This window comes from Galeopterus variegatus, unplaced genomic scaffold (assembly GCF_000696425.1).
Source record: "Galeopterus variegatus unplaced genomic scaffold, G_variegatus-3.0.2 Scaffold4812, whole genome shotgun sequence".
Taxonomy (NCBI): domain Eukaryota; kingdom Metazoa; phylum Chordata; class Mammalia; order Dermoptera; family Cynocephalidae; genus Galeopterus; species Galeopterus variegatus.
The window spans coordinates 61,116-118,453 of NW_007730923.1; the positions used below are offsets into that span (position 1 = coordinate 61,116).

The 57,338-nt window shown below is 38.0% G+C and overlaps 2 protein-coding genes across 5 annotated transcripts; both read left to right on the plus strand.

The window, feature by feature from the left end:
• Window positions 1-6,184: 6,184 nt before the first annotated feature.
• On the plus strand, window positions 6,185-41,605 carry RNF170 (ring finger protein 170). 4 transcript variants are annotated; one of them, XR_551651.1, is made up of 7 exons: window positions 6,185-6,324; window positions 23,010-23,085; window positions 26,109-26,217; window positions 32,381-32,454; window positions 36,057-36,167; window positions 38,609-38,991; window positions 39,136-41,605. XR_551651.1 is itself a non-coding variant. In XM_008588414.1 (6 exons), the coding sequence occupies exons 1-6, from the start codon at window positions 6,188-6,190 to the stop codon at window positions 38,876-38,878; spliced, it is 777 nt and encodes a 258-aa protein (XP_008586636.1). In that variant the 5' UTR covers window positions 6,185-6,187; the 3' UTR covers window positions 38,879-39,070. The 4 variants fall into 4 exon arrangements, 3 of the variants coding, with proteins under 3 accessions (XP_008586636.1, XP_008586638.1, XP_008586637.1); XM_008588414.1 differs by lacking the exon at window positions 39,136-41,605 and having other exon boundaries at window positions 38,609-39,070; XM_008588415.1 differs by lacking the exons at window positions 6,185-6,324; window positions 39,136-41,605 and adding an exon at window positions 22,803-22,888 and having other exon boundaries at window positions 38,609-39,070.
• A 3,499-nt stretch (window positions 41,606-45,104) lies between these two features.
• Window positions 45,105-50,295, plus strand: THAP1 (THAP domain containing, apoptosis associated protein 1). The gene is made up of 3 exons (XM_008588417.1): window positions 45,105-45,453; window positions 47,779-47,974; window positions 48,653-50,295. Exons 1-3 carry the CDS (start codon window positions 45,383-45,385, stop codon window positions 49,025-49,027), a joined length of 642 nt encoding a protein of 213 aa, XP_008586639.1. The 5' UTR covers window positions 45,105-45,382; the 3' UTR covers window positions 49,028-50,295.
• Window positions 50,296-57,338: the final 7,043 nt, after the last annotated feature.

The following is a 57,338-nucleotide window of genomic DNA, read 5'->3' on the forward strand; positions in this document are numbered from 1 at the left end:
TCGCGCGGCGAGGGGAGCCCGCCGTTCCTTCCTGGGTCACCCGGAGCTTTGACTCGGTGAAACTGTACTTGCACTAGGAGAGGGTGACGCCAGTTCGCTAATCCGTAGGGACCCAGACAGACCCTAGAGCCGGTTTCTCCTGGTGTTCAGAGTTGGCCTCCTTTTAATGGCGAGGCGGATCGTTCTCCAGCCCTCATCTTTTTAGGGGAACCAATTCCTGCAGGGTTACCGATAAATTTTTAAGCAATATAGCATTTGCACAAAAGTGCATACGAAGGTAACAAATAATGAAACACCCAGCTAAAAACAAGAGCATTGCCAACCCCCACCCGTATCGTGTTCCTTCTGAGCATGATTCTGTCCCTAGCCTGACTTCTGTGATAATGACTTTCTTGCTTTTCGTTATAGCTTTACCACCTATGTATGTAATATAGTAATATAGTTTTCCTTTTCCTGTTATTGGACTTTTATAAGTGGCATCATATTGTGTTGTTTTGTGGCTTTAAATTAATACCAAATTTGTGTATAGGTAATTTTCGTTTCTTTCTCATATTCCATTGTGTGAATATAACAGTATATCCTTATTGTTAATGGACATTTTGTTCCTGCTTGGGGCTACTCAGAACAATGCTAATAAACATTCTTGTACCTGGACCCTAATGCAAATGTGTTGAAGTTTCCAAGACATAAGGCTTGGAGTCCTAGGATAATTGTTAATTCATAGGGTATGCATAACTACCGAATGATGCCAAGCTTTTTTTTTTTTTTTTAAAGATGACCGGTAAGGGGATCTTAACCCTTGACTTGGTGTTGTCAGCACCACGCTCAGCCAGTGAGCGAACCGGCCATCCCTATGTGGGATCCGAACCCGGGGCCTTGGTGTTATCAGCACCGCACTCTCCCGAGTGAGCCACAGGGCCGGCCCATGCCAAGCTTTTATTTGGAGTGCCACAAAGTTAACTTCCCATGACACATCTTCACTTTGGTTTGTAGTTCCTAGAGCCCCAACCCCTATTAATAATAGGTTTTCTCGTTGAGCACTCAGAACTGCCGAGACAGCATAGATTTTTAAATGATGCCTTACAGAGTACCAGTTAACAGTTCACACCTGATGATTTATTGTTTGGTGAATGTAAAATATCTTACCTGAAGTCTTTTCAATGGTCTTTCTTTCAGACATTCTTCTCTTTAGAGAAAGCTTTAGAAATTATGAATATGTGTCTCACCTGTCTAGGTTGTTCGTGTAGAATCTCTATCACTTTAAGTGACCTGTACCCTTGTTAGGCAAGTGAATGAAAAGTACATGTGACACTGACTTAAGCCTGATTTGCACGTAGCTTATCTTTGGATGTGGAGACAAGGTGCTGGCCTTTGCTGGAGGGACTGTGGTATAGTGAACACCTTTACTCCAGCTGCTCATATTTTCAAGGCTTTGACCCAATTCACCTAAAGCCTCCTTTTTTTTTTTTTTTTTTGTCTTTTGTCTTTTTTCCGTGTCCGGCAACGGATCGCAACCCTCAGTGTTGCCCCCGTACCGGACCGGGGACCGGCAACGGGATCGCAAGCCTCGGTGTTGCTCCCGCGCCTCGCTCAGCCAGTGAGCAGGAGCCGGCCCGTATGTGGGATCCGAACCCTCGGATGGGAGCGCCGCCGCGCTTCCCAAGCGGCGCACTATCCAGTGCGCCACCAGGCCGGCCCTAAAGCCTCCTTTTTTCAAGCTTGACTGTGTACCCACAATGCTTTTGTGCATAATGCTGTAGTGTTCTTGAGGTTTCATTTTGTAGCTCCCATTACCCTTGATGAAAGAAATTATATTTAAAGCTTCTTGGATGTGAGTAATTGTCTGCAGAAGCCGTGTGGCCAACAAGTTTCTACATGAGCTTGGGTAAAAAGATACTGGCTTTCTCCTTTGTTCCAGCAAGTCCTGGAACTTCTTATTTTTCCTTATTTTTCTCCGAGTGTGATTTTTTTTTTTTTTTTTTTCCTTCCCTGAAAAGCTTTGAAAAAGATCCAGGAGAGGTGAGTTGAATTTGTCTTAGCTGCCGCCTTACTCCAGTTGGTTGGAGGCTAGTTCTCATCTACAGCTGTTTATCACATTCAAGTGAACATGGTGGTGTCCTATGTGGCAATGTTCCCAAATTTATTCTGTCTTCCCAAGGGAACATATATTGTACTTACAGCCTTGATTAAAGAGAGTTTGAGATGCTATATAGTGCAGCTATGGGGAAGGCATGACTAAGTTTTATCATAGTTCTGCTGATTCCTTCACAATTGTTAATAATAGTAATCAAAATGTTAAAGCTCCCATTTACTGAGAAGACTGTATGATGTGCACGATGTGCCAAGGAGTATGTTAAATGCTGTACCTTCTTTATTTCATTACAGACTCTACAAGACAAGGTGTTTTGTTTTGTTACCAAAAAAGTGGCAGTTTGATATGGTTCAACCTAACTCATGTATTTTACACATGAGGAAGCCGAGACTCACACTTTACATAAGTACTGTACACAGTTGCCTGACTCCAAAACTTATACTTCTTCTCTGTATTAAGCTACTCCTCAATAAGACTTATCCAGCTAACCAATAACGAAGCCAGTTCTTCAGGCTGCTACCACATAATTTCTAAGATCTATGGTGTTTTGTTTTTGTAAATCTCAAAAACAAAGTATGAATAAGTCATTTTCGTATTTGACGGGATCCCATGAAATAGATTAGATACCATGTTCTATACATTTAATGACCTTGTTTCTGGGTTTTGTGTAAACAGCGTTTAGCAATCCCCTCTCACATCCTACAACATGTAAGACCCTGTGCACTGCTCAAGATGTGGTTCCTGACTAAAAAGAGTTCATGACAGAGTGAGAGTTTAGCCAGCTACTGTCTTGCCCTGCAGTCAATGTGGGTGCCTCCCATTCGCCCTTCTCTGAGATATTTACAAGGTACCCATTAGGAAACAGAGTGACTAGGTGGTATTGACTCCTAATTTGCATCTCTAGGGAGGAAGCAAGTACTAGCTTTATTTTTATTGTTAGGTAATACATACTTTAACATAATTTGAAAGAATTCAAACCGTAGAAGTGTATCCTGGGAAAAGTGAAGGTGTGGCTCTTCGAATCCAGCTTCCCACTCATAACAACTTTAACCTTTGGTTTTTATCTTGCCTGTCTTTTCTCTATTCTGAAAACTGAATCAGAAAAATGTAGAGGTGGAAGGAACTAAAGAAATCCTCAAGTCTGGACTGGCCGGTTAGCTCAGTATGTTAGAGCAAAGCCTTGTAACCCCAAGGTCATTGGTTTGGATCCCCACACCAGCCACCAAAAAAATTCATTAAAAAAAAAAAAAAAATCAAGTCCAACTTTAACGTTTTGCAGAAAATGAGAAGTCCTGAAGGATTAAGTGGGGTCACCGTTGTGGTAGTAGAAGTGGAAATAAAATCTAGGACTCTTAATGTCCAAGCAGCAACTGCTTGGACTTCAGAGCACATGTTATTGGACAAAAGCAGCAGCATTGTTTAGATCTAGACAAGCACTGATTGTGAAAAACAAGTTGGAGAAGTGAAGTCCAGATTGATTTTGGAATTCATTTTTAAGATTGAGATATTATGTTATCTCAAGTAGGAAATTTTGTTTCTTTTATTGTTTATCCCCTGTACTCTTTAGACAAGTCCGTTTCTTAACTGAGGGGTGTTATGACATCTTATAATAATACATCATTTCTGAGGCACTAGCACCTACAATTCCTTTTTTACTCTGATTATAAGAAAAACTACAGCAGAAATTGTGCTATTGAAGCCCCCAACACGTATGTCAAACACTGTTGGTAGATAGTTGGAAGTTCCACACAACAGGGAAATGCAGCTGACTTCTTTGTTCTTCTCAACAATATTCGGAATCTGTGCTGTAAAATTATGCAAGTAGCATTATATGGCCGTACAATACTTAAGAGTATCCTGGATCTCTGAGCTCTTGGTAGTCTGCAGCGGTATCTTATGAGTGTAATTATAAAGAAGTCAAATTATACATACATACATACATACATATATATATGTATACATACATACATACATATATATATGTATACATACATACATACATATATATATGTATACATACATACATACATATATATATGTATACATACATACATACATATATATATGTATACATACATACATACATATATATATGTATACATACATACATACATATATATATGTATACATACATACATACATATATATATGTATACATACATACATACATATATATATGTATACATACATACATACATATATATGTATTATATATATAATTTGTGCAGTAGAATTTAGTACTGGAAGGACATAGAAACAAATTTAATGCATTTTTTTAAAGTACAAGTAATAAACTGCCTAAATGTATAGCAGAGGAGAAAATATAAGTAATGATTCTAATACATCTGTTGGCACTTCACTTGAAAAGCACTTTTGCTTCCATTTAATTTGGTTTAACCCTCCCAACTCTGTGAAGTAACTATTTTCAGTAAATAGAAGGCTGGGAATCTTGACACAAAGGATAAAATTTTTGTTATCTTTAAGCAGAATTAATAGTTCTCACTGCATTTTGGATTTTGACACAGCCACAGTATCTCTAATTTTAAAAGAGAATACCTGATCAAATAAAAATCTAAATTGACTGCATGGCCCACCTCTAGATTATTTGAGGCTCTTTCTTCAGTTTCAGTTGGCAGTTCATTTGACTGTTCTTTTGAATGAAAATACTGAAAATACAGCTCTTTCTCTGAGTTTCCTGGTGTGCACCTTCATAATGGGTATTTGAAACCTGTTATTAGAAAGTTCCTGATAGTCTATTGGTGTGTGTAAAGCTGATGAATGCTGCCTTTGGTCTATTTATTTGCTTAAGTTTCTTCCATGAGAGATAATTTTCTTACTAACAGCCAGTTCAGATCCTTTACAAAGGTGTTAGGCTTTCATACTCAAAATTTCCTCCTAACAGATTTAGATAAAAAAAACTTTTCAGTGTAGTAAGTGACATAAATGCAGGACTTTATTTTAATTCTTAATATGTATATTTAATTGAATATTTCCCTATTCCCCTTTAGGTGTCTTATAAAGACTTTGAACTTTACTGTTTTGCCATCTGAAAAAATACATGAATTACCTGTGATATTTGGACTCTGATGTGGTTGGGCTATCTCCCCTTATTCCTATAGTATTGGGTACTACCATTTTTCTCCAGAGTATGGGAAGGAGAATTCCATATTCTCCCTTTCTCTTTATAAGGAAATACAGCCTCAGAGTGATTCCATATTCCAGGCAGTTCAAAGAATACTGAACCATAAGATGAGCTTAGTTTCAGGTGAGGCTAATAGTTTTTCAAGCACCAGAATTTTCATTAATTCAAGTAGTCTTTTATTAGGTCCTACTGTGTACAGAGCATATGCTAGGTTATATAAGAATATTTACAGAAGACTACAATATATATATTTCCCATCCATACATGGTAAATTCCATAAGACATACACATTCAGTGCTGTGAGGGAGAAGAGGGATCTGATCTACTTGGAGAATTTATTTTGTATTCAGGAGTAAGAAAAGATCACTTGGGCAAGAACATCTTCTTTTTAAAAAATTAGGCATGGGCCGGCCTGGTGGCGCACTGCTGCAGTGCGCCTCTTGGGAGTGCAGTGGCGCTCCTGCCGAGGGTTTGGATCCCACATACAGACTGGTTCCTGCTCACTGGCTGAGCGAGGTGCGGGTGCAACACTGAGGGTTGCGATCCCGTTGCCCGTCCCGGTCCGGTACGGGCGCGACACTGAGGGTTGCGATCCGTTGCCAGACACGAAAAAAGGCAAAAAGGAAAAAAAAAAAAAATTAGGCATGAAGAGGAAATTGTATTTTTTACAAATTTGTTTTTAAAATTGTAAATGGATGATAAATTATACTAATTATTTTCCTTAAAGGAAACAGAATTTTGTTCTCCCCAAAATAATTTGGCAGATTTTAAAGAACTCAGTAATGTGGGAATCCCCACTGGAGTTATACTTAATGCAGCCTGCCTCAAGTGGGCACTACAAAAAATTAAATATGTTAGAAGTCAGTTATATTTATATTGTTTTTATTGGTATATTTCATTTTCACTGTGTTATTTGTAACTTTTGTCTGGTTTCTTCCTAGTTTAGACTTGGAATGGCCAAATATCAAGTTGAAGTTCAAAGTCTGAAACTGGATGGTGATTCAGTTATAGAAGGAGTAAGTGACCAAGTTCTTGTGGCAGTTGTGGTCAGTTTCGCTTTGATTGCTACTCTGGTATATGCACTTTTCAGGTGAGACTAAAGGACAAAAGAATTGAAATATATATTTCCAAGGGCCACTGACTTTGACTTCTTCTAGTAATATGTAATAATTAATGTGAAAAGCAAGTACCGTAGTCTCTCCTTATGCATGATTTTGCTTTATATGGTTTGAGTTACCCGTGGTCAACTGAAAATTTCAGAAATAAACAATTTATAAGATTTATTTTATTTTTATTCATTCATTCATTCATTTATTCATTTATTTATTTATTTATTTTTATTGAATCATAATTGATTATACATATTTTTGGGATTCAGTGTTGACATATGTTGATCAAATCAATATTACTAGTATGTATATTGTTACAAATTGTACATATTCTTTATGCCCCTTGTCCAATCTCTCCCTATCCCCCCTCCCTCGCCCCTCCCACCACTGATAACCCTAGATTTCTTCTCTCCTTCTGAAAGAGTAATGGTTACTCTGTTGATTTGTTGCCTAGATGATCTGTCCAATGCTGAGAGGTGTGTTCAGTTCCCCCAATATTATCACAGAGCAGATGCTTCTTCTGTCACTCTGAAATGGGCTTTGAGGAGAGAGAGATCCTCTTCTTTATATCTGCTGGTGACTCTCCTTGTGTCAATGCATTCCAGTTGCTGGTGGACCATCTGCATGGTGGTTGTGACATCTAGCCACTTTCACGGCAGCCATGGTTTCAGTTACCCATGGTCAACTGAAAATTCCAGAAGTAAACAATTTATAAGTTTTAAATTGCACCCAGCTTTGAGTAGCATGATGGAATCTCACACTATCCTGCTGCATACCGCCTAGGACATGAATCATCCCTTTGTTCAGCATATCCACACTCTGTACACCACCTACCTGATAGTCACTTAGTGGTTATCTCGGTTATCAGATCAACTGTTGTGGTATCCCAGTGCTTGTGTTCAAATAATCCTCATTTTACTTAATAATGCCCCCCAAAGCACAAGAGTAGTGATGCTGGCATATTATTATAATTGTTCTATTTTATTATTAGTTATTACTGTTAATCTCTTCCTCTGCTATGTGTTGTGATAAACTAAACTTTATCATAGGTATATAGGTGTGATGGTTAATTTTAGGTGTCAGCTTGACTAGATTAAGGAATACCTAGAAACCTGGTAAAGCAATCTATTTAGGTATGTCCGTGAGGATGTTTCCAGAAGAGATTAGCATGTGGGCCTGAGTGCTGGATGGGAAAGATCTGCCCTTTAGATCTGCCTGGTATAGGCAGGCACCATCCAATCCACTGGGGGCCTGGAGAGAACAAAAACAGAGGAAAAGGTGAATCTCTTGCTCTCTCCCCAAAAGCTGGGATATACTCTGCTCTCCTGTCCATGGACATCAGAACTCCGGGCTTTTCAACCTTTGGGTTCCAGGACTTACACCAGGGGTACCCCTGGCTCTCAGGCCTTTGACCTCAGACTGAGAATCACGCCATCCGCTTCCTTGTTTCTGAGGCTTCTGTACTTTGACTGAGCCTCGCTACTGGCATCTGGTTTGCAGATGGCCTATCAGGGGACTTCTCAGCCTTGATAATTGCATGGGCCAATTCTCCTAATAAATCCCCTCTCAAATGTTTATATACATATCTTATTGGTTCTGTCTTTCTAGAGAACCCTGACTAATACAGTGGGTATTGGAAAAACAAGAGTATGTAGGGTTCATTACTATCTGTGGTTTCAGGCATCCACAAGGGGTCTTGGAATGTGTACCCCAAGGATAAGGGAAGACTGCTGTAATAGATCTCTGTGATTGTATATATTTACTAAGATATGAGGGTATTTCAAAAAGTTCATAGGAAAATAGAATTGAAAGGTAATACAAATCCTTCCATGAACTTTTTGAAGTACTGTCATATTTTATTTTCCATTGGGCTCTGAATGCTAACATATTTTTTCTGTCATCAACTGTTTATCAGGTAATATTTTACTCAACATCCATATTTTGAATAAAATGTTCATATTTCATAATGAATTCATCAATTTGTAGGTAATGCAGATTAAAAAGTGCAAAAACAGGCAAAAAAAAGAGACTTGGACAGTGTAGAGTGAATTAAGATTAGAATTCTATCTAAATTAATTAATTAGCTTATAGAATCAGGAGTAATATTTAAAGGCCTCATATGTCTATGTACCAATATGTAGAGACGAATAAAGTAGAAATTAATGGATACAAAATCAAAGCTAGGTAGGAAAAATAAGTTCTAGAGGTCTACATTAGTGCTATGAGTCTATAATTAACAATCATTTTATGTTCTCAAATGGCTAGAATAGAGAACCTCAAATGCTGTCATAAAAGAAATGATAAATTTTTACGATGGCAAATATGCTAATTAATTACCCTGGTTTATTAACATGTATACACATATTGAAATTTAACTCTGTACCCCATAGATATGTATCAATATGTGTCAACTAAAAAATACATAAAAAAATTAAAAGAAGAAATTTAAGAGTTAACACATGAAGATAAATAAAATTTTGTATGTCATTGATACCAGAAATGAAAAAAAGTATAAGATAGAAAAAAGTGATGAATGTGATGAATTAGTGTTTCCTGTAAAAATTGTACAAAGGATTATTAAGCAGAATGTTAACACTTTTTAAATGATGATTAATTTACTCTCTTACCTCTGGCTTGATAGTCTCTTACTTGGATAAAACTAGCTTGATTTCAATAGGGTATTTTATGAAGTAATACTTCACAGAGACATTGGTGATACACTTGTGGACATAAGGGAGAAATGAATGACTAGATGATAGCAGAGTTAAGTTCATTCATAACTGGTTGGCAGGTTGTTCCTAGGAGTATTGACTAATGTCTTAATATAAAATAAAAAGGATAGCCTTGTGTATTGCTGCAGGGCTCTGTCCTTGGGCCTGTTCTATTCATTTTAAATGGCAACTTGGATGAAGAAGACATAAGAGGCATGCTTATAAAATTGTCAGTTGGGAGGATAGCTAACATGCTGGTACAAGAGAATCAAGATTCAGAAATGGTCAACTCATACATCTATGGTCAACTAATCTTTGACAAGAGTGCCAAAACTACTCAGTGGGGAAAGATTTCAGTAAGTGGTGCTGGGACACAGGCAAAAGAATAAAATTGGACCTTACCACACCAAATTAACTCAAAATGGGTCAAAGATCTAAGTATAAGCAAAGACAAAGACCAAATGATCATCTCTATAGATGCTGAAAAAGCATTAGACAAAATTCAACACCCTTTCATGATAAAGACTCTCTACAAGTTAGGCATAGATGGAAAGTATCACAACACAATAAAGCCATATATAATAAGGCCACTGCCAGTATCATCCTGGCAGCTTAAGGGAAAAGCTTTCAGGACAGGAACTAGACAAGGATGCCCACTCTCACCACTCCTATTCAACATAGTGTTGGAAGTACTAGCCAAAGCAATCAGAGAAGAGAAGGAAATAAAGGGCATCCAGATTGGAAAGGATGAAGTCAAACTATCCCGGTTTGCAGAAGATATGATCCTATATATTGAACAGCCTAAAGCCTCTATTAAAAAACTTGTAGAGTAGGGCCGAGCCTGTGGCGCACTTGGGAGAGTGCGGCGCTGGGAGCGCAGCAGCACTCCCGCCACGGGTTCGGATCCTATATAGGGATGACCAGTTCGCTCACAGCGCTCACTGGCTGAGCACGGTGCGGCTGGTCTCAAAAAAGGACAAAAAAAAAAAAAAAAACCTTATAGAGTTGATAAATATTTTTAGCAAAGTTGCAGGATACAAAATCAACACACAAAAATCAGTAGCATTTCTATACTACAACAGTGAACATGCAGAAAAAGAAATCAAGAAAGCCTGCCCATTTACAATAGCCACCAAAAAAATAAAACACTTAGGAATAAAGTTAACCAAGGATGTGAAAAATCTGTACAATGAGAACTACACACCACTGTTGGGAGAAATTAAAGAGGACACAAGAAGATGGAAAGATATCCCATGCTCTTGGATTGGAAGAATTAACATTGTGAAAATGTCCATATTACCCAAAGTGATCTACGGGTTCAATGCAATCCCCATCAAAATTCCAATGACATTTTTCTCAGAGATGGAAAAAGCTATCCAGACATTTATATGGAATAACAAAAGATTATGCATAGCCAAAGCAATCCTGAGCAAAAAAAAATAAAGCTGGAGGCATAATACTACCTGACTTTAAACTATACTACAAAGCTTTGCGATCCCGTTGCCGGACACGGAAAAAGACAAAAAAAAAAAAAAAAAGAAGTTAACCTATATGCCTACAGCCGTCTGATCTTTGACAAAGGCAGCAAGTCTATGTACTGGGGAAGAGACTGCCTTTTCAAAAAATGGTGCTGGGAAAACTGGATACTCATATGTAGGAGAATGAAACTAGTCCCGTACCTCTCACCATATACCAAAATCAATTCAAAAATGGATTAAAGAGTTAAATATACATCCCGAAACAATAAAACTCCTTAAAGAAAACATAGGGAAAACACTCCAGGATGTAGGAGTGGGTACAGACTTTATGAATAGGACCCCAAAAGCACTGGCAACTAAAGGAAAAATAAACAAATGGGATTAATATCAAACTAAAAAGCTTCTGCACAGCAAAAGAAGCAATCAACAGAGTAAACAGACAACCAACCAAGTGTGAGAAAATATGTGCAAAATATACATCTGACTAAGGATTAATATCCAGAATACACAAGGAACTCAAACAACTTTACAGCAAAAAACAAATAACCCAATTAAAAAATGGGCAAAGGAGCTGAATAGGCATTTCTCAAAGGAAGATATACGAATAGCCAACAGACACATGGAAAAATGTTCAACTTCACTCAGGATCCGGGAAATGCAAATCAAGACCACTTTGAGATACCATCTCACTCTAGTTCAGATGGCTAATATCCAAAAGACTGAGAATGATAAGTGCTGGAGAGGTTGCAGAGAAAAGGAACTCTCATACACTGTTGGTGGGGCTGCAAAATTGTGTACTCTTCATGGAAAATGGTATGGAGGTTCCTCAAACAATTACATATAGATCTACCATATGACCCAGCTATTACACTGTTGGGAATATACCCAGAAGAATGGAAATCATCATGCCGAAGGGATACTTGTACTCCAATGTTTATTGCAGCACTATTTACAATAGCCAAGAGTTGGAACCAGCTCAAATGTCCATCATCAGATGAGTGGATACGGAAACTGTGGTATATCTACACAGTGGAGTATGACTCTGCTATAAAAAAGAATGAAATACTACCATTTGCTACAACATGGTAGGACTTAGAGAAAATTATATTAAGTGAAGCAAGTCAGGCACAGAAAGAGAAATACCACATGTTCTCACTTATTTGTGGGAGCTATAAATAAATAAATAAACACACAAACAAGAGGGAGGGGGAAGAAGACACAACAATCACAAAAATTCCTTGAACTTTTAAGTCAAGTGAACAGATATGATGTGGGGGAGAGGGGAGAGAAGGAGGGGATTGGGTAAAGGGGCATGAAAATCAACTACAATGTATATTGAGAAATAAAATTTAAAAAATAAAATTTTAAAAAAAGATCTAAGTATAAGAGCTAAAACTATAATACTTTTAGAAGAAAACATAGATGTAAATCATCATGACCTTGGATTTGGCAAAGGACCTTAGATATGATACCAAAAGCATGTGCAACAACAAAAAAGTAGATGAATCGGACTTGTTCAAAATTTACAGCTTTTATACTTCAAAGGACATCATCAAGAAAGTGAAAAGACGGGCCAGCCCGGTGGCGCACTGCTACAGTGCGCCGCTTGGGAGCGCGGCGGCGCTCCCACTGAGGGTTCGGATCCCACATACAGACCGGCGGCTCACTGGCTGAGCGAGGTGCGGGTGCAGCACCGAGGGTTGCGATCCCGTTGCTGGTCCCGGTCCGGTACGGGCACGACACTGAGGGTTGCGATCCGTTGCCGGTCACGAAAAAAGACAAAAAGGAAAAAAAAAAAAAAGAAAGTGAAAAGACAACATGCAGAATGGGAGAATATACCTGGAACTTATATATTTGATAAGGCACTTGTATCTGGAATATATAAAGAACTCAATAATAAAAAGACAACTCAATAAATGGGCAAAGGATCTGAATAGACATTTCCTCAAAGAAGATATATGGATAGCCAATAAGCAGCTGAAAAGATATTCAATGTTATTAGTAATTAGGGAAGTGCAAAATCAAAACTACAATCAGATACCATCTCACAATCATTAGGATGGCTACTATCAAAACATAAAATAACAAGTGTTGGTGAGGATATGGAGAAATTGGAACCCTTCTGCACTGTTGGAGTGAATATAAAGTGGTGTAGCTGCTGTGAAAAATGGTATGGGCAGTTTCTCAAAAAATTAAAAATAGAATAACCATATGATCCAGCAGTTCCACTTCTGGCCATATGCCCAAAAGAAAGGAAACAGGGACTAGAGATATTTGTATACCCATGTTCATAGCAGCATTATTTACAACAGCTAAAAAGTGCAAGCAACCCAGATGTCCATGACAGATGAATGGATAAGCAAGGTGTGGAATATACACACAATGGAATAATATTCAGCCTTAAAAAGGAAGGAGATTTGGCAGTTCTACCAAACATTTAAAGAACTAACACCAGGGCTGGCCGGTTAGCTCACTTGGTTAGAGCACTGTTTTATAACATCAAGGTCAAGGGTGTGGATCTCTGTATTGGCCATCCACCAAAAAAAGAAAAAACTAAAGAACTAACATCTAAAAGTTTCCAAAAACTTGCAAAGGAGGGAAAATTTCTTAGCTTATTCTCTGAGGCCATTACTATGATTCCAAAGCCAAATAAAGACACATCAAGAAAAGAAAATTACAAGCCAATATTCCTCATGAACACAGATGCAAAAATCCTCAGCAAAAATACTAACAAACGGGCTGGCAAGTTTGCTTACTTGGGAGAGCATGGTGCTGGTAAAACCAAGGCTAGAGGTTCAGATCACCTTACTGGACAGCTGTCAAAATATTTGTATATAAGTACTAACAGAATTCAACAGCATGTTAAAAGGATCTATAACCAAGTAGGATTTATCCTTGGGATACAAGTATGGTTCATTGTATGCAAATCAATGAACATGATTTACCACATTAACAGAAAAACCATATGATCATCTCAACAGTTTGCAGGAAAACTTTTGATGAAATTCAACATCCTTTCATGATTAAAAACTCTCAATAAATTAGTACAGAATGTACCTCAACATAATAAAGGCTACAGATGACAAGACCACAGCTAACATCACACTGAACAGTGAAAATGTGAAAGCTTTCCTCTACAATTAGGAACAAGACAAGGATGCCCACTTTCACAAATTCTATTCAGCATAGTACTGGAAGTCCTAGCCAAAGCAATTAGGCAAGAAAAAGTTTTAAAAGACATCCCAATTAGAAAGAAGGAAGCCAAATTGACCCTGTTTGCACATAATGTGATCTTATATGAGGGGATTTCAAAAAATTTGTGGAAAAATAGAATTAAAAGATAATATAGATCTTTCCATGAACCTTTGAAATACTCTTGTATATAGAAACCTCCAAGACTCCACTAAAAACTGTTAGAATTACTAAATGAATTCATTAAAGTTGCAGGATACAAAATCAACATATAAAAATCAGTAGCATTTCTATTTTTCTTTTTTTCTTTGTTTTGTTTGGCTGGCTGGCACAGGGATTGAGCCCTGGACCTTGGTGTTATCAGCACCATGCTCTAACCAAGTGAGCTAATTGGCCAGCCCTATAGAATTTCTACATACTAACTATGAACTATCTGAAAAGGAAATCAAGAAAACAATAATTAAAAACCACCAACAACAAAACTGAGGAATAAATTTAACAAAGGAGGCAAAAGTTCTGTACACTGAAAACTATAAAATATTAATGAAAGAAATTGAAGAAGACACAAATAAATAGAAAGATATCCATGTTCACGGATTGGAAGAATTAATATTGTTAAAATGTCCATACTACTCAATGTGATCTACAGATTCAATGCAATCCCCATCAAAATACCAATGATATTTTTCACAGAAATAGAAAAACAATCCTAAAAGTTGTACAGACCCACATAAGACCCTGAATAACCAAAGCAATTATGAACAAAAAAAAAAAAAAAAAAAAAAAAAATGGGAGGCATCACACTATCTGATTTCAAAATGCACTTCAAAGCTATAGTAATCAAAACAACATGATACTGGTATTAAAAACAGACATTATAGACCAATAGAACAGAATAGTGGGCTCAGAGATAAATCTGTGCATTTATGGTCAATCGATTTTTTTTTTTTTTTTTTTTTTTGGTAGCTGGCCATTACAGGGATCCAAACCCTAGACTATGGTGTTACTATAACCATGCTCTAACCAGCTGAGCTAACTGGCAAGCCTGGTCGATTGATCTTTGACAAAGGTGCCAAGAACACACAGTGGGGAAAGGACAGTCTCTTCAATAAAAGGTGCTGGGAAAATTCGATATACACATGCAGAAGAATGAAATTGGACCCTTGTCTCACACCATATACAAAATTCAACTCAAAATGGATTAAAGACTTAACATGTGAGACCTGAAGCTGTAAAACTACTAGAAGAAAACATAGAGGAAAATCTTCTTGACATTGGTTGGGCAACGATTTTTTGGACTTGACCCCAAAAGCACAGACAACAAAAGCAAAACTAGATACGTGGTACTGCATCAAACTAAAAAGCTTCTGCATAGCAAGGGAAACAGTTGACATAGTGAAGAGACAACCTACGGACTGGGAGAAAATATTTGCAAAACATGCATTTGATAAGGGGTAAATATCCAAAATACATAAGGAACTCAAGCAACTCAATAGCGAGAGAACAAATAACCCCATTTAAAAAATGTGCAAAGGACCTGAATAGACATTTCTCCAAAGAAGACATACAAATGGCCAGCAGGTGTATGAAAATATGCTCAATATCTCTAATTACCAAAGAATGCACATTAAAACCACGATGAGGTATCACCTCACACCTATCAGAATGGCTGTTACCAAAAAGTGAAAAAGTGTTGGTAAGGATGTGGAACAAAAGGAACCCTGTACACTGTTGGTGGGAATGTAAAATGGTACAGTCACTGTGGAAAACAGTATGAAGTTTCCTCAAAATATTAAAAATAGAACTACCACATGATCCAGCAATTACACTTGTGTGTATATACCAAAAGAAAGTCAAATCAGTATGTTGAAGAAATATCTGCCCTACCATGTTCATTGCAGCATAATTTACAATAGCTACGATATACAATAAATCTACGTGTCCATCAGCAGATGAATGGATAAAGAAATGTGGTGTGCATAATATACATATACAATGGGATACTATTCATCCTTAAAAAGGAAGGAGATCCTATCATTTGTGACAACATGGATGAACCTGGAGTACACTGTGCTGACTGAAATGAGCCAGGCACAGAAAGACAAGTGCTACATGATCTCATATGTGGAATCTAAAAAGGTTGAACTCATAAAAGCTGAGAGTAGAGTGGTGGTTGACAGGCTGGGGAGATGGCACTTACAGGGTGCAGAGTTACAGTTAGGATGAACTAAAAAATATATAGAGAGAAAAAAACCCCCACAAGATCACAAAATCCTAAGTGTACCATTTTGTATTAAAATTATCTGTATAAAATTAATTTTATATTTAATTTTTTTCCATTATTTGCTTTCTAATTTCTGTACTATAAGTATTTATTACTTGTATGCTAAAAGTTTTTTCCCCATAGAATGGAATGATGTGAATTCCAAACTAAATGTTTCCATTTTGGGCCGGCCTGTGGCTCACTCGGGAGAGTGTGTTGCTGATAACACCAAGGCCACGGGTTCGGATCCCATATAGGGATGGCCGGTTGGCTCGCTGGCTGAGCATGGTGCTGACAACACTAAGTCAAGGGTTAGGATCCCCTTACCGGTCATCTTTTAAAAATAAATAAATAAATGTTTCCATTTTGGGCCGGCCTGGGGCTCACTCTGGAGAGTGTGTTGCTGATAACACCAAGGCCACGGGTTCGGATCCCATATAGGGATGGCCGGTTGGCTCGCTGGCTGAGCATGGTGCTGACAACACTAAGTCAAGGGTTAGGATCCCCTTACCGGTCATCTTTTAAAAATAAATAAATAAATGTTTCCATTTTGGGCCGGCCTGGGGCTCACTCTGGAGAGTGTGTTGCTGATAACACCAAGGCCACGGGTTCGGATCCCATATAGGGATGGCCGGTTGGCTCGCTGGCTGAGCATGGTGCTGACAACACTAAGTCAAGGGTTAAGATCCCCTTACCGGTCATCTTTTAAAAATAAATAAATAAATAAATGTTTCCATTTAATAAAGCAATTGTGTATATTGGAGATGCCAAAAATTTAACAGTATAGGCTACATTAATAAAAATAACCAGATAAAGGTTACATCTGGATTATATTCAGTGTGGGACAAGCATTTTAAACTGGAAAACATTCATGGGAGATTGTCAGAGTGGGGAAAGCTATGGAAACAAATTATGTAAAATGCTTAAAGGAACTGTGGATATCTAGCTTAGGGAAAGGGACTGTGGACATAACAGCTGTCTTTAAATAAAACAAAGGCTTATTTTGTTAATTAGCTTTATTTTGTATGGCTTCATGGGCAGAACCAGGGCCAATTGGTGGAGATAAATGATAAGATTTTGGCTCAACCTAAGAAATAACTTTTCAAATTATATAATGTGCTCCCCATTGCATGATACATATGTCCAGTCATATGACAGACTCATTGTCTTGAGTGTGTCATACAATTGGATGCGAGGTTAGTGTAAATTACTATCTAGCTCTTCAGATTCAAATTTAATTGGCAATTGTAATCCTGTTACTTCAACTGAGGTAATCAATTAGTTAATGGGTTGGGGGAGGGGTAGTGTTGTGGGCTGAATTGTGTCCTCCAAAGGTTCATGTATTAATCCCACTGTAACAGTGTTGAGGGTGGAATTACCTATTATGGTAATTGAAAGATGGGGCCTTGAAGAGGTGATTTGATTGTGAGGACCATGCCCTAGTGAATGGATTGATCCATTTATGGAGTTGATGGTTTAGTGGGTGGTCATGGGCATGGTTCTGATGGCTTCATAAGGAGAGTGACTGAGCAGGTCAGCTCTCTCTTGCTCAGCCCATTCTTGCCATGTGACAACCTGCATCACTGTAGGGCCACCACCAAGAACAAGGCCCTCACCAGATACATTCCTTCAACTTTGGACTTCTCAGCCTCCAAAAATGTAAGAATAAATTTTATTCCTTCATAAATTACCCAGTTTCAGGTATTCTGTTATAAGCAACAGAAATGGACTAATACAGGGCCAGCCCGGTGGCGCACTGCTACAGTGCGCTGCTTGGGAGCGTGGCGGCGCTCCCGCTGAGGGTTCGGATCCCACATACAGACCAGCCGCTCACTGGCTGAGTGAGGTGCGGGCGCAACACCGAGGGTTGTGATTCCGTTGCCAGTCCCGGTCCAGTACGGGTGCGACACTGAGCGTTGCGATCCGTTGACGGTCATGAAAAAAGACAAAAAGGGGAAAAAAAAAAAAGAAATGGACTAATACAGTTAGCATGTGTGGTTTAAAATTCAAACAAAGGAACTTTTTTCTCTTTTTTGTAATTTCTTTGATATTTTTAGTCATTACAATTAATGGGGTTTTTTGTATTGAGTAAAGTATGCATAATGTAAAATTTACCATTTGTAAGTGTGCAATTCAGTGGCATTGAGGATTTTCACAGTGTCAGGTAGCTTCTGCCTCCAGAATGTTCTCATCATCTCAAACAGAAATTTTGTACTCATCCAGTAACTCCATATTCCTCCTCTCCCAGACTGTGGTTACCTCTGTTGAATAAGCCTATTTTAGGTAGGTCATAAAGTAGAATCATATAATATTTGTCTTTTTGTGTCTGGTTTATTTCACGTAGCATAATGTTTTCAAAGTCTGTGTTGTACGCTACCATCGTATCAGAATTTCATTCCTTTTTATGGCTGTATTAGTCCATTTTCTGTTGCTTATAACAGAATACCTGAAACTGGGTAATTTATAAAGAAATAGAATTTTTTTCTTACCGTTTTGGAGGCTGGGAAGTCCAAGGTCCAGAGGAGCATATCTGGTGAGGAAATTCTTCTTCTTCTTTTTTTTTTTTTCCTTTTTGTCTTTTTCCGTGTCCGGCAATGGATCGCAACCCTCAGTGTCGCGCCCGTACCGGACCGGGACCGGCAACGGGATCGCAACCCTCGGTGTTGCTCCCGCACCTCGCTCAGCCAGTGAGCGGGAACCGGTCTGTATGTGGGATCCGAACCCTTGGCGGGAGCGCCACCGCACTCTCAAGCGGCGCACTGTAGCAGTGTGCCACCGGGCCGGCCCGAGGAAATTCTTCTGAGTGGGAACTCTCTACAGGGTCTTGTGGTGATCAGAGTGTCACATGGCGAGAACAAGAACAAGAGAGCTAACCTTCTCTCTTGCTCTCCTTATAAAGCCATCAGGACCAGTCACTGATAACCCATGAGTGTATTAACCCATTCACGAGGGCACAGTCCTCATAATCTAATCACTTCCTACCTTACCTTTCAAATACCACTATCAGATTTCCCACTCTCTTAACACTGTTACAGTGGGGATCAAGTTTCCAACAAATGAACTTTGGGGGGATACATGTGACCCATAGCAATGGCTAAATAATATTGTATGAATATACCACAATTTATTTTTCCATTCATCTGTCAATGGACATTTGGATTATTCTTGCTTTTTGACTATTGTGAATAATGATGTTATGAGAATGCTGGTATACAAGTATCTATTTGAGTCCCTGGTCTCAACTGGAATTTCAGGGTCATAGGGTAATTCCACATTTAACTTTTTGAGGAACCTCCAAATTGTTTTCCACAGCAGCTGCCCTATTTTACATTCCCAGTAGCAATACACGAATCCAGTTTCTCCACATCCTTGCCACAACTTATTTTCTGTTGTTTTTTGATAATAGCCATGTTTGTCTATGTGACATAGCATCTCATGGTTTTGATATGCATTTCTCTAATGAGTAATGGTGTTGAGCATCATTTCATATGCTTATTGGCCATTTGTATGTCTTCTTTGGAGAAATGTTCTTCACCCATTTTTGGATTGTTTACCTTTTTTTTGTGTTATAAGAATTCTTTAAATGTTCTGATATTATTATCAGATATATGATTTACAAATATTTTCTCCTATTCCATGAATTTTCTTTTCACTCTCCTGATAGTGTTCTTTGATGCACAAAAGTTTTTAATTTTGACGAAGTCCAATTTATCTATATTTTCTTTTGTTCCCTGTGCTCTTATTTAACAAACTATTGCCAAATCCAAATTATGAAGATTTTCCTCTATGTTTTTTCCTAAAATTACAGTTTTTACTCTTAAGTTTAGGTCTTTGATCCATTTTGAGTTAATTGTTGTAGTGGTGTGAGGTAAGGGTCCAATTTCATTCTTTTGCATGTGGATATTCAGTTTTCCCAAAAGCATTTGTTGAAAGACTGTACTTTCCCCATTGAGTAGTTTTGGCACCCTTGTCAAATATTAATCGATCATTGTTTCAGTCAGTCTGGGCTGTTATAAGACAAATAACCAATAGACTGGGTCGTTTAAACAACAGACATTTGTATCTCACAGTTCCAGAGCAGGGAAGTCCAAGAGCAAGGGTTTTGCAGATCCAGTGTCTGGCAAGAGCTCACTTTCTGATTTGCAGATAGCTGTTTTCTGCTATCCTCACATTGCAGGGAGCAGAGACAGGCCACAGCTCTCTCATGTCTCTTCTTATAAAGGCACTGATCCCATCATGGCAGCACCACCCTCATGATATAATTACCTCCCAAAGTTCTCTTCTCCAAATACTATCACACTGGGGATTCAGCATTTGGATTTTGGGGCTGTGGGGACTGGACAAAAACATTCTGTCTTTGGCAACCATGTATGTGAGAGTTTATTTCTGGAGTATATTTTGTATTCCATGACAGTACTACCCTGTTTTGATTACTACAGCTTTGTACTAAGTTCAGTTTTTTGGGGGGTAGGGGAGGGTACAGTACAATCACTGGACAGTACAGCGATTGAACCCTGGACCTTGGTGTTATCAGCACCATATTCTTACCAGCTGGGCTAGCCAGCCAGCCTGTAGTTAGTTTTTAATCAGGAAGTGTGTGTCCTCCAATTTTGTTCTTTTTCAAGGTTGTTTTGACTATTGGGGGTTCCTGGAGATTCCATATGAATTTTAGGATGAGTTTTTCTGTTTCTGCAAAGCATGCCATTGGGATTTTGATAGCGATTGCATTGATCTGTAGATAGAACACTGTGGGTAGTTTTTTTTTTTAAAGATGACCGGTAAGGGGATCTTAACCCTCGACCTGGTGGTGTTAGCACCACGCTCTCCCAAATATGCTAACCGGCCATCCCTATATAGGGATCTGAACCTGTGGCCTTGGTATTATCAGCACCACACTTTCCCAAGTGAGCCAAAGGCCAGCCCCAGGTATTTTCATCTTAACAGTACAATCAACACAGAATGGCTTTCCATTTATTTTTGTCTTCTTTCAGCAGTGTTTTGTAGTTATAATTTTTTAATCTTTTTAATTTGTTCTTCCTTCTTAAGCTATTAATATTAGTTGCCATTTGTTGACACACCAGAAGCCAGTCAAAAGAGTCTTGTCCACAAAAAAAAATATCCCCCCCCTCCAAAAAAGGGTCTTGCACATTTGTACTCTTTGATCCAGGGTTCCTAGCTCTTTTCCAGGGCTGCACACAGCTTAACTGATTTGATAGTTTGGGACCCCTTTCAAAGAACAAAGAAGAACCATAAATCATTGGTAAACACTAATAACAACAAATGTATTTCAGTTTTATATTAGAGCCACCACCTTCCTTGGCATCTTATTTTAGACCTACTGAGTGTCAAATGCCCTGTCATTTCTCACAGCTAAGATGATCTTACGTACCAGATTTTGTAGTCTGGCTTTCAATCTGTTTTTTTTTGTTTGTTTTTTGGTTTTTTTTTGGCAATCTGCCTTAATAATGCCATTATTGGCTGGCCAGTTAGCTCAGTTGGTTACAATGGGTGTTGATAACACCAAGATCAAGGGTTTGGAAAAATCCTGTCATTTTGTAGATTTTTGGTTATGTACCCATAGCTGCCAATCACATTTAAGTACCTGAGGTACAGGTTGTATTCAGTAGCTTGAGCTGTTTGTTTTTGTTATTTGGCTATACTTTGACTTTTCAAATACTTTACTAGCAAATTTTTAAATTTCTACATTTTCTCTTTTATGGAAAGAAACCAAAAGAAAGACCTTCCAGCCACATGATTCATGTCCATACTCTGAAAAGTCATCACTATTTTTTTTAATGGAAAGGGAATGGTTTTCCACTCTCAAAGAACAGAGAAATGCCATTTAGCTAAGTGTTCACTGGCATTCAAATGAGAAGGTTCCTGGGCTAGATAGATTGCTCCTTGACAGATTGCATTCATATAGATGTAGCTTTCTTTCATAGATCATTTATTCAGTCATAAAAATTTAATGTTTTTTATAATAAAGAATCCACCAAAATTTAAGGGGTTTAAACAGAGTTCAAGTAGTTTCTTTACATTTATGTCAAGCTTCTGTTTAAATATCTGACTTTAAATCCCCCTTAAGTCTTCTCTGAACTAATGGTTATATTTTTGTCAGCTTTCTTTTCCACTATTTGTATTTTTTACTGACATGAATAATCATAAGATGGATTTCTTTAATTTTCCCTATCCCATTGGTTATCAGAGTTCTTATATCTGTTGTATATTGGCTTAACCAGAGAGTAAAGGTTCTTCTGTAGAGTAACCCTGGGATTATGTAGATCCCTATATCAGCCAGCCACCAATAAATAAATAAACAAACAAACAAATAAATAAAAATGTTATTGTTATGTTAAGTAAGTAGGAAAAAAATCTACAGCCAAGTTAAATCAAGTTGTGATTCAGATATAAATCCTTATCCCACCTTACCAACCTGACCATCACTTCTAATTTTCAATACTGTCATGTCTTATCCCACCCATTTATATCAGCCACTAACTTCTTGCCTTTGGTTCTCCATTTTAATTATTAATATTAAGATATTAGTGGTATATTAAGTTTTGACTTTTCCACATTATAGAGTTTTATTTTCTACTCTGTCCACCTCTCCTCATACCTGAAAAGTTAGGAGAAAGACCTCATTAGATGTGGAAAAGTGTTCAAATGCATAATAATATGTAGAATTGTATAGGGCTTTTTTTAAAGGAATTTCACAAAAGAAATAAATGTATTAATTGTTCTTTGTATTATTTATAAGCTTGCAATTACAAGAAATCCCTAAGGTACTAGGTCTCTGGATTTTATCATTTGCCAGGTAAACCTGAAATCAGCTAATGATCGGTGATCTCAGAACTCAACGCAGAATAACCTGGAATGTAGAGTCTGGAACTGGAGTGCAGTTGTATGCCATCATTTACACTTATTAAGTTACCAGTTATTCTAAGTCAAAAATTACACTCATAAGAAAAATGGATTCATCTGACAATATTTTATATCCAAAGTTTATTATATTCTTTCAACAGAAATGTACATCAAAATATTCATCCAGAAAACCAAGAGCTAGTAAGGGTACTTCGAGAACAACTTCAAACAGAACAGGTACTGTTATGTAAATAAGTGCATTTATGTAAGGAATAGATGTTATAACTCCTGTTGCATATGATATTGTGATGAAACATTACTAAATCACTTTTTGGAAACATGGGCTTCTTTCCTGCTTCAAATTATTTTAAATTATCCTATAGATCGTATATTTTCAGATTAGGCAAATGGCTTACTCTTAATGTATCCAGGTGTTTTCATGTTTTGTTTCTTAATTAGCTTGCTTTAAACGGCAGCAGTTTTTATATTATTTATTTGTGCAGAAATAATAATTGTCTAGTTGGCTTTAATGAAATGTAGTGAGAAAACTATTTTTTTCTAACATAAACTTCCTAAGAAGTAGGAAGATATGACCTACAAAAAAATGATTAGAGGGTATCGCTGGTTTTTTGTGTCCCCCCCCACCCCCAACGCCCTTTTTTCTTCAGTGGTCTAAGTTAACAAAACAAAGTTAGGCGGAAAAGATAACTTTTCTCCTCTGCCTCGTCTTTGCTTTATACCAGATGGAATCTCTAAGAACCAGAAATGTAATATGCTTTATGAAGGCTGGAATAAGTAGGATATTGTAGACCTCCATGCTGAGATAGCTAACATCAAAAAACAAAAATTAGGGGCCGGCCCGGTGGCGCAATCGGTAGAGTGCGGCGCTCCCGCTGAGGGTTTGGATCCCATGTAGAGACCGGTCCGCTCACTGGTTGAGCGCGGTGTGGGTGCGACACCGAGGGTTGCGATCCCATTACCGGTCACAAAAAAAAGACAAAAAGGAAAAAAAAAAAAAAAGCAAAAATTAGGGATTGCTTTCCTACCCGATCAATCTTTAGTTCCAATGAGGGTTTTATAATTTATCCATTTACCCAATATCTTTTAAACATCTACCATATGCCAGATCTTGCTCTAGCCATTGGGAATTTGACTGTGAACTAAACAAAAATTCCTACCCTCATGAAACTTAAATTCATTCATGTAAGAACAGTTGGAGCATATTAGTAGTACTCTGTTCCAGAAGTGTTGTTACCAAGAGTTCATGTTGGGATAGTGTTTTTTAACTTAACAAGCAATTTCACAAACAACTATCTTATTTAATCTTCAAACGTGATAAATAAGGCAACTATTATTATTCTCATCATATTAGATCACTAAGATTTTTTTTAAGTTCACAGAAGCTATTATATATTATTAGCTGAACAGGTTTAGCTATGCATGAATCACAGACTAAGATGACTCTTCCAGATTTCTCTGCACCCCTGTCCTATTCATCTACCGCACATCTTTCTCAGGCATGGCATGTAGGTCTTAGAGTTAAAACAAAGGTAATAACTTAATGTATTCTGGGTTGTTATCCAAGATGGTAGTCACTAGCCACATTTAAATTTAACTTTAATTTAATTTTAAGTTAAAATTAAACAAAATTTAAAATTCAGTGCTTTAGTCACACTAGCCACGTTTCAAGCACGCAGTAGCTACATGTGGCTAGTGGCTACCATATTGGACAGCACAGATAAAAATTTCCATTTTTGCTGAAAGTTATATTGGACAGCATTGTTAATAGGTTTTTTTGTCAATTTCTTTTTTTTTTTTTTTTTTTTTTAAAGATGACCGGTAAGGGGATGTCAACCCTTGGCTTGGTGTTGTCAGCACCACGCTCAGCTAGTGAGCAAACCGGCCATCCCTATATAGGATCCGAACCCGTGGCCTTGGTGTTATCAGCACCGCACTCTACCGAGTGAGCCACGGGCCGGCCTTGTCAATTTCTTAAAAAAAAAAAAATGAAGAGAATGGGTGGAGAGAACATTAAGTGCTGCACATTTTTCTTTTTTGTACCATTACAACTGACATAAACAACATCAAGGTGTGACCTTGCATTATAGAATATTCTGGTAATTTAGGGCTGTTTTAAGAAATATGAAATTTTAATTATGGTTTATTATATTGGGTGGCAAAAATCTTTGATTCAATATACAGTTAAGAAGAGTTCACATTAAGCAACCTTGATACTTTTTTCTGTATTAGATGTAATTACATGTTTTTAATGCCAGCTACTTTGTTTATGTGTGCTAGGTGCTATCAAACAGGTTTTGATAAATAACTATTTTAATAGATATACATTATGTACTAGTGCTAGGCACTTTTCTAGGTTCCGAGATAGTACAATGAGTCCCACAGATAAAGTCCTTGCCCTCATGGCACTTACGTTCTAGTGGGATCTTTGATCTGGATGCTTCTTGTACTGGTAATTCTACTCAGTATTCCTATGTGATCACAACAGTGATGTAACCGAGAAACATATTTATTACTATGACTATGTGAAGGATTAAGTTCAAGTTACCAGTGATCTTAAATTTTTCTGCTTTCAAAATGACCAAATAATAGGGCTGGCCCGTGGCTCACTTGGGAGAGTGTGGTGCTGATAACACCAAGGCCACGGGTTCGGATCCTATATAGGGATGGCTGGTTAGCTCACTGGCTGAGTGTGGTGCTGACAACACTAAGCCAAGGGCTGAGATCCCCTTACCGGTCATCTTTAAAAACAAAAAAAAAAAGACCAAATATTCTTCTCCGAAAGTTTAATTCTGGTCTCATGTGAGGTATAGCCTACATGCAACATTTGTCAAGAGGACAAGTGTTAAAATTAAAAAGATGTTAAAAATGAAAAAAAGTTAAGACTTAGAAAATATTTTGACATTTCTTATTCTTCAGCTTACGCATTAGCTTAGCCTTATGTTACTCAGAATAACTTTCTCATTCCAAGAGAGTAAAAGAAAAACTCCTGAGTTAATGTAGGTTTTATCTTTAAATTGTGTTCTGGAAGGAAGGTAAAGACCATGCATATATTTTAAATAAGACAACAATATAGCCTCATAACTTTATCAAACTTAGAAGACCTTAAATGTTTGCACACCCAAAATTTGATGAGAATTACACACTATTGACTGTATTCTTAAATATAATTTAACACAAAGATAATTTTGAAAACTCTATGTATATCATATATAAAATGTGTGTACATATTTTCTCATCAGGATGCACCTGCCATTGCTCGACAGCAGTTCTATACTGACATGTACTGTCCAATCTGTTTACATCAAGCCTCCTTCCCTGTGGAAACGAACTGTGGACATCTTTTCTGTGGTAAGCAACAGTGCTGTACTTGGTAAAAGTGACTGTTTAAACCAAGACCTATAGTGTACATAGGCTGGATTTCTAATTTTCTTTGAGTAGATTTCTTCTGGTATCCTGGTCTACTTGTCAACCAAGTATATTTATAGCCTCTGCATAATATACTAAAAACATAATTTTTTATATTCTATTTAGTATATTATTTCACATCTGTGGGTCCAAAGGTTAAAAAATTAAATTGAATAACTGAACTAATTGAAGCCAAATAGCTTCTCAATAAACAGAAATGTGTTTCTTTGAATAGTAGTTCAAGTACATCAATAGCATGAACCCCTCCTTGTCCATCACTTTTTGGTAGTTTCATTTATTATTCATCTTTCCCTGGGCAAAAAGGTTCTTGTCTCAAAAAAGGTTCTTTCCTGCCTGAGACCTTCCCTTAGCTCTACTGCCTCTTTTTGCTCTGAGTTAGTACAAAAGCTGTTAGTCTGTCTTTCTTTGTGACCTCAAGATGGCTGGGGAGGGAGAATGAGAAACCTAGAGCATGTGAAAGGACAAGAGGGAATTCTGATTTGACACTTAGTAAGGGGTGCTTCCACCTCATTGTTTTTTCCTGACCTTTCAGAGAGATTCCATACAGAATACTGAGATATCAGGTTGTCATTGCTTGTTATGGCCATTCAAGATTGGGGGGTGTAGTGGATTGAAGTATGTCGCCCCAAAACTCCTCAAAGCTTGAATTGTGTCCCCCAAGTTCTATGTATTAGAAACTCAGCCCCCTGTTAAGAGGGTGGGAACTCCTATTATGGTAATTGAAAGGTGGAGCCTTGAAGAAGTGATTGGATTGTAGGACCGTGCAGTAGTGAATGGATTAAAAATGGTGGTTGGGGTGTGGTTCTGAGGGCTTTAAAAGAGGAGGAGAGTCTGTCTTTCTCTCTCTGCTCTCTGTGCTTCCACCATCTTGCAATGTGAGACCCCTTGGTCACTTTCACCACCACCAGATGGACTTTGGACTTCCCAGCCTCAGAAACTGTAAGCAATAAATTTATAAATCACCCAGTCTCAGGTATTTTGTTATAAGCAACAGGAATGGACTAATACAGGGGGTGTCAGCTATGACATGCCTACTATGTGCTGGACACTTAACGTACTTCTCATTTAACCCCACAAATGAGGAAGCGGAGGCTTCAAGACATTAAGAAATGTTACAAAGGGTAACCCTGCTGCTAAGTGACAGAGCCAGGTTTTAAATCTAGGTCTGCCTTCTAGCCCTGTACTCAGTTCTGCTGTGTGACTGGTGGCTTATACAATGGTGAACACTCTTAAGAACTGCTCTCTGCTTGGAGAGTTTGTTTTGGATAGCTGTGTTCAAGGTAGGCTCTTAATTGCTCCCAAAATGTACCAAACTTTCATATAAAGACTAATTTAAAATATTACTTACAACGATCCTATAAATTGCTTTCCCCTTTTGTATCTAACTTCATCATTTAGAATTTATAGATACACTGTTGTTATTCATGCTGTTGGGGATGACATAAGTATTTGAAATCCATAGCATGCAATGCAGGTTTTTCTGTACCCTGTGTTCATTTACTAATCCAGTCCCATTATTGCTTCATCCATTAACTTCAATCTCTTCCCTAAGGTTTTTGCCTAAGTAGCTAACAAATTATAAAACATTTATTTCAGTTTCAATCTTTTAATTATCTGTTAGAAATATTAATGAGCAGCAAAACAATAAAACATCAGGAGAAAACTAAGTGGCCATGAGAGAAGGCAGATATCTTTCTCCTCTCTAACCTCTGGTAGGTATTCCTAATCAATCTGACAGTCTTTTCTTCTGAGTCTGGATATGGCCTTGGACATCCTCTAACAGGACTCCAGGCAGATGTTAGGAATCAGTGATGTTTGGCAGGCAAGATCTCTATGTGCCAGCCTAGGCATAGGTCATTCACCGAGTGGATAATCCTGTCAACTGAAAGATGGCTGTATGGTGTCCTTGGCTTTGTCGCTGGGTCTGCGGTAGTGGGGTAGATTGCTTCTGTTATCCTGCTGTACTTGCTAGCCACTTTTACTTAGTGTCTGTAGGCTCAAAAGTTTAAAAGAAACTAGTTACTCAACTTCTCAATAAACTGAAACATGTTTCTTGAGTAATAGTTCGAGTACATTAATACTGTGTATATCTGTAAAGCTACACGACTTCGCCAGTTGTCTGGTTGAGGCAATAGCTACGCTAATTGTATGGCTAGGCATTTTATAACTAAAGCCAAAAAGTTTCATTATTTTAGTTATATTAAGTTTCCATTTGTATTGTCAGGGCTAGGGCTTAGACCCTTCAAACTCATTGTACAGATTGGGTCACCAGACGCCTCACATGCCAGGCTGGGTCATAGACCCGTCACAATGCAGATCCATATTAGGTAATTGGGAAAGATCCCAGGAGCCACTGGCAGACAACGAGCTCAGTCCTTAGCAACGGCAGGAGCAGCTTACAGGTCTGGCGGCAGTGGCCGCCTCTTGCAGGATCCCGGGGGCCCTGGCAGCAACAGCTTCCAGCAGCAGTAGCCGCCCCCCCGTGCCCCCCCCCCCGGGGGGGCATCCCAGGGTGGAAGGGCCCTGTGGGTCAGAACTGGTCTTACTTTATACTTAAGTCCATAACCCAGGACACCTGGGTGCACATGTGCAGTTACATTAGGCAATAACCAAGGAACACCTGGGCGCACATGTATAGTTACACCAAACGCTCAGCAAGATTCTGAACACCTGAGGGGCCCTGACCATTTTCCTGTTTTCCCAACAATATCAGAGCACTTCAGCCTAGTTCCTATACATAGAATCACAGCTCTGATCCATTACAGTGAGGTAAGAATAACAGCAGCAACAGATATTACTTTATTTGCATTTTAACCCACATTGTTTTCTTTAATTCTCCAGTAGTCTTGTGAGGTCTTATTCCCACTTTACAAATAGATTCAGAGAGATTGTGACCCAGGTTAAAATTGAGTCATCTCTCGTACCATACCATTTAGGTGAATATCTCTTTTTATGGAGGGGAAAAGTTCAGGAACAGGCAAACATCAAGCATATAACAGCAGATGCATATGAACTGAGGTGTTTGATTTGCTGGACCATAGTTTTTCATTGCAGGCAAGTGGCTGTTACATAATTTGTAAAACAAGGACACCTATACCCTAATTTGTGGTGAAGACAAGTGAGATTAATATATATGTAAGGAAAATATAAGAAAATGGTCAGGGCCCCCAGATGTTCAGAACCTTGCCGAGCATTTGATGTAAATATGCACGTGCGCCCAGGTGTTCCTTGTCTATTGTCTGATGTAGACGTGCACTAGGCACCCAGACTCCATACCCAAGTGTCCTGGGTTATCCAATTTAATTATAAAGGATGAACAGTTCTAATACACTGCGACCTGCCGAGGCCACCACTGCTGGTGCTGCTGAAGAAGCTGAGGACTGATCTCGTGTCATCTGCCAAAAGCTCCTAGGATCTTTCCCAGTTACCTAGCTCATGGACCTGTGTGTGTGAGGGGTCTGGTGACCCAGCCAGGCGTGTGAAGGGTCTGGTGACCCACCCAGGCATATGAGGGATTGGTGACCCAGTCTGTATATGAGGGTTCTGTGACCCAGTCTGTACAGTGGGTTTGAAGGGTCTCTGAGCCCTAACCTAGGAATACAATTTGGTACGTCAGCAGGATTCCTACAATTGCCCTAGCCATACAATATGTCAAAGTTCTTGGGTGAAAAGGTAGTAGATAAATCTAAGACATCAGCCATCATTACAGATGGTAATAATAATACTAACAGATTAATAAATTTTACTTTCATATAGTCCCTATAGAAAATTAGATTGCTCAGAGTACTTAGTAAATGTCATCTGTTTAACACAGCATTCCATGTAACATCGCATCTGCACAGCCTCTGCATAGAGCCTGTGTGCTCACCATCTGCACGGCCTCTACGTAGCCCCTCTGTGTGCTCACCAGTGTCCTCACACACAACTTACGTTCGCTCTGGCACTTGTTCTTGCTGGTCATAAAACCTGAAGTGCCCTGCCTCCTGTTTCTTCCTATCTGAATCTTATCTGTTCTACTAAGTTCAGTTCAAATCCCTTCTCCTCTACGAGTTACCCTCTAATGCATCCCTCTCTGCACTCCTTTTGTTCTAAGTTAGCATTACACAGCTCAAGATTTAGCTACTTTCTAATTTTAAGTACTTAAGTATGTCACCTGAGTTTCCTCAGTTGGCTTGCCATTGCTTGTTCTGAATTCTAATCACTTGAACTGGAGGAAGAAGAGTAAAGAACACAGGAGGGCTAAGCTAGGTTGCTATAGGAAGAGTATGAATACAGAGAGGATCCTGGAGGTAGAAAAGAGACTTAGTTCAGCACTTAGCACTTAGTTCAGATTCCAATGGGACCTAGATGGCCAAAGACACAGGTGTCCTGCAGAGAAGAAAATGAATTGGCCCCTTACACACCAGACAGTATTTAAAAATATTTGGCCATCCAGGGGTGAGTCCTGGTGAGAAGGTTACCCACAATGCCCAAGGGCCACTCACCTTTCCATTCTCTACTTTCAACAAACATTTGCTCTTGACCCTGTGCGAGGAACCAAGCCAGGTATGAAACGTAGATGAAAAGAGACAGAGCCCGTGTGCTTCCTGTCCCCAGGGTTTCACAGGTTATGAGACAAACTTACAACCAGGTTGGAGGGGAGAGTGGTCAGGGAAGACTTACTGGAGGAGGTGCCCCCCCTCCTGTTTTGTTTTGGGTTTTTTTTGCAGTTGGTCAGTATGGGGATCCAACCCCTGACCTTGGTGTTACAACACTCTGCTAACCAACTGAGCTAACTGGCCAGCCCAGAAGTGCACTTTGACTGAGAACTGAACTATGAATATGAGTTAGCCAGGCAAAGCGTTGCAGACTGGGACCTGCAATTTGAAAGGCAAGAAAGGCCTTGGCTGTAGAGACTGCCCTCTGTGCCTCAGTCTTCCCAGCTATAAAAACAAGGGCTATGAGGGAGTTTAGAAACTTGGGAAGATTAGGTACAGATTAAGTGAGACAGCCTGGGCATATCTCCTTTTGAGTAATCACATTGATTAGCTTTTTGAATCCAAGCTTCCTGACCAGGCTATAAGCACCAGTAGTTTCTTTTTTACTGAGGGCCTACTATGTATCAGTAGCTGCAAGTGAACAAAACCAACAAAATGTCCTGTCCTCATGGAGCTTGTGCTTACATAACTTGTCTTACTCAACACCATGTCTGTATCTCCAGGGCAGCTGTGGGGGTAGTGCCTGGCAAACAGTAGGTGCTCAGAAAATGTGCTTAAGGAAATGATGAATAGGCTCACTCCACATTGGCTCTGTTGTGGGGGCGGGGAGGGTAGGAGGGAGTAAAGTCAGGTGAGGCAGGGCTGGGGTAGCAGGAAAAAAATATTCTTCCATGTTATTGTCCTGAAGTTTACTGCCTATGCACGTAGCTCACCTACCACTTCTTGAGGGCATATGAACTCTTCCTTCAGGCTGGGTTGCCCATCTTTAGATGTTTTGCTGCTAATGAATACCTTCCAGCAGAAAATAGTACAGGAGTTGATTTAGTTACTGGACTGGATTATAAACTTCATTAGGGCAGAGAGCATGTAATCCCCAGGGATCTGAACCCATGCCCTTGGTGTTATAAGATCCTGCGCTCCTTTGTATCCTTTGATTCTTTGCCCATACTACTTAACCATTATTAATACTTCAGTAATTTGGTTTTCTAAACTCCTATAATATAAAAGTTGTATTTTCGTAACATAAATATCACATTTAGAACAGATAGTTTATGCTGTGATTTGTGGCTGTCATATTTACAATGATATTATTGTTTTATTTTACATATGAAATGCAGTATTTTCTTTGAAGCCTCAGCATCAAGGCAGTTAATGCATACTTGCTTTTGATTGTATGAAAATGTCTGTAGCTTAACTAGTAGTGTGAATAAAAATACTTTTTAATGGCTGGGAATTGCTACTAGTTTTGAATTTGCTTTAAGAGTTGGTTGGATGAGTAAAAAATATTTTTATATAAGATGATAGTGTTAAAATATATTTCAAATATTTGAAACTTTCTCAGGATATATGGTCTTTAAAGCATAAGTATTAATTTTTTTTTCCATTAGGTGCCTGCATTATTGCATATTGGCGCTACGGATCATGGCTTGGGGCAATCAGTTGTCCAATCTGTAGACAAACGGTAATGTTTTATATCCAGAAAGCATCTTTTATGCTAGTTCATTTTTTAAATTTTTACAGTTTTTGTATCTAAATTTTGAATTATTTTCATATTTTTAGCAGAACTTCATTTATCCAAAGCTTCTGTGATGTTACTTGGTTATTTTAAAAAAACTATCAAGACACCACCAAAAAAAAGGAATTATATTTGAAATCCTACAGTTGCAAAAACAAAAACAGCTGATAAATGAATCCTTCCCCAAATCCTAATAAGACTTTGTTGCAATACCAAAACAAATAATAATAATAATAATAATAATAACTGAACTAGCTAATCAGGCTTAAGCACATATCTCCTACATACATTTATTTTGAAAAAAATAGCTTTAACTTTTAAATTTATATTTAATCTGCCCATCTCCAGTGAGGGTCCAGATAGCTTTAAATGATGTATAATCATTTTTTTAAATGTTTCATTTCTTTTAGACACATAGCCACATTACATTGTCCAGAACAGATTAGACCATTACACTTGGTATAGAAGCCACCTCTGAAGAAAGGCAGTAGTTTTTATAAATGTAAACTTAAAGGATAAAATGTCAGCACAAATGAGATGTGCCAAATTTTCTCAATTTCTTTGACAAACTGGAGAAACAAAATACTGAACAATTCTGAAAAACCAAAGTTCTTAGTTTTTAATATAGCAAAAAAGACATTCTATAAGTTGTACAGTTTTTTATAATTTCCTTTATTCTTATTTTTCATTTAGAAATACAGTAGTTCCTGTTTATCTGAAAGGGATACATTCTAAGACCCCCAGTGGAAGCCTGAAACCTCAGACAGTACCAAACCCCATAGTACTGTGTTTTTTAGTACATGTACATTCTGTATGGCGTGGATACTGTGGACGAAGGGATGGTTAACATCCCAGGAGGGACAGAGTGATATTTCATCGTGCTATTCAGAATGGCACACAATTTAAGACTTACTGTTTATTTCTGGAATTTCCCATTTAATACTTTTGGACCACAGTTGACTGCGGGTAACTGAAATCATGGAAAGCCAAACTGCTGATAAGGGAGAACTACTATGTATACCTTTCTGATAATTTATGAACATGTAAAAAAGGCAGTGTTTCCTTAGGAAGTCTTCCAACATGTAAAGTGGAAGTCCTAAAAAGGACAGAGAACTTCCAAGTAAAGATGTCCAATTGAATGCATATATCTACTTTTGCTCCCTTTGAAAAACCCCACTAAAACAACAAAGGGCATTTCATAAAGGCATAAACCCACAGAGACCCAAAAATAAAACAAAACCATAGAAGAGGTGACAATTTTTCAAAACTGCTTTGTGAAATATAACAGACATACTAAAAACACAAAACAAAGAAGTCCAGCTCATTGTGTTAGCACAAAGCAACACTCAAGTAATCATCACTCAGATGAAGAACCAGAAACTGGCCAACAGCCCCAGAACCCCCCCCCCCACGCCCAGGGCTCCTTCGAAATCTCCACCCCACCCGACCCTGCTTCTTCACATATTAGTAACTACTATCTGACCATGGTAAGCAGTTCCCTGATTTTGTAAATAGTTTTATTACCTCAATATGCATCTCTAAGGTTATTGTTTGGTTTTGTCTGTTTTTTAGACTTTATATATATAAAAACATACAGTATGTATTGATTTATATATGTGTGAGCATATACACATACATGTTCACACACACATACACACACATATATTTTCAGCCCTTGTTCTGGTTGTCCATTTACCCCATCACTGCCTCCTTGTTCTGGTACAGAGAGGGAGGTCCAGGTCTCTTTTTTTGTTCTTGCTTTCACATTCCCAAATTTTGCCTTTTTCACATTTGACTTGTCACATGGTCAGAAGGAAACTGGTTTGGGTTTTTTTGGTATTGCCTCTCAGGCTGATTTGATGTGTGACACAAGGCAGTCAATACTGACGATTATTTACTAATACCACCTCTTACCATCTTTTGCCACCTGCTAGCAACATCAAGACCAGTAGTAGTATGTCTTGCAATAAAGAATTAGTTCCACCACCTGTCGCCTCTTCTTGGCTCTACCGAAGACATATGTATATTAGCAGGTGGTATTCTTTGTACCATCCATAAATTGACTAGAGGCTAGTAAGGTAAACATAAAGTTGTCTTAATAGAACAAGTTTTGGTTCCCTAACAGTGGAGTAATTCATCCAGGAGGCGAAACAGGTGGCAGGTACCTATTCCACCTCCTTTTGCACTGGGCTCCTTTAGTAAATAGTCATGGAAATAACACACAGGCTGCAGCCTCTGACTGGAACACACTCACCACTTCTCTCTCTGAAGGCACACACTAACACACAGACATCTCAATGCTTAGCTTAAGTTTCATGCTCTCTGGACACTGCGGGCAGAAGAGATCCCTACTCTCATGGCATTGTGACAACACCTACCACAGTGCCATCTAACTGGCTGTTGAATAGGTCTGCCTCCCCTTCTGTTTTGGATGGTGGTCAACCAGGAACAGGGCCATGTCTTCTTTTTTCTGATACACCTAACATTTAGCACAGTGCCTGACCCATAGTAGGTGCTCAATTAAAGTTTATTGAAAGAATGAATTTTTACTAACACATTTTTGAAGAAAGATGGCTGTGTCTGCTGTTCCTACCAATTCGTGTGCTTAAGTCACTCCTTTGTTTAGCTGTTTGAAAAGCATCTGAGCAGTGGGAAGCCCTGGTTCTACAACTGAACTGAGGAAGGAGGAAAATAATAGCTAGATGGTTTAAAACTAAATCTGTCACTGCAATTTGGGGGGCTAAGGGCATCCAAACCCTTGACCTTGGTGTCATAACATTGTGCTGTAACCAACTGAGCTAACTGGCCAGGCCCTACTCTTTACTTTTACTTAGTCATACAACTCATCAGTGAGTTGTATTATCTCTATAGGGGTGCTATATTTTTAAATGTATTTGTTTTTCCAGGCATTGTTATTTCAGATTATCCCAGTATGGTCCTGGGACATTTGTGTCTTCCTTACCATGATCATGGAGGAAACAAGATTACACATATGTTATTCTAACAGTATCAAGAATTGCATTATTACAGTAGGGATTGGTGTTTGAGAGCTGGCCCCTGCAGTGACTTAATCTTTATATTATGGTTGCTAGCATTCAAAGATATTTCAAATACTAGGGATAATAAGGAATCACTGTTTTAATACCAAAAAAAGACATCCCTAATTTTTCTTTCTCAAAGTAATAGGTATATATTTTTATGTCACTTTGCTACTGAATGTTTATTCATCATTCTTATATCTTCAAATATCTTTTAGCCCATATAGAGAACTACTGAATTTATCCCTGGTATGGACAAGAAAATACTAGAACCAGTGTTTGGATATGGTTCCCATTTCATTTTATAGAAGTTCAAATTACATTCTGCACTGGATTTCATTGGAGGGCAATAATAACTTACTCCTCTTCCCCCCAACCCCCATGTTGCCTTTATTAAAAGAAATGAGTAAAATATAAATTCAGAAGCTTTCCTCATTTTATTGACTAATAATACAACTGAAAAAAAATAATGATGCAGAAAGGTATAACAATTTTTTCTATAATATACAGGTAACTTTACTCCTAACAGTATTTGGTGAAGATGATCAGTCTCAGGATGTTGTAAGATTGCATCAAGAAATTAATGATTATAACCGGAGATTCTCAGGGCAGCCCAGATCTGTAAGTAATGTTATATAGCATGTACAAAGTTATAGGTAACCATTATATAACTCTTTTGTAAAGTGAGATTTACCAACAAGTATTCTTGACTATGAAAAATCTCATTATGTGTATTGGGTCAAGTTTTCACCTTCACTGTTACCAAACACTGAGTTACAGCTTTCCCAACAACTACAGTTAAAAACAACCCCCACCCCCCACCCCCGCCAAAAAAAAGCATTATAAAAGATTTTATGAGAGGGAAACTAGCAAAAAAGCAATAGGAAGAATTGGAAAGAAAAATACAAAATTATTGACTTCTATCTGATTCGAAGACATAGTTTGTCTTATGAGAAAACTTTTCATAAAATGACTGAAAACTTCTGGAGAAAGTTTTACAATTGTGTTTTACTCTATTTTTTAGTCTCAGGAGACTAAAAGCTTCATGAGGGTAAGAACTGTGTTCATTCACTACTATATTCCCAGTACCAAATTCAGTGCCTGGGATAAGTACCCTTACTATTTGTTGAATAAATTAATGAGTATCCTGAAGATAAGAATTGATACTACTACTCCCAGCCAAAAATATTAAGCAATTAAAATGCTTCAATATCAAACAAATATGTGTTTATGTGCTCCCTTGTTGCTTATTCTCTGATGCCATGTACATCTGAGGGCATACAGTTTCAACTGTTGTGGATGATAATGGGTAGATTTACCTATTTAGGTGTTTAAGCAGTAAGAAAAACTTAATCCAATCACTGTTGTCCTCCACAATTACTTGGCAGCCTCTTCTGCTATTGTTGATCAAGCAGTTTTTTCATATATCTTCCAGTAACACCTATAGGATGATTCTTGAAAATGCAACCTATTTCAAATTTATGAAATACCACTGGACTTAAAAAAAAAAATCATTTTAAGATTTTCGGGCCGGCCCGGTGGCGCACTGCTACAGTGCGCCGCTTGGGAGTGTGACGGCGCTCCCGCCGAGGGTTCGGATCCCACGTACAGACCGGCCGCTCACTGGCTGAGCGAGGTGCGGGCGCAACACCGAGGGTTGCGATCCCGTTCCTGGTCCTGGTCCGGTACAGGCGCGACACTGAGGGTTGCGATCCATTGCCGGTCATGAAAAAAGACAAAAAGGAAAAAAAAAAAAAGATTTTCATTCATGTTTTTAAATGTGAAACATACCATTGCTCAATTATTATTTCTTTGATAGATGTCAGATATTTAATGGTACTTAATGAGTAAGAAAGCTGGTATGAGAGAAAGTTACAAAATAATAAAGATATGTTGGAGTAAGGTTATGCTTAATATACAAAAATTTCCTAGTAAACATTTTATATTTCTTGCCTCTAATTATTATAGATTTTGTGTAAGTAATGATACCATGTTAGAAGTGAACAAAATAGTTCTGATAAAAGAAAGAAAGGTATTCAAAAGACATACTGGCTCATCGTTAGAATATTTACAGTAATTTACCATAGACTTTGTTATAAAATAGGTCTTATTGCAGATAACTGAAAAGACTGTTTTGTTTTAAATATTAGTCTCTTTCATAGTGAATAAAAAATTAACATGGGAAGTGAGTCTAAAAAGATAATTTTTGTTGTTTTGTGACCAGTTATCTAAAAGGATTTAACAATAAGATTTTATTTTTCTGGGGGAGTTTTTAAAACTGTTTTCTCCTCAATTGCTCAGTTCTTCACATTTTTTCCCTCCATCTCTCTTCTCAACTATTTGGCACTTGTTAAGTAAAATACATACCCAGAGTTGGATTTATGATTTTTACAGAGATTGTTAAAAATAGCTAAACTGTAGGCAGAGGAATGACCACAGGAAGTGATTCACTGAAAGGTATCAGGTTCACTACTACTCTTAAACTGTTAAAGCCATCAAAGTTTGTGTCTTTGATGTATAATACTTACATGTTGTCTAGCAATTTCTAAAGGTCTTTCATGTATAATATCTCTTTTAGTTCTTAATAGTCCTTCTGGCACATAATTAGTTGTTGAATTATCTCTAATAGGTTAAACAACTGTCCCAAGATCACCTGGCTAATAAGGGATTAACTTTGAGTTCAAACCCAGAGATGACTGACTTTAAAGATGAGACTTGAGCTCAAGCTTCAGACTGTAATCCTCTATAGTTAGGTTCTTGGTTTGGTTGATTTTACTAACTCAAATTAGACATAACTTGAGTTTTGCATTACTGTATCCTATATTTTAAGCTGTTGGCACTCTGATTGCTTTTCAGTTATCTGCAATAAGACCTATTTTATAAGAACTTAGTTCTTATAAAGAACTATTTTTAAATAAAATGCATAATTAGAAAATATGATGTCCAATCAATATGTAAAACTCCTTAATTCATCTTAACTGAGTTTGCACACTTTAAGAAAATGATTTTGAAATCTGACATATTAAATGCTAAATCATAATATTTGTTTTTTCCATTACCAGATTATGGAAAGAATTATGGATCTACCCACTTTACTGAGGCATGCATTCAGGGAAATGTTTTCAGTTGGGGGCCTTTTCTGGATGTTCCGCATTAGGATAATACTTTGTTTAATGGGAGCTTTTTTCTATCTTATATCACCTCTAGATTTTGTACCTGAAGCCTTGTTTGGAATTCTAGGTTTTCTAGATGATTTCTTTGTCATCTTTTTGTTGCTTATCTACATCTCTATTATGTATCGAGAAGTGATAACCCAAAGGCTAACCAGATGAAAAAAATAAATTTACTAGAATATCTGAGCTAGTATATAAAATCAAACAGGACCCATGGTGGTATAAAACATCTGAATATTATCTTACAAGCTTAAAACTACTATATGACAAACATTTGATTATATGCTAGCAATATACAAGCTATAACTGGAATTTTACATGTTGCAACTTCTAAAATTATAACGATCTACAGTTTTCTTGATTCTGTGTTGTCTATAAAGTCTCTGGAAAAAATATGGAATTATAATATGACAAACATTTGATTATATGCTAGCAATATACAAGCTATAACTGGAATTTTACATGTTGCAACTTCTAAAATTATAATGATCTACAGTTTTCTTGATTCTGTGTTGTCTATAAAGTCTCTGGAAAAAATATGGAATTATATAAAAAGGGATGTTTTTATATCTTTTTCTTTTCCCCCAAATTACTTAGATTAATTGGATATATAGTCAGGTATTGTTAAATGTACAATTTATTAGCCTGCTCAATGGGTATCTATATGATAATATTTAGCTATGAAACTCATCTAAATATTTTTGTTACAATAAAATATTATACAGTATTGGGGAAAAGTCAGTGTTTCTTTTAACACTATCTAAATTGTGTGTATTTGGAGCAGTTCTGCTTTTTTCACTCTGATATAATTCTTTGTTATCAGCTGAAACTGAAAGAAGAAACTTGAATTTTATCATTTGATTCCATCTTCTGGTTTACATAACACTTTTTAATCAGTAGAAGAATTAGCAGGATGAGAAACACTTACCTCCCATCAGCACACTTGATGTTCACAGTTATGACATTTAAACAGGAGGGCTGGCTAGTTAGCTGCAAGAGTTTGATCCTTTTATAAGAACTGATATAAAAGTAACTTGTAAAGGGGAATTTTTTTAGGATTGGCACATTTCTGGAGAAAGCAGATCTTCATGTCTATATGCATCAAAGCCCTTAGGAAGGTACTAGGAACATTATTTAAATTTGACAAGAGAAATTACTGGTTAGCTCCAACAACGGAATGGACACATTTGGCCAGTTTTCCATTGTCAGAAAACTTTTAGAAGACTGTGTCAAGATGGTAGCAGATCCATCCTGTCTTGTACAGAATGAGTGAATGTGTCTGAGGCGACTGGACAGGGAAGTTACTGTGTTTTTTTCTGATGGCTTTGGCACAAGTATCTGATGCTCTCTTCTGCAGTGTTCTGTTTGAGAAGAATCAATACCACAAGCATGAGGAGATCCATACTCACTTCAGCTGGCACAGCTTTAGTGAACTAGGACAGTGGGTGTCAGTCAGTGCCTGGGAGGTAGTGTTAGCTTTGTCACCCATGACCAGTGATAGCATCCATTAATGCATTAGTGAGCCTCACTATGTGCAGGGATGTACTGAGAAGATCTGTCACATTCTCCCAAGTTAATCAGATTAGCTGTCGACTAATGAGATCCTGAATGAAATATCAATTTGTGTTTTCTAATTTGGACCTAGGAAAAGCTGTTGCCTGTCATAGAGAAAAGCAATAATGCTTAAACATAGCACATTATAATTAAAGCAATTTTTCATATACTTTTCATTTTATCCTTAGGATAATTTTGTGAGGAAGGCAGAGCATCACCTTCCTTTTCACAGAAAAAATCCCCATGCTATCAGTTTTTTTGTTTTTGGTTTTTGCCTGAAGTCACTTAATATGTAAGTGATTATATGGTATAAACTCTTAGTAGGAATCTTGCATAGGATGTTGAGATAGACATGAAGATTATTATGAAGAGGAGAAGCAGGAGAGAAACTGGGATCCTTTGGAAGTTTTTCATAATACATTATTTCTTCATTGGAGTAAGACAGTTTAAGTGCTCCTAAAAGGAAGGGTCTAGAAAAGATGACACATGAAGACTTCATGAGTCCTAATTCTACACTTCCAAATGTAGTGTAATAGGGTGGCATACGTCATAGAAAAACATCTCAGCTGGTCACCAACTTGAAAAGCTGAGTAGGAGTTTGTTATACCTCCAGACTGGAAATGCATTTACTACCAGTTATAAAGTTGGTATAGGGCTATAGCAATGTTTTTTGAAAGGATTTTATTTTCTGTGCATGTGTTCTGCGACAAATGTCACATTTCTAGTTACAACAATTTTACTACTAAGACTTTCTTGGTAGAGATGTTTTGTACCAAAGTTTGTTACATATAAAAACACTATGATCTGAAATCTTATTAAATTGAAAAGAGAACATGCTGACATCTCAGAGTTTTAGATCCACTCGTTAGGTCAATCTTTACAGATCAGTGATAGTAGATGCAGAAGGGATCAAACAGTATTTAAAACAAGTAGAGTCAATCAGTGTTTTAAACATCATTTACAGTAATACTTCTGTGGTTCAGAGTTAGAGCATATAAATCAAAGCAACAATCTGGATTTTTTAAAACAACGATATTGTAACTCATAAAAACAGATGGCCCGGCCCCAGGAGCAGATAATAATTTGGGCAGCTCTGTGTGGACCAAAACAGAGGAAACAACTGTTCTAACTGCCCACTAGGACAGTGATTTCAACTACTACAATTCTCAGCATTCAAGAACAGGGAAGAAAGGACTTGTGCTGATCCCTTGTGGCTGTGCAGATACCTACCTCACAGAGTTGTAAAGGATTGATGGTTTAGTTCAATATTTGTGATTTAGGAGTTTGTCGAGCATTTTATTCTTCTGAATAAAAGCAATATATCTAAAACAATGTTAAGGTGTTATTTTTCTGGTTTTTAAATATTGTTTGCTTTAAAATTCACAGCTCCTGAAAGAGCATTCAGTATAATGGTTACAATGCCTTTATCACTAATGGGCATCTAGTATCTCATCATATTTCTAATTATTTTGCTTAAATATTTTTAAAAGTAGAAAAGAATTAAGTATTTTGTTTTTAAGGAAAAGTGTTTAATCTGGGAAATCTATATTAATTCTGGACAATAATGGTGAAATTTAGATTAGAGATTAGGCTTATACAGTGATTTGCCACCCTCATTTATTTTGACTATATTTAAATTATATATTTGATAACTGAAGCTTTCTGAGTCTTTGCCCTCATGTTTGCATCACTGCCCTCTCCTCCTCTCTCCTGCATTTTAAACACTAAATGTCCTCCAGGCCCTTCCATTTTACTAAACAGCAACCCATAAACCTGGGACTAGGTTGGAGTAGGAACCAGGCCAATAGACTTTAAGAGCTGTTAACAGGAGGCAATAATATCACAGAGGAAAATATAATCATTGAGCTTTTTTGTTCTGTCAGAACCAGACCATCTTCATGGCATCAATATTTGTGTTTGGTTTGGTTTGGGTTTTTTTTTACAGCTGGCAAGTATGGGGATCTGAACCCTTGACCTTGGTGTCACAACATCTTATTGACTACAAGCAGATTTGAGGGATTTCAGGTGTTATCAGTCACTGTCTTCCTCATCCACCTGCATCATTGGACTTGTCCCATGTCCCAGAATGGCACACGAGAGGAGTAAACGCCGTGTTGGAAAACACTGAGTATGTTCGGACACTGTCCTTACTTACTGTTCTTATTGAGACTAGTGGTATGTAGCTGTAGGCCGTTTGAGGGAATGTAGTATGTGTAGGGGAGGATTAGGGCTAAAGATATTTTAAAGTCACTGACTTCTAAAAGTTTAGATTTTAATTAGTTTTCAAATAAAAAAAACAAACTAAAAATACCTCTCAGATCAAAATAGTAACCCTCTTCTAATAGGTCTTAGAGAAAACCAAAAGTTTGTATCTACATGAAAATTGCCCTAATCTTTTTTCACTAATCTTAGCATATTAAGGTAGTAAGGGGCCTTAGAAATCGGCTAGGCTCCTTTGCCTGCGACAGCCTCTTAACTGATCTGTTCACTTGCACTATCGTCACCCCTCTCTGATAAACTCTTCACACAATAGTCAGAATGACCTTTTAAAATTGCTTATTAGGGGCCGTCCCATGGCTCACTTGGGGGAGTGTGGTGCTGATAACACCACGGCTACCGGTTCGGATCCCTATATAGGGATGGCCAGTTAGCTCACTTGGAGAGTGTCGTGCTGACAACACCAAGTCAAGGGTTAAGATCCCCTTACCGGTCATCCCTTTGAAAAAAAAAAATTGTTTATTAGGTCGTGTCTCTCCCCTGTCTAACATGGTTCCGTGTCTTCCCACTGCACTTAAATCTAAACCTTCAACCTCACTCATGCCTTTCTCCCCATGGCTCACTGGGCTGTACCACTACAGCCTCCACCCAGTTCCTGGAAAACACACAATTTTTTCTTGCCTGTACTGTCAGACATAAGTCAGGACCTTAGCACACATTCCCTGTGCCTAGAATGCTCCCTCCAGCCCCTGCCCCGTCCCCACTCTGCCATTCTTGACATTTCTAGATTTTTTTCCCATCCTTTGGTTCTCAGGTTAAATATTCCCTCCTTGCACAGACTACCCATCTACCCTAGCTAAAGTAGGTAGTAACCCTCCCCATCCCCTTATTCACCCTTACAGCATTCTGATGTATTCAGGTATCTTAGCACAATTTTATTTTATTTACATTTTTCTTGTCTGTCTTCCCCTCACTAGAATATAAGCTCTATGAAGACTGGGAATATGTTAGTCTTGCTCACCAATATATACCCACATAGCATAATACCTGCCACCATAGTAGGTGCTCAGTAAAGATTAAATAAATGAAAGGAAAAACAGGAAGGGGGAAGAGACAAGGAAAAGTCACTTCTTATTCCTTACTTCTTTGTTGCTACCACCCAGGTCTAAGCCACCATCACCTCTCACCTACATTACCCCAGAAGTCTTCTAGCCAGTCTCCCAGCCTCCTGCTATCTATAGTCAGCACAACAGAATGATCATTTTAAAAGACTGTCACTCTGGGCCGGCCTGTGGCTCACTCGGGAGAGTGTGGTGCTGATAACACCAAGGCCACGGGTTCGGATCCCATATAGGGATGGCCGGTTTGCTCACCGGGTGAGCGTGGTGCTGACAAAACCAAGTCAAGGGTTAAGATCCCCTTACCGGTCATCTTTAAAAAAAAAAAAAAAAAAAAAAAAAATGTCACTCTGCTCAAAAGTTGAAGTCCTTACACTAGCCTACAAGACCCTACATGATACTGTCCCCTCGTTTTCTAACCTCATCTTATATTTGTCCCCCCAGCTCACTCTGCTCCAGCTACACTGACCTCTGCGTTCTCTTAGCAGGCCAGGAAAACTGAGCCTAAGGAGCTTTGCCGTAGCCATTCCCTCCAACTGCAAATTTTTCTCCAGATTTCCTCATAGCTAACTCTCTCAACCAACTCCAAATCTTTGCTCAGTAGTCACTTCCTCTATTAGGTCTGTCCTGCCAATCGAATTTAAAATTGCAATCCCCTCGCGTCCTCACACCTTTCACCTTACAACATACCATGAGGTCATATATTTTCTACCTGCCTTCCTTAGCTCCCACAAGAATATTAGCTCCATGAGGGAAGAAACCTTTGTCTTGTTCACTAATGTATCCCACGCCCCCAGAACTGTGAGTAGAACATAGATGTACAGAAAATATTTGTTGAATCAATTGATAAAAATTTCGGTGAACTCTAAGTTAAACTTGATTAATCACTTGATTCAACCAGCATTTTCTGAATACTTAATTTATGCCAGACACTGCAAGCAGGTGGGGTTAGGAGGTTAACAAAGCCACAATCCCTGTTCTCAACAGCACCTCAGTTCTGATGACGAAGTCACACATACAGACCTTACGATATGGTTCACAACTGTTTACAGAGATAAGTGCAAGATTTCACTAGAACAGGGACGTGCTAAAAAAAACCCTGGGCTCTCACAGAACTTGGGCTATAGATCGGCGGTCGGGGAACGGCCTCCACGAAGTTTCACAAATCATATGCCATCTATGGCCACCCTTATAAAGAAATGCGAGCGGTCAAAGGACGACCTCAGCCTCACAGGTCGCCTACAGGCCACCAGGCCTAGCCAGCCGCATTTATATCCCACGCAAAGCTCCGCAGGAAAGCTCCGGATAAATTAACCCACGGGGCCACCACCGCAGGCCGAAGCCGGCCGAACCTAGGCCTCTCCGCCCCGGTGCGTCCCCTTCTCCCGCCGGAAGCCCAGAGGCCCCGCCCGCTTCCGCAACGCCGAACCCGCCGCAGGATACGCCTGGCCTCAGCCAATGGCCTGCTGCCCAGGAAACGTTACCTCTGACCTCGGGGCTGATCCAGAGACAGTGGGACCAACTCCTCGCGAGAGGTGAGGTTGAAGCTGTCTCCGCCATCTTGGAGATGGGAGATAGGCGATGGCTGTGGTCCTTCTGCTAATGCAAACAATAAAACGGGCACATTAGTCTGCCTCGAGTGAGGCCGTCATCACTGTAACTGTTGATCAATACTACAGAAGAAGCGAGGGTGTCCAAGCCAAGCGCGAGACACTGAGAGCCGCTTCACCTGCCTTCTGGGGCGGCAGAAGCGAAGTAACTGAGGACTGGAAGGATGGTGCAGTCCTGCTCCGCCTACGGCTGCAAGAACCGATACGATAAGGATAAGCCTGTTTCTTTCCACAAGTAAGTACCCGCGCCCCTCGCGGGACCGTCCCACCTGGGCCGGGGCGCGCGGCCGGTTAGTCTGAGGGCGGAGCCAGGCGCGTGTCCGCGCGAGACCCGGGCAGGGGGCGGAGCCTCGGGGCGGGGCGGGGTCCCACGGGAGCACCGTGGCTGGAGCCCGCGCCCCTCCGCGTTGCGTGTGCTCGGCCGGGACGGCGACCGTTTCCCGCGCCCGAGAAGCGGACCCTGGCCCCGAGGTTCGCTCACGGCCTCGGCTCGGCGAGCTCTGCGCCCGCGGGCGGTCCTTGGAGGCCCCTCGGTCCCCTGGATCCCGCCACCCTCAGGGTCGTAGAGAAGCCGGGAGGTAATAACTCTTTAGGGGTACATTTGAAGTTAGAAACAATGACTTTTGAAAAGACCAAATCGTCGCTATTTTTCGTCCTTGCTGTGGATGGGAAACCAGCATCATAACAGTTAAGGATTGATTTCTGGCCAGGATATCAGGGAAGATTCTTTGACCCAATTTCTAGGAACCAACCTTTTAGGACCCGTAAGTTTTAGAGAAAGCTTCTGATACCGCCAAGACGAATGGTTGTCTTTTCAGCACACAGCAATGATGTCAGTAATAACATGGATCATAGCCAAGTGCCATAATAAGGATCAATATGAGCTACGATGGGCGTGCAGAGGAAATCCTTACAGAAGAACCTGCCCCGTGGTTTTCAGGCTGCAGTTAGAGTCCTAGGGTGAAAAATGGTCTCTTGAAAATAGGGAAAGAAAGCTGCAAAATTGAAATTACTTAATGCCAATCAAACGTCTGCAAAATGTGACACGATGACATTTTCATTCAGCCAAACTCAGTGCTAATAAATTTTATTACATTTACGGTAGGTTTTCTTTATTGTCGGTGAGAATTCCCGACTATACGTGGTTGACAGCTAAGAAATAAGATCCAGTGGTAAATTATGCGAGTTATTCATCACAAAAGCAAAATTTTAAATCTTCAATTTTTGGGGGGTGTGTGGGGGGGCCTTTTATGCTTAATAGGGAATATGGATGCATTTTTCTATGTTTCCTAAAATGTGAGTTTTGGTGTGTGTGGGGGCCTTTTATGCTTAATAGGGAATATGGATGCATTTTTCTATGTTTCCTAAAATGTGAGCTGGAACCTACAGAAATAAGAGTGGTAGAACATAGATTACCAGAGTGTTGGTGTTTCCCCACAAAGAAGGGGATAGAACACTTACAGGATTCAGTTCGTTGTATCCTAATATTATCTCTTGATGTATTGGGGTTTCTGAAAACTAATGTACTTTGAAAGTGTAGGTGACACCTCATATGCATTCAGCTTCCCATGTTTCTAATGGCATGGCAGAGGGAATCTGAAAATATGGAAAATGCTTCATTGGCACTGGAAACTAATTAAGGGCGATATTCACACATCAAAAATACTGTGTTTCTGCTGGATGTTAAACAATTGAGTAATCAAAAGAAGGGCTAACATGCATCTTATCCCTTATCTGAAGGGACAGTTTTGGAGGGAGTAGATGGAAAAGATTTTGACAGAACCTCACAAACAGCTGTGAATTTGTGGTACTTAGGCTGGGAGGTCCTCGCCACTGGATTTTACCAGGGATTAGCTACCACAGTTTGTACTTATAGAGCCCGTTTGCAGCAGGGGTTTTCTAAGGAGTCTCTTTTCTCTTCTACATAGTGGCAGTGGAGAGGGCTATGCTGTGCAGAGAAGAGGGACTGTCGTAAAGATGGGTTAGATCTTCGTGATAATAGCAGAGTCAGGCCGCAGTGTACCTTATATGGAAGAGAAACCTTGGAACACAGATTTGAAACATCCTTCTTTGGCTTTTTTCCTAATGCCCCCAGCTTAAATTTAAATTACTTCCCTTTACCTGGGCCTAATGGACCTATCCCAGTTATTAAGAGATAAATCAAAATAAATAATTTACTTCTTTATCATTATTTGCCTATAATTTGATTAAATTTTGCCTGTTTGTGTTTGTCAGACTGATTCTAAGAAAATTAAAAGCCTCTTTTTTCCAAGTAAATGTATGTTTTTTTTCTGTGCAGCACACAGAAAATTACTGGTAAATATGAATACAGATTCATTCTATAGTGTATAATTTACTTGAATCTTTTAGTGTCCTCAATATAAAAAGTTAAATATTAATAAATGAGATAAACAGATAACTGGAATTAGTCTTCAATCAAATATTCCTTAGTATGTTGACACCAATGTAAGATAGTTCTTTCCTGAGCAGGAAAGTTTGGGTGCTCCCGCTCTTTTTAAAAAAATAAGGTCAGAGAACTGAATTTATGTCATCTTCCTAGGTTTCCTCTTACTCGACCCAGTCTTTGTAAACAATGGGAGGCAGCTGTGAGAAGAAAAAACTTTAAGCCCACCAAGTATAGCAGTATTTGTTCAGAACACTTTACTCCAGATTGCTTCAAGAGGGAGTGCAACAACAAGTTGCTGAAAGAGAATGCTGTACCTACAATATTTCTTTGCACTGAACCGCATGATAAGGTAATATGTGTTTTATTTATTTTATTTTATTTGGCAGCTGGTGGGTATGGGGATCCAAACCCTTGACCTTAATGTTATCAGCACTACACTCTAACCAACTGAGCTAACTCACCAGCCCATTGTAATATGTGTTTTAAAACATTGGGTTATTTTCTATTTATAAAATCAGTGTATTTGTTATAGAAAATTTAGAAAAATCAATGTACTGTTAAGAAAATAAATGTACCTGGAGCTTATCACTTGTAAATAACCACTGTTAATAGAGATAAACTATTTAAAAATGCAAAATGCATTTTATTAAAGTTAAATATCCTTTAAGAAACTCAGTCTGGCATTGTAACTTATTTAAAAAGATCACTCTCTACCCCTACCTGTATGTTGATAAGTTTTGGGTTTTCTTATTCAGTAACAATTCATTTCAAAGTATTTTTTCTCCCAAGTTTTAGGTGCTTAGTATTTAATTAAATCTAATTAATCATTTGTCTCTTTCTTGCTTACCACTTATATTTGAAGTAGAAGAGTTAAATTAAAGCTGAAATTATTTTCTCATTTTGGAAGGTTTCTATACCATGCATTCACAAAAAAAGTCTAATATTTCTTAAATTCCACAGGTTAGTTCTTTTAAACTATTATTTTTAGTAAATAAATTTAAACACACTTTCTCCTTTATTGTTTTAGAAGGAAGATCTTCTGGAGCCACAAGAACAGCTTCCCCCGCCTCCTTTAACACCTCCCATTTCCCAGGTCGATGCTGCTATTGGATTACTAATGCCTCCTCTTCAGACCCCTGATAATCTCTCAGTTTTCTGTGACCACAACTATACTGTGGAGGATACAATGCACCAGAGGAAAAGGATTCATCAGCTAGAACAACAAGTGGAAAAACTCAGAAAGAAGCTCAAAACTGCACAACAGCGATGCAGAAGACAAGAACGACAGCTTGAGAAATTAAAGGAGGTTGTGCATTTCCAGAAAGAGAAAGACGATGTATCAGAAAGAGGTTATGTGATTCTACCAAATGACTACTTTGAAATAGTTGAAGTACCAGCATAAAAATATGAAATGTGTATTGATTTTTAATGGGTCAATACACATATCCTCTTCTAGCCTATAAAGGAGTTTCATTTGAAAAATAACACTTGATTACTTGTGTAAAAACAATTCAGAATATTTTTTAAAAAATAAATTAGATATATACTGTAAAATTGTAAATTTTTTTGTTTGCAATTTCAGGGTTTTTACATTTTAACAAAATATTTTAAAAGTTATAAACTAACCTCAGACTTCCAATGTAAGTTGGTTTTGAGACTGGAGATTTTTGGTTTTTGAGTATTTATACAAATAATGTAAAAATAAAAAGTAAGGAGAATGAGAACCATGCAGTAAAGATGATGTAATTTTAAAATTTAAACTTAATGCTGTTTATTAAGAGAACTTAGTTATTATATTTTATATGAGAAGTATGAGTCATATCCTGGGGCATAACTTCTCAGTATATCTACTCACACATTCTTATTTGTAAACCCAAAAGGTTCATTCATCTTTCCAAATTACTGAGGATAAATTGACAAGTTAATACTTGAAAAAAAAGATTTTGGTTGTCTTCAGAGCAGAAGATGAAGAGTCATTGCATATTAATAAGTAACTTTATAAAGTGGATTTTTAAAAAATAGGCCCTTCTTTTTTTCCCCCACTGTCTAGCATTATGGTATCAGAAGTGTATCTTCAGTGGAAGAAACATTCTTCAATAAACAAGGCATTGTTATCAATGAAGTCATAAAAATTGAAGCCTTGTGAATGATATGCTTTTTCCTCATTACCCCATGACTAAAGGACATCCTGTTCCCCAACTGTAGTTTATATGCATCCAAATCTCTCACAAAAGTTTTGTTGTTAGTAAGAGTTTGATTTGTATCAAAATAAAGTAGTCTTTCACTTGACTAACCAATTCTTCAGGTCAAGGCTTCACATAAATTATTCACTTTTAACACAAGTTAGAGATTATATCTCATTTACTTAAATGAGTGATTTATATTCAAAACCAACCTAATACATAGTGTTTGTTTTTACTGAATATTGATATTTAAACACAAGGTTTCTGTTTAACTGTGAGTTTTCTGACTTTGTGGGAAATTCTACATATATTTGAAATGAAAATATGTTCTAAGTAAATAAATATCACTATAGGAATTATCTATTTAGATTTAGAATAACTGTTTCTACTATAATTATTACTTTTATATTTCTAAGTACACTGAGATAGTTGAACAGTAATAGACCTTTTAAGACGGCATTAAAGATGTGAAACAGTAATGTTCAAAGTGTCTTTTGTAGACCTGTTTTCATTGTAATTCACTGCCATGCTGCCAGTGGGTAGCACTTTGATTCATAGAGATTTGGTATTTTATGAGCCAGTATCTCAAAAATAGTAAAAATGATGAGAAGGTTACTTAAACTTCCATAGTCTGATCGCATCATTTAGAACTAATTCTAATGAATCACAGTAATTTTACTGGTTATGCATGGAACTCATAACTGTTTTTAGAAGATACAAAGTCTTCAAGTAGTTCGTTTATATGTTTTTTATGTTTTTCAAGCAATTCCTGGAGGATATGTGGGTAAATATTTTGCAAAGTATATATCTTCAACCTAAATTGTCTTCTACATAAAGAGCAATTGCTGTGTGTGCATGTCCTCAGAACCAAGAATTCAGTCTATAAATATCATAATTACATAGCATCTTAGCATTATTATTTAACCTGAAGCTACTTTCTTTTCATAACAGATATAAATCCCCATTTGGAGAGAACTGAGCAAGCAGCATATATACCAACTGCTTGCATTTAAATAATTTATCACAGTTTGAGATGCAGGTTCTTATTTCTGAATTTGAGATGTAACATTTATTGAATATTTTTAAAATTTATTTAATCTATTGTTTATAACATCAAAAAAATAGAACATTTAAGCTAAAATAGGTCCTTCTCAAGCATGGTGAAACTCAGTCTGAAACAGGGACAAGGTTTTGATCTGGAATAAATGGGAAGAAGACCCATGTGAATTGCACCATATACTCAAAGTTGAAATTTATTTTAAGCACATATAGGAAGATACTAAAATTTCCATTTATGTGTGACATAATCTGGCTGTCCTGGCAAGAAATAATTGTTTCTTAATAATAGAACTGCTAGGAGAACCATACAATTATAGAATTTTGGAATACGAGGGGATTTAGAAATTGTTGAACACTAGTCTAACCTCCAAACCCTGCAGAATATCCTTCTATGGCGTTTTTCATAGGTGGTTATCCATTCTCTGTTTACCATTTACATTTAAGCAGTTATTCTGCTTAGGTTCTTTAAAACGGGTTTCCAGATAAGAATATAATCAGTTGCTACTCTTTTTATACTTCTTTTTAAAGCAAATATAAACTACATTTTGAACTGCTGCTTAGTTTGAACTGTAACATTCCAAACTGAAGTTTCACATTTTTTCAAGAATTTTTATTTTTTAACGTTTGTACGTATTTTGGGGGCACAGTGCATTGTTTCAATACATGCACATATTGCACAATGATTCACTTAGAGTGGATAACATAGTTTTGTACCCATTGGTTCACCAGTTAACCTTCCCCTATCCCCCTCTCCCTTGGTAACCGTTATTATACTCTCTAGTTCTACTACTTCTATGAGAACCCCCCTTTTTTTTTTTTTAAGGATTCCTCATATGATTGAGATCATGCGGTATTTTTCTTTCTGTGTCTAACTTCACTTAACATGATGGTTTCCATTTCCATCCATGTTGCTGCAAATGATAGGATATCATTTCTTTTTATTGCTGAATAGTATTTCATTGAGTATATATACCATAGTTTTTTAATCCATTCATCCATTGATGGGCATTTAGGTTGATTCCATCTCTTGGCTATTGTGAATAGTGCCAAGATGACCATGGGAGTGCAGGTGTCTTTTTGATATATTGATTTCATTTCCTCTGGGTATATACCCAGTAGTGGTATACCTGGATTATAAGATGGATCTATTTCTAGTTCTCTGAGGAATCTCCATACTGTTTTCCACAATGGCTGTTCCAATTTACATTCCCAACAACAATGTAGGAGATTTCCCTTTTCTCTGCATCCTCATCAGCATTTGTTATTTTCTATCTTGTTGGTAACAGCCATTCTAACTAGAATGAGGTGATACCTCATTGTGGGTTTTAATTTGCATTTCCCTGATGACTAGTGATTTTGAGCATTTTTTTCATGGGCTTGTTGGCCATTTGTCTGTTCAGGTCATTTGCCCGTTTTTTAATTGGGTTATTTTTTTGCTGTTGAGTTGTTTGAGTTCCTTATATACTCTGGATATTAGCCCCTTGTTTGTTGCATAGTTTGCAAACTCTCCCATTCTGTAGGCTGTATCTTCACTTTGTTGATAGTGTCCCTTGCTGTGCAGAAGTTTTTCAGTTTGATATAGTCCTGTTTGTGTATTTTTGCTTTAGTTATCTGTACCTTTATGGTCTCATTCAAAAAAGTCCTGCCCATTATCATTTCATGTAACATTTCCCCGTGTTTTCTTCTAATAGTTTAATAGTTTCAGGTCTTAAATTTAGGTCTTTAATTCATTTTGAATTGATTTTTGTGTATGGTGAGAGATAAGGGTCTAGTTTCAATCTTCTGCATGTGGATATCCAGTTTTCCCAGCACCATTTATTGAAGAGGTTGTCCTTTCCCCCAAATATTCTTGGTATATTTGTCAAAAATCAGTTGGCTGTAAGTGCTTGGGTTTGTTCCTGAGCTCTCTATGCTGTTCTATTGGTCTATCTGTTTGTTTCATGCTGTTTTGGTTACTATCGCTTTACAGTCTATTTGAAAGTAAGAAAGTGTGATGACTTCCACTTTGTTCTTTTTTGTTCAAGATTGCTTTCACTATACGGGGTCTTTTGTGGTTCCAAGCAAATTTTAAGATTTTTTTTTTTTTTTTTTTCTATTTCTGTAAAGAATGTCATTGGTATTTTGATAGGGATTTGCATTTAATGTGTAGATTGCTTTTGGAAATATGGACATTTTGATGATGTTAATTCTTCCAACCCCAAAACATGGTATATCTTTCCATTTATTTGTGTCCTCTTCATTTTTTTTCACCAATGTTTTATAGTTTCACGAGAGACTACTATGAACAACTATATGCAAACAAACTGGAAAACCTAGAAGAAAGAGATAAATTCCTGCACACATACGGCTCACCAAGGTCAAATTATGAAGAACTAGAAAACCTAAACAAACCAATAATAAGTAATGAGATTGAAGCAGTGATAAAAAAATCTCCCAACAAAGGAAACCCCAGGACCAAATGGCTTCACTGCCACATTCTACCAAACTTTTAAACAAGAACTAATATGAGTTCTCAAACTCTTCCAAAAAATTGAAGAGGAAGGAATACTTCCAAACTCATTCTATAAGGCCAACATTAACCTCACACTAAAACTGGAAAAACACAACAGAAAAAAGAAAACTACAGACCAATATCCCTAATGAACACAGGTGTGAGACCTCAATAAAATACTAGCAAACAGAATCCAACAGCACATTAAAAAGATCATTCACCATGATCAGGTGGGATTCACCCCAGCGATGCAAGGATGGTTCAACATATGCAAATCAATAAACATGATACATCACATCAACAAAATGAAGGAAAAAAGCCATATGATCATTCTAATAGATGCACAAAAAGCATTTGATAAAACCTGACACCCCTTCACAATTAAAGTGCTCAACAAATTAGTATAGAAGGAATATATACCTCAACACAATAAAGGCCATATGTGACAAACCCACAGCTAATATCGTACTGAGTGGACAAAAATGGGAGGCTTTTCCTCTAAGATCTGGAACAAGATAAGTTTCCATAAGATGCCCACTTTCCCCACTCTTCTTCAACAGAGTACTGGAAGTTATAAGCCAGTGCAATAAGGCAAGAGAAAGCAATAAAGGGCATCCGCATTGGAAAGGAGGAAGTCAAACTATCCCTATTTGCAGAGGACATGATCATATACATAGAAAACCCTAAAGGCTCCACCAAAAAATTTTTAGAACTAATAAATAAATTCAGTAAAGTTAGCAGTATGCAAAATCAACACACAAGAATCAGTAGCCTTTCTATACACCAATAACAAAATAGCTGAATAAGAAATCAAGAAAGTGATCTCATTCACAATAACTACCAAAAAAAATTAAACACCCAGGAATAAACTTAACCAAGGAGGTGAAAGACCTCTACAATTATAACTATGATGTTTTAATTTTTGAAAAATAATTTAAATGCTATGTGTACTAAAAATAACTTATTTTTGCTGAAAGAACATATTATTAGTGAAACTTGGTACTGGGAAATCTGAGTACATGAGGGGATTTTTTTTAAAACTATAATTTGTGTGATCCTTTTTTAGAAGTATAACAATAGTGGTGAAAACAAATCAAAATCTCACATGATATAATTTTGTTTTTTTTACCTTAAATTAATATTCCCTGATCATCTTTCGTTATTAAAAAATTACACATTCATGCAACAGCTATGGCTTTTATAAAGTCAGTAGTAGCAATGTAACAAATATAAAAATCCGTTTGATTTATAAAAAGAAAACCCTATTGTGTCCTGGAATTTTAAAAAGATAGTCCACACTGAATAGGCTTTTTTTTTTTTTTTTTTTTTTTTTTTTTGTCAGTACAAAGATCAAACCGTGGACCTTGGTATTATCATTAAATAGCATTTAAAGGAAAAGAGAACATATTTGCTTCCTTGGTTATTACTCTTCCTGGTATCAGGGACCATGTAAATTGGATGATCAGCAAGTAAAGAACATTGCTCTTGACTGATGGCAACATATTTCTAGGCATTATGATTTTATATGTAGTCCTGTGTGTTAAAATACAATCAGTTCCATGAAAGAAAAGTAACAGAGTAAACAGAGATTTGCAAAAAATCAGTATAACTATTATACTTAAAATAATAGAAAAGTTTGTTCAAGGTAATGTTCTATTATAATTCTATGTCTTCATATCTTTTTTTTACCTTGATATCTTTTTTACTTCAGATATGGCTTTATTCTACTGTTTTTTTTTTTTTTCAGAATGATAAATATTTTTTAAACTAAAAATCTATTGAGCATTATTATTCATTCTTTTCTAAATTCATAGTATTTTGTGTCTTGAGATTATCAAAATTTCATTTTAAAAAATCCTAAGGGATATGAGTAAACCACATTGTTTTAAACTGTATTTGGTGGGGTAAGCCATAGAATACCAACAATAATTGAACAGAAAAATGACTTCCAGAATGGCTGCATAAGGAGCTTCACTGACCTGCTGCTTCCCAGTATACTGGTGAAAAAAAAATTTTAAACGACCATTTAAAATCTCTGCAAATTGTCCTAAATACATATAGCAATGGAAGAAACATTCAGGAAAGCCTACTACATCTCCTTAAGAACATTAACAATCTATGGCATTTATGCCACAACCTATTTTCTCCCCAACCACTTCTCTCCCACCCCTGTCCTAGCCCAGTGCTACAAAAGCTTCACTCTGAGTGACAATGATCGAAAGGATAGTGCTCCCTCCATCCCCAATTTCAATCAAGGAGGGGCAGGCTGCCAGTGTTTCTCATGCTTCTCTAGCTTTGTGTTCAGAGTCCAAATTCCAGAGGGTCTAGCCAAGAAGTCCGGAACTCCCTCCACCGAGCTCCCACTCAAGGTGGAGGCTCTATCCTAAGTGTGGCAGGCCACAGACACTGGGCCCCTGATTGCCCTCTCCCTACCTGATGCAGGTGGAGGTTCCATGCCAGGAGAGGCAAGCTAAGAAGACCAGAGGCTACCATCCCAACTGAGCCCTGCTCATAAAGCAGGCATGTCACTCTTGAAGGAGCAGGCCACTGTTCTCATCCCTAGCTCCAGAGCAGTGGCTCATACTTTTCCAGAAGATACGCAGGTTATAAGAAAAGAGAGCTTTAAGGTCTCCCCAAAGGAGCTGATTTTGTTTGGAACAGTGTGGGGAAGTGCAAGCCTAGGGATATTCTCAAAAACAATGGAGAATTTGGTGGTAAGCAATTAAGAGAAAGCTGGTAGCTTTCAGCAACAGGCAAATTGTAGGCTAGCTAATTTTCCAAAGAGATCCAGAAAGAGTGACAGCTAAGAAGAGCCCTTCTGGGGTCAGAACTAACCTCAAAAACTGCCCCTGCAATGGGGCCCACATTTAATTGGATCAGACTGTAGAGCAACTTATACCCCAGGGCATTATCAAAAACAATAGAGCAACCAACTGGCAATTGGAGCCTAACAGCTAAGCATGATATCAACAAAGGCAGATGGGCTAACAGATCAGTGAAACAGGCAGTCAAAGACAGTACTGCTAAAACCATTGTCATCCCAGGTGACTATACGCATGCACAAGGTGGTATCCTCCAAGAAGTGAAATCAGAGACTTTACACTGAAGGGGATGTAAATTTCACTAAATTAGTCCTGCCAACCAATTAAATAAAAGAGCAAACAATGGCAACAGACCAAGGGAGGTGGGGTGGGTGAGTGCATTAGTTCATTTTCCTGTTGCTCTAACAGGATACCTGAGACTGGGTAGTTTATAAAGAAAAGAGGTTTATTTGGATTCTGGGGCAGCTGCATCTGATACACACCTCAGACTGCTTCCACTCGTGGCAAAAGGCAAAAGGGCAACTGACATGTTCAGGGAGATCACATGGTGAGAGAAAAGCAAGAGAGAGGAGGGGAGGAGAGGTGCCAGGCTCCTTCTAACAACCGGCTCTCAAGGGAACTAACAGAGCAAGAACTCACTCATGCTCCTTCCCAGGGAGAGCATTAATTTATTCAGGAAGGATCCAACCTCATGACACAAACATCTCCCACTGAGCTCCACCTCCCAACACTGCCACATTGGGGATCAGATTTCAACAGGAGCTCTGGGGGAGACAATCATATCCAAACTATATCAGTGGTTGGCTGGAATCAGTGCCTAGAGGACCTAGAATATAGAACCTAAAATGTCCAGTTTTCAACAAAAAGTTATAAGATATACAAAGAAACAGGAAAATGAAACTCATACATAGGGGGAAAGCAGGCAACAGAAATGGTTTGTGAGAGGCCTGGATGACAGACATAACAGACAGACTTCAAAGCAGCCATTGTAAATATGTTCAAATAACTGCTAAAAACCATTCTTAAAGAAGTAAAGAAAGGTATGATAACATCTCATCAAAAAGAAAAATGTCATGGGCCGGCCCGGTGGCGCACTGCTACAGTGCGCCGCTTGGGAGTGCGGTGGCGCTCCCGCCGAGGGTTCGGATCCCGCATACA

Excerpts from the sequence above, each read along its gene's own strand:
- RNF170 (XM_008588414.1), top strand. The coding sequence starts at position 6,188 with ATGGCCAAATATCAAGTTGAAGTTCAAAGTCTGAAACTGGATGGTGAT. Across the intron at positions 23,086-26,108 it reads AACAACTTCAAACAGAACAG|GATGCACCTGCCATTGCTCG; the intron begins GTACTGTTATGT and ends TTTTCTCATCAG. Across the intron at positions 32,455-36,056 it reads GTCCAATCTGTAGACAAACG|GTAACTTTACTCCTAACAGT; the intron begins GTAATGTTTTAT and ends TATAATATACAG.
- THAP1 (XM_008588417.1), top strand. The coding sequence starts at position 45,383 with ATGGTGCAGTCCTGCTCCGCCTACGGCTGCAAGAACCGATACGATAAG. Across the intron at positions 45,454-47,778 it reads AAGCCTGTTTCTTTCCACAA|GTTTCCTCTTACTCGACCCA; the intron begins GTAAGTACCCGC and ends TCATCTTCCTAG. Across the intron at positions 47,975-48,652 it reads GCACTGAACCGCATGATAAG|AAGGAAGATCTTCTGGAGCC; the intron begins GTAATATGTGTT and ends TTATTGTTTTAG.